General features: G+C 44.4%; 1 pseudogene; it reads left to right on the plus strand.

The window, feature by feature from the left end:
- The first annotated feature begins 14,149 nt into the window (after nt 1-14,149).
- Nucleotides 14,150-51,267, plus strand: LOC148039876 (putative glucan 1,3-alpha-glucosidase; annotated as a pseudogene).
- Nucleotides 51,268-72,089: the final 20,822 nt, after the last annotated feature.

Here is a 72,089-nt window from a genome sequence, read left to right on the forward strand (position 1 = left end):
TATTTTAGCGAAATGCATGATTTAGCATGTGAAGGTCATTTTACTATACAACTTATTGCCATAAGGCCTTGCATGCTAGATATTGGTGGCCTATGGTTTTCTAGGATGCTTTTTTATATGTGAGGCATTGTGATGTCCACCAAAGACATGACACTAGGAAGAATCGTAAGTAGTCCTTAAACCCCATTCCCACGGCATTACCCTTTAGGAAATGGGGTATTAATTTCATTGTACCTATTCATGCTTCATTAACTTTTCATAAATGACATATCATTGTGGCAAAATATATATATTTATGAAATGGTTTGAAGCTTGTGCAAGTCACAAGGATATGCTAAGGAAATTACAAGCTTTATCTTACGAAAAATGGTATATTAGTTTGGTCCATTGAAGGAGCTAGCTCCCACATTAAAGCCTTTGAAGAGAAGAGAAATTTGAACTCTCTTCCATTTTCTTCCTCTCAAATATATGTATAAAAGAGGAGAAACTAAAATTGCCTTTCAAGAATTTAGTTTAGAGCCATTCTATCCATTTTGAGTGGATATAGAGCATGCTACAAAAGTCATGGACAACTATGGCAGTGTGACATCACTTTCATATTTTGGCCATAACTTTTGCATACAGTATCGGATTGAGGTGTTCTGTAGCTCAAAATGAAGAGCATGATGAGAACTATAGATCTTGCCAATCACAAAGTTGATTTTATGTAGTATTTGGTTCTTTTTTTAAAAAAATACACATAACATAATATTTATGGTTTGGATTCGTAGTTAATGTCTATGAATTGAATGCCTACATCCTATTTGGGTATGCTACATAGTTATGCTAATGTTGGAATTGTTGTATATGCCTAGATATGCTACCGGGGCACTCACATGCTATGAGCTCTATGCATTTAGTTTTCTTTTGCTACTTTGGATGCTCTAGATTTTCTCCAATGCAAGTACTTGGTATTTTTATGCAAAGCTTAGTTCATTAGAGTCAGTGGGAGACTCTCTTATGCTTTATTGGTTTATGCATGTATTGTCATTGCAAAGATTTGTGACTATGGACTAATTAGCCTTTGATTTGGGCACCTTGTGTTGCTTATTGTCACCAGGTAATCAATGGTGCATACATGCTTGGTATGCATCTATGTACTTGACATCTTGGATGTTTTAATAGTCTTTGGTACTCAATGGCTTATCCTCTAACTCTGCACTACTAGTTGCATTGTACATTTCGGTTGCCACCAAGATTTTATTGCCAATGGGAGCTTAATCTTTATCATATTTACTCATAATTACATGTCGATTTTACAACTTTATGGACAACCATGTTGAAAATCAGTTTTGAGTAGTTCTTTTGAGAGTAGAGAGTTTTATTCAACAATCTAGTGCTTCTTGCTCGTAAACAACAATGTATTGGCTTAGTCTTCCTCTTGTTTCATTCTTTTTGGCTTAGTCTTGGGATTGATTTGTTGTTCTTATAGTAGTCTACACTCTCTGTTTGACTGAGATGATAGTAGGTGCTTCAAATGCTTCCAATAACATTTCTATCTTCAACATAAAGAAGTTGGATATCAATAACTTCAAGTATTACAAGACTCAGATTTGGTAGGTATTGGTGTAGATGGAACAAGTCAAGCCACTAAAATTAGAGGGCATACCCAGGCCATAACACAAGAACTTTATGATATAGAGGAATAGGAAGAGCTTCATGAGCTATGTAAGTCTACCATCATTTTGTCATTGTCAAAGCATGTATACTTCAATATCATTGAGACTGAGGGTGGTGCTTATACATTATGAAAAAATATTTGTGATCTCTATGGTAAATAGAGTCTTACAAGTCAACCATATTGTGTTGAGAAACTCATGGACCTTCGTATGAAGGAAGGGATGTCTATATCTTCTCATTTAGATGAATTTCATTCCATTTTCAATCAAGTTACTTCATAGGGTCTTAAGTTTGAGGAGAATGTCAAGTCTCTTTTTCTACTTGTTACATTGCCTGAGTCTTGGGATACATTCCACCACTACTATGACTACAAACCCTCTAGGAGGTGGCTTTCAGCTCAAGGATATAAAGGGCACCTTTCTTACAAATAAATTATATAGAATGTTGATGTAGCCTATACTTCTCATGCACTTATAATAAGAGGTAGATAAGGTAGTAATGGGAACAATAATCGTAGTAGAGACTCATATCCCAACAGGGTCAAATCTAAGTCTCATGGGCAATCACACAATAAATCTTGTGGTCCTAAGTTCTCTCTCATTGGTCACTATTGTGGGTAGTAGGGTCATATAAGGCCACATTGCCATAAGATGTGCAATGATAGGCATGAAAAAGGCAAAGGGAAAGTGTAGGATGATGCCAGATCTTTTGATGATTGCAGCATTGTTCCTAGTCTAGTGTTAAGATAGAAGAAATAAATGCATTTGAGTATAACTTAATGGATTACATACTTGCTACTTCATCGCTTTATGCTACTCACTTGAGTGATACTTCGTCTTTTTACTCTCAATGTTGGCTTCTTGATTCAGGGCTTTATTTCATGTTACTTTGTATTATCATTTGTTTTATACTTACCATATTGTTACAAATCTAGTTAGATTGGGAGATGACATTGCATGGATATTATTATCATAGGTGATGTGAGATTGTAGTTTGATATTGGTGCTCCATTTCTACTTCATGATGCACATCATGTCCCACCATTAACTAAAAGCCTTATCTCTATTAGATAGGTGGATGATGATAGGTGCCCTGTCTCTTTTATTGATTTCGCATTGAAGATTACTCGTTGTAGTCTTGTTTTTGCTCAAGGTGCCAAGGTTGGTGACCTCTATCCTTTGCTTGTATCTAGATTTATTGAACATGTCTTAGCTATGAATTGATCTTCCTTGTGTATCTCTTAAGCATCTGTCTTGGTTATATATTGCTTAAATAAATGAAAGTACTCACTTGTTTGTAGTATGTACCACCTCTTGACTGCTTATGTTTTGACTCTTGAGATCATTGTTTATATGGTAGGCAAACATGTAACTCTCATAAAAAGTTTGACTCTATTTGTGTGGGTGAGTCTTTGGCTCTTATTTATTCATATGTTTGTGGTCCCATGCCATGTGAGTCATTAGGTGGTGCTAAGTACTTTGTGACATTCATCGATGATTGATTGCATAAAGTTTAGGCCTATCCTATTAAGCACAAATTAGAGGTCTTAGCTATATTTCAATGCTTTCTTTCTATTGTTAAGAACCAATCTATGATTTGATATTGGGGATAAGTATGTATCTAAGGCATTTGGGGAGTTTTGTGATAAGAAGGATATTAACCATCAACTAGCTACCTTGTACACAAAATGTGTTACAGAGTGCATGACTATTCAAGAAAGAGTTTGCAATATGCTTAGTCAAGTAGGGTTACCATAGTACTTTTGGGTTGATGTAATTACTACTACTGTTCATTTGATTAATAGATCCCCATGCATTGCTCTTGGTGGTAGACTTATAGAGGAGGTATAGTTTGGTAAACCTGCGTTATATGTGCACTTGTGTATCTTTGGATATAAGGCTTTTTGCCATATTCTCAAATACAAACACAATAGAGGTCATTCACAAACACGATGTCATATTCCATGAGGAAAAGATATATATGAGACACGAGTAGGTAGTTGAGATATGCATGGTCATCTTTTACGAGGAGACTCTTATTATAGTACAACTAGTCCTCATCATTAGACAGCTTGATGTAGTTGGTTGATAATGTGATGGCCTAGGATTCACCTGTTGTATAGGATTATGATGCTAGATAGAGAGGACATTCCATATGAGCTCCACAACTACTCATGAGATGCTCCACTAGAGCCTTATACTTCCTAATTATTTTGAGCCCCCTATACATTATGTCATGGTGATGGACTTTGGTGAGCCGCTTACTTATGAGGAGGCTATGTGCAAAGGTGATAGTCAGTCTTAAGAGAGGGCTAGCTTGATATTCTCTCATATAGTCAAGATGACTACCCTACACTTAGTATTGGCCTTGGCTACATAGATGGATGTGAAAATGGTTTTTCTTAATGGGGACTTACATGAGGACATTTATATGTAGTAGTCTAAGGGCTCGGAGAAAAAAGGGCAGGGAATACCTAGTGTGCAAGTTGAGAAAGAGTCTTTATGGATTTACGTAGGTACCTAGGGAATGGTACCATAAGTATAATGTCTTTATGCATTCATAGGGATACTGCCGTAGTGATATGGATCTATGACTTTACATGAAGAAGGCCCATGATGGTAGCCTTATAGTTTTGGTACTATATGTTGATGATATGCTAACTGTTGGGAGTGCTCATGATGAGCTAGATGCCATGATGAGCTAGATGCTTTGAAGACTTAGTTCAAGAAGATAGGGGTAAGCCTATTGGTTGGCTGCCCATTATCTTCTCATGTGAAAGTTAGTCAAGTAGATTGTTGCTAGTCAAGTGAGAAGGTCGACATGGCCAAGATCCCATTTGCATGTGTGGTGGGTAGCTTGATGTATGCCATTGTAGTCACTAGACTTGACATAGCATTTGTAGTGGGAGTTGTGGCTCACTATGTAACAACACTTAGCACAAAACATTGGGACGCCATGAAGGGTGTCCTGGGATACCTTAAGGGCATTGCAGGTATGTGCATTTGTTATAGTGGCTAGGATATTAGAGTTGTGGGCTATGTAGACTCTGACTATGCATGACATGCAGATAGTAGAACATCCACCTCTATTTATGTCTTCACTCTTTTTTCAGGGGTGTTATTTCTTGGATATTCGGGGTGTAGAAATTCACGACCCTGTCTACTATTGAGGTTGAGTACATATTGTAGGCATTGAGGCTTGCATGGAGGCCCTATGATTAGGCTATTTGGTTGCAAACCTTGGTATGACTATGACTCCTACATTGTATTTGGACTCTATGAGTACTATTCAGTTGAGGTGAATCAATCAAAACACTTAGGAAGTGAAACCTCCCAATCCCAAGTACTAGAACAACCAGCAAAGATGAAAAGCAAGAGGTTCTAGGATCCATAGCTAGCTACACTTAGAGCGCAACAACAGTAGTAGGAACCATAGCCAGAGATACCAATGTCAGCCACCTCTAATGATGGAAGGAGAAATAAACTCATTTATTTTAACTGCCCACTAAATGGGAAAAGTCTGCATTTAAGGAAGAGAAGGCCATAGAGAAAAAGCTAATGAGGAATTAAGAAAGGAAGAGGAGGTATAAAATTGAAATTAGTGGGAGGCAAAAAAGCAGCTCATGAAACAAAAAGAAGAGGATCTAGCCCTAGCCATAAGACCTTTAATTGAGAAACCTTCTAGAACCAATAAATTAGCACTCATAAACCTCAATCTTGAGATGGTAGAGGAAATAGGCATGAGTGCAATAAGAGCTTTAGCCCAGTCACCACTAGTAACTAGCAAGGGGGGCAAAGCCCCATTAGAAGTCCCTCTCCCACCAATTATAGTCACCACCCCCTCTATTCTAGGGTTCACAACAAAAAGTAGTGCTAGAAGCAAGTTGGGAGGATACGATCTATGAATTGGCATCACAAGTTGTTGCCTTCTTGTAGCCAAGGTCAAGAGATTCCACATTCGCATGTACAAAGAGAGGCAATTACAGATGTAGAATCCAAGAAAAAGGCACTTAAGATGCCTAGGATTGAAATGATTAGTGACCTCCATGATTTTAGTCAAGCTAAGCTTTGCACAAGGATGTGAAGAGTTGAGGAAGGAGTTAGAACATTAGAAAGACTAGTTGGAGAAAGAAAGGAAGGTTTCCTTAGCTGCCCTAGAAAAAGGGAAAGATATCCATGCAACATATCAACACCAAAAAACTAGGGAAACTTCCAGTTTAAAGAAGGATTTGGTAGCACTAAATGTGGGCAATGACAAAGGAGACAAGTATGAAGAGCTAGATGAACAATATGAATTTGAGAGAGAAAAGCAAGTGTAGCTTAGAAGTCAATACACACAAGTCATTAAGGATAAAGCCAAGCTAAAAGGAGAGCTAAATCCATTAAAACAATTGCAAGGGCCATTAACAACGGAGGTAGAAGAGGCAAGATCGATAAAGGAGGAGGCCAAACAAATTAATAGAGAGCTTTTGGAACTAGAGAATGAAATAGAAGAGGCTTCTCATAACTACACCCAACTTTAGAAGCGATTAGAGAATGAAATGTAGTATAGGAAAAGACTATGTCAAACCTAGGAGTAGTAAATGATGCTAGAAATCCTCACAATGGTAGAATAGAGGGGGCTAGAGCTAAAAAAGGATAAGATGGGCCCATGGAAGGATAGAAATGCCAACACCATGTGCAACTTAGCCATCTGCCTAGCCTAATCTAAATGTGAGTAGAATTTGGCAAATGAAAGGGCCAATGCAATAGAAGAGGTGATATGAATGCAATAGTGGATTTTTTCTCGGACATTGTATGAAGTGTTAGAGCTATGTGAAGAGGATTCTACTAAAATCCTTAGAAGGAAGTTGAAATCCCTAGAAAGGTGCTTAAACACAGCTTGAGGTAGAAGTTCCCTAGAAAAAATAGAGAATGACAAGGAAAGATCATGTGTTGAAGGTGAGAGAAGTTGGAATAGAAGACCTAAAACTAATTGGGGTTGTCCCACTCTAGCCACAAAAGAATCACCACTATCATCTCTAGCACTTAAAATATATTAGGATCTAGAGAAATGTGAAGAGCCAATGCCATAAGAATTAGAAATCACTACAAGGGAGCTCAAGAGGAACCCATGCCCTCTCACAAGGGATGAAAAAAGCTATGCAAAGAAGAAGAGAGAAGATGGAAAGAAGCAAGAGAAAATTCACTCAAAATTCAAAAGGAGGGGAATACATTTCAATCAATTGGGATAGGGAGACCACCACATGGGAACATTGGGAAACCCAAGAAGTACCCATGTAGTTTACGTTCAATTTCCCACGAGGGCTTAGGAAGGTCCTACCACTCAACACGATGCAAAAGATAACTTAGGTGTCTTCACAACTCACAAAGAGATGGCTTGAGCATAGAACTCAAGATCCTGGATTGTGGCAGGAGGAATTAGTGGACTATTGGCAATAGAAGGTGTTTGAAGTACCAAGGACATTGTGGGGCTATGAATCTAAACCAAAGTGGAGAAATAACATATTGGATGATAATATGGGTGTATGGGGTTGCATTCTATAATGCTCTACCTTTTGAAAGGGGGGATCTTAATTACATCTCTTGTCCTAGAAGTCATGGGGTTGATTTATGACCCCAAAAAACATGGAAAGTATGACTTCCCTTTGATCTACAATGTTAATGCTTATAGGCTAGGAGACAGCCTTGAGTTTTATGAAAATGACTTAATGCCCTCTTTCAAGTGGTTTGTGGATGACTTTTCAACTTGTCATGACCTTGTTTTTATCACAGCATACAATTATTTGTAGTTACTCCTCCAACTACTCAATCAAAAGAAGATAGGAGAAGAAGAAGGCTCACATCCACTCTTCTTCGACATAAATGCATACATTGATAGATATGCCATGGTGAGATTACTCCTTTAGGAAACATTACTACTCACATATTATTTTGAGCTACTAGAAGATACAAGTATTATTAGGTTTACAAGCTATAGCCACCCTTTTCTCTTGACTAAACCCCTTGATGTAAGAGCACAACTAAAAACTTACATGATGAGCAGGTCATGCCTTGATAGATCATTGAGTCTACTTCCTTAGCCAACACAAGGGAAAGAAAAGGAGCCACAATAAGATACCCATTTTTAAGAAAAGAAAAGAAAAAGAAAAGAAAATGAATAAAAGAGAGCAAAAGCTCCATCATAGAATAGGTATATCCACCACCACATCACCTTGTGGCCCTCAAGTTGGGCATGTCTTGTGGCATTTGCAAATGAGCTCCATGCCCCCCCTAGCCCTTCCCCACTTCATAGACTTAGGTATATCAAGGGAAGAACATCCTAAGGGCATTGCAATTCTATTACCTTGAGCTTTGCACTACACCTCCCCTTATACCAACCATGTCCTCAAGTTGAAGGGAGAAGCCCAAGATGAAGCATGAGCAAGTGGAAGCAAGAGAGGCAGAGCTATGGCAGATGGAGTAAGAGACCAAGAGAGAGAGAGACTCAAGATGTGGGAACTCTAATAGTCACAATATGTGACTAGCCTTGCCTTTATTCAAATGTCATTGAAAGAATAAAGAACGAAGTGATGGGCACCCGTCGCCTGCAGTGTGTAGGTGTGGGTATTGTCAGTGTAGTAATAGGTGCATGTCGCTTGCAGTGTGTAGGTGTGGGTACTGTCAATGTAGTAATACACAGGTGGCTAGGCACAAGCGCCTTTATCCCCAACAATCTCCCACTTAAATGCGAATGTGCCTCGAGTGAAGAGGGAATAAGCAAAAAAAAAAGTGACAAAGTACAATGTGTACATAGAGTATAACATGATGAGGAATAGAGACATCCAATGCCCATCAACTTCCTAAGGAAGGAAAAACACTCTGCTGAGAGACTTTTTGTGAGTAGATCTGTAGGATTTTAATCAATTGAGATCTTGACAAGATCAACAGACTTGTCATCAATGACCTCTTTGATAAAGTGGTACCCTATCTCAATGTGCTTCATCTTCACATGGAAGATTGGATTCTTGGCTAATTGGATAGCACTCATAGAATTCAAATGCAGTGTAGGAACCACGTCAATCATACCAAGGTCTGCCACTAGACAGCCTAACCAGAGAGCCTCCTTGCAAGCCTCAGTGTGGCTACAACATATTCAGCCTCTATAGTAGAGAGTGCCTTGCATTTTTGCACCCTAGACATCCAAGAAATAGCACCCCTAGCAAAGGTAAACACATAGCCAGAGGTGGATGTTCTACTATTTGCATGTCTTGCACAATTAGAGTTAGTGTATCCCATGACTCATGTATCATGGCTACCATAACATATGCACATATCTATTGTGCCCTTCAGGTACCTCATGATACCCTTGACAATATCCCAATGTTGCTTGCCAGGTGTAGCCATATAGCGTGCCACAACTCCCATTAGAAAAAGCTATGTCAAGATGAGTGGCTATCATGGCATACATCAAATTGTCCACTACGGATGCATAAGGGATCTTAGCCATCTTGGCCTTCTACTCATCAAACTGTGGACAATCGGCCTGTCTCACCTTCACATGAGAAGGCAAAGGATAGCCAATAGGCTTAACATCTTGCATGTGAAACTGCTCAAGGACCTATTGGATATACTCCTTTTGTGACAATTAAAGAAGCCGTTGAGAGAAGTCACATAAAATGCGCATCCCAAGAATATGTGAGGTTTGTCCCATGTATTTCATCTCAAAGCTTCTCTTTAGTTAGCTTTTTAGAGCATCCAGCTCATTAGCTCTCCGAGCAAATCAACATGTCATCCACATAGAGTGCTGTGGAGGTGATCAATCGCCAAGACCCATGGATCGCTTATTGTTTCAAGCGTTCCAAGCCGAGTAGTAATGGCTACCTCTCACATAGCCGATGCGCTATCCATCCCTACGAGTATAGTGAGCTTACCTCTATGCTCAATTGAGTTGCCTCCTCTCCCGAGCACATCAGTACCTTCACGATCCAAGTGCAAGCTTCAAGCAAGTTCGATCCTTAAGCTCCATGCTCCAAGCTCCATTGCCATGAGCAAGAGAAGAGAAGAGAAGAGAAGATGGAGAGCTTCTCCTCCACGGTCCCTCGCCCTCACACACTCACTCTCACACACTCTCACACTCCCTCTCTCAAGCACAAGCTCAAGCAAGCTAGAAGAAGAAAAAGAGGAAGAAGAAGAAGAAGAAGAAGAAGAAGAGAGATACTTTTGGCCACACACAAGAATGAGCTCTCATTCATCTTTTGAACTTTATATACAAAGTCCTAAATCCCATTTGGGTGGTCATCCCCTTTTTACATGACCGGCCATAGCCTAGGCCATTTTTTCCATTGTCCTCCTATCTTCTTAGCTTCCTTTCTACTGTTTATCTACCTATACAATTTGCACGAGTGAGAGCCTGGAACTCTTAAAATAAATCGTGGTGCGCCTTGCGTTCTTTTACAAAAGCATTGACTTGCATTTTTTCTTGTGTGCCTTTCTTCTCGATTTAGGACTTTTTTGCACTTCTTGTGTTTCCATATTTCTCCTAGCTTGCTTTCGTCTCTCATTTCACTTTTGCCTTGACCTTATCATCTGCTTTAGATTTTCTCGATTTTCCACCTTGTTCGTCTGAGGGTTAACATTACCCCCTCCTAGATGAGTGCTAGTCCCATGGCACTTGCTGGTGGTGAGGGGGACGGTGGTGCTAGGATGCTAGGGGTTTCTTGAGGTTGTGAATATATCATGGTACGGATGTGTTGGAGGGATTTCTAGATCTGTTAGAGGGTTTCATAGAATTGAAAGGCCCTTGGGCTACGTAGGGGCCTTGGTATCGGAGGGACCTTTGGAACTAAGAGGCCTTGGCATTGGATATGATCCATGGTGTTGGAGGGATGTTGAGGGGTGGGTCCATATTTGAAATTCAAAATGGTGTTAGATGGATCCGTGGTTTAACTCTTCGTGACTGAGTTCACCTGCACTGTTCCAAACGAGCTTCTTTATTCACTTTCTGATTGTGGCTGTTGCATTCTCCCCTTGGTTGGTTGTGCTTTATCTTATGGCACATGGCGTAGGATGGGGAGGGCATTGCATGGATGATGGGATCTTTGAAGCTGGTAGTGGGACCTTTGGTTGTACTTGGAAAGAAAATAAAGGTGCATTACGTGTGGGTGTATCCCACTATTTGTGCGCATACTAGTAGGATGGAGCTTAGGGTGACATGTCTAACCACATGCAAATGTTACCTCCCTGGTGTGTCCTACACTTGATGTGCCCTAAGCAGGAAGTGGGGGATCAAAATGAGGCTAGGGGGTTAGGAACAGAGCCTACCGATCAGGGCCATCGGACGTGCCTAACTTGAGGATCCCTAGGTACAGTGGCTATGGTGGATGTGCAACTTGCGGTGGTGATGTGTAATAGCTTTTTTTTTTTTGCCACAGGGGTGCTCTTAGACTATACCCTAATCTTACTCGGATGAGTCACGAGGTGATCTTAGGGATTTAGTTAAGAAGGCACGGCTCTACAGGTATTCCTTGATGTTAGCCCTTGCATTGAGAGGTGTGGTTGACAAAAAAGGGTGACTGCACCTCGTAAAGTGGCTATCATTCATGTCTTCAAGGATCCTCATGCAAAATGAGGGAAGTAGGGTTGCCCTCATCATGAGCCTAGCCATAGCACAACTATCTATTCCTAGGTTAATGTCAAAAAAGAGTGGGAGGAGGTGGGCTTCCTTAGCTACTGGCTTTTGTTTAAGCAAAAACCTAATGATCCTAAGGTAATTACAAGTGGTTATGAAGGCTGGGTCTAGGCAGGAAGAGAAATCCTCGAGGAAGTGGTTAATAGAAGTGTGCAAGTCCCCTACTCTAAAGGTCATGCATTCCCCGGGATTTTCTGCATTGACATTGTAGATCTTCAGAAAGTCATACCTGCAATGCACCCCCTATCGTAATCCACTCCGTGTTTGTGAGGGTAGGGCATGTAGGCGGGATCATTCCGTTCTCCCTGTAGTGTGCCATAGAAAGCTATCCATGCATCAAAATTGGTGTCCCAAATCCTCCTCTGCCACTTTGGCTGCTCCTCATAGCCTTGGACGGTTTTGGGAACTTGATAAACCTTGTCCTACTAGTAGCCAGTGGCCTCTTGCCTCCATTGGGTAATGATGATGCTCCGCTCCTCGACCTATCAATTCTTTAGGTATTGCCCGAACAAATGATTCCTTCCACTATTTCCAGGGGTTAGACTCGGTTTAAGGCCCATGGGAAGAGGAAGGAGAACTTGAAGGGTCACGATTGGAGCTCTTGTTGTTGCCAGATAGTCAGCTCATGCGGCCAACTAATGGGGTAGTGATCCTCGTGTGGTGGCATGGGCTCATTAGGAAGCTGTTGTGGCTATGCTTACACCCTCTACTGGGCTTGCTCCACAAGTTCCCATCTTCTTCTTCTTGTAGTAATAACGTGCTTGAAAACCTGGGTACCCTCAGGCTCTTCTAGGAGTACATTAGGTAAGGGTGGACTGCTGGCCTCCCAGATTTGTGATTCTTCTTCGAATGCATGCTCGAGGTCAGTAGGCCCTTCTTGGGCATCTTGTTCCATAGGGAGTTGGGGGTGGGTGGGGCTGCTCTTGTTCCTCGAATCCAAGTTTCCTGAGCTCATCAATGGAGAGGCTGACTTGTCGCAAGTAGCTACGTTGCTGCTCCTTGGCTATGCCCACGTCAGTTGGAAGTGTGCGCTCTTGCAGGCCATATCTTAAAGCTCTGGTTGTTGTCTGTTCCAGCTTCCTCCTCATTCTCTCCACCAAGTTCTCGCCTTCAGCTTGCGTGACATGAAGCACAATGCTCAAAAAGGCTTGCCTTTGCGTGTTGGAGCACGCTTCAGTGGCCTTAGCTCTGGACTCTGCAGCACCCTCTCACATTCTGATACTGCTAGGTGCTTTGTCAATCCCTGCACTCTTTCGAGGTTGCATTCCTCCCACTATTGTGCCTTTTCTTCCATGTCTTCCTTACCCCTCTCCATCTCTTGAGACAACATCATTACCACCTGTTACTGCTCGCTCCAGATTTCCATCATCTAGGTCTTCTCCTTATCGTGACAGTTCAACTGCTCCTCAGCCATCCTCCTACCTTGCTCAACCACAACGTATTGTTGGCAGGCTTCTCCGTTCTGTTCTAATAGATCTTCAGTAGTTTGCGCACAACTTTCAAGCTCTGCCCGGTGCAGCTTCCTTTCGGGCATGGCCATGGCCATTAGTGCCTCCACCTCCTATTGGGTGTTCTTCAGGTCATCTTGTAGGCTTCCAGTGGCTTTATCGATGGCCTCGTCCCTCATTTCTAACATGGCTTCTATTTCTCTCTTCAACCTTCCTTGCTCTTCCATTGCCGTCCACAGCTGGAATACTAGGGCATCCTCCTGTTCTTGGCGTTGTTCTTTTGGTGCATGGTCTCCTTCTTGCAGGCTTCCTTGTAGTTTTGCATGCATAGCTTCCACCCGTGCCATTTGCTGTTGGAGCTCATTATATTGTTGGATGAGCCACTTGTGGCCCCGCTGCTCCGCCACCAAGTCTTGGGCTTCATCCTCTAGTCTTTGCCTTATGAGGCGATTTTTATTTTCTTGAGTATTCTTTTCTTGGACACTGAGTTGCTCTTTCAAGCTCCAAATTTCTTTCTGATGCTCACAGGCTTGCCATGTCATCTCTAGTCATAGGGCTGTTGCAACCTCCCTTTCGGCCTCCAGCTCCACAATAATGGCATTCTTCTCTTCCTTGGGTCTCTCTAGTTGGGCTAGGAGTTCAGCCACATAGGCTTCATAGTTTGCTGTCGGGGGCAGTGTTGTGGTGGATGCTTCCAACTTTTGCCACTTTGGGTGTCCTACTTGGACTTGCCGTCCGCTGTAGAAAACCTTTTGAGTCCTGTCCCTGGTGCCATCTCTCATACTTTTGTGACCAAGAACTGCATCATGGACATGAGCTGAGTGGTGTCCATGGCAGACGTTGGCTCCTATGTGGTGGAGGTGGTGGTGATGATTTGAGGTGTGAGAGCTGAAGGGAGGGGATGCAATGAGTCCTTGCCCTTTCTCGCGATGATTGGGGCTACTTTAGCATAGCCCCTTGGTTTGCCTTCATGCCATGGGCTCAAGGTGGCCATTCCTCTCGAACCGTAGGCCTCCTCTACAGACATGTGCATGGCCTCCACCATGTCTTCATCTTCCTTTATTTTTAGCTCTGCTACCTCTCTCTCGGCTCTTCTCTTTCTCTCATCTTCAGCCCTCTTGGACTCTTTTTGGGCCTTCCTCAATTCGGCCCATTCCTCCCTTTTCATCGTTTCTTTTGTCTCCTTCAGCTTTGATGGGATTCCCTTCGTCTATGCCTTCGGCTTTCCTTGGACGGGAATTGCGTCCTCCTGCTCTTTCTTATCACTTATAGTCATTTTGCTTGACTGCACTTGTTCATGGAGAGGTAGTCGATCAGGGGTTTCCCCTACTCCCTCTCCACCTTCCTTTGTGTCCTTCAAGGCCTCCTAGATTATGGCTGTTAGGATCCCACCGAACCTGATGATGGATGCTTTGGAGGAGGACTTCTTTCGAACAGATCTTGTTGTGGAGGTCAGGGATTCTCCTCTTACTACCATTCTACCAGTGGTTAAAGCTTTTGCTGAGCTTTTAATAGTTTTGCGCACGAAGGCATTTCAATCTATTTCATCTAGGGATCCTGCTGTGATGCTCTCCAACAACGGTACCCCGATTCTGTTCATAAGGGCATTGTACCTTTGACTAGAGAAGAGAGTATGGACCATCTTTGCCTACAGCTTAATTTCAGGATTTGGAATATCCACTAAACTTACCCCATCCATTGTGCATACTGCTAGCAGCCTTGTTCATCCCTAGGATGCCGTACATGTCCCTTTTTAGGCGTTGCTCGGTCCTGCTAGTTAAGCCTAGGGCCTTCTCCACCACCTCAGGGCTCAATTCCACCTCTACTTGGTGGGCTTCTTTCCCTTTCCCGATTCTCACCATATCACAATTCCTTTTGGCATTGAAGCTCCCCAGAAACTCTGTGCCTTTTTCGTAGTTGACTTTTGTAGGTTGCACTGGTCCATGAGTCATTTTATGGGTGGCTCTTCCATAACGACGTCCTCTAGGTTCATGCGTGCTTGAATGTGAACTGGATGTAGCCCCTCGTTTCTACCATCAAGCCATACTTAGCTTGCTCTTCCTCCATGAATGGAAGCTTGCTGCCTTTATCTTGCCCTGCCATTTTAGGTTCCTATCATATATCATGGTTCACCATTAGTATTCCTAAGACATTTTCTTACTAGAAAATAAACAGGAATTGATCATGCTTTTATGGAAAGAATAACATACTTTAAGCAACAAAAGGAATTTTCCCTTGAGCAGTTCTATTCATTTCCAAGATCTTATGACACTTTTCCTTGATTTCACCTTTCTTCACCTTTACCCCCTCCCCCCTTGGGAATGAGAAGAATCCTTCCTAGGATTGGACATGGGAGAGGCAAGACATTTGAGCACCATAGGGTGCTATTTACTTGGGCATCAGCCAATTATAGAAATCAGGGTTGTATTCCAATTGGCATGATGATCGAGATTACGAGGGCTAATGCATACTTGGGTAATGTGAATCAGGACATTGGTTAGAAAGTCACTTGAGTTGATGCGGCTAGCCGCATGTAGCTCTTCTTCCGTAAGGATACGATTGATGTAAGGATGGGCCAAGACCTAGTCATCTAGGTGTTTGGAGTGAGTGGTGGCCAAGACCCTAAACAAGGTTGGTGCTACGTAAGTCAGGTCATACTCAGTTGTCTTGATGGCACGTTGTTGCTCAACATTAGTCATTATTTGGCAGCACCGCTTCTTCCATTGGAGACGTAGGTTACCCTATTTTTGTAGGAATGAGGAGTTACAGTCAGCGAGGCGAGTAAGTTTCTCAATCTCAATGGTTGACGTAGGCCTTTGGGGGTTACGGTAGGATGTTATTAATCGTCTAATGAATGCGTGCTCTTTTAAGATTTCACCATTATCGATCAACTCCTTTGAGACTTTGGGGGATGTTACGGTTATAAACTCATATTCTTCCCAAGTGCAGGATAAGGAATGAACCTCAGAGGCAAGGGGTTCATCAAGCAAGCCGAGGTAAAGTCTTTCATAGCTCCTAGCGAACATGGTAAAGGTGTTATCCAAGAGTTTGATGCAAGTCACAAAGTCATCTTCCGTATTCTCAGCAAGGTCCTTGGTGACCGATAGAAATAAACGTCCCTTGTAGGAAGGCCTAATACCTATTGGTGGTTGGGGTTGAATTGAGCTAGATAGTGATGGTTCGAGGGGTGGCAGACTAGGCAGTGTTGGATCTAAGGATAACTACATAGTCCAATCCGTGTGTCCAGTGCTGCTTTGGGGTACTGAGGGTGTCTCCAGTGGCATGGACGGTGCATTGCTTCCCTCTTGTGCAGCCATTGGGGTGCCAAGTTCTCTGGACTTAGATGATTTTGGGATATCAACTGTTGTTTCAGTCAATATATTGGTTGGGGTTTTTCGATCGCAACCGTCATGGGTTCTGTGGGCTTTGCAACTCTCAGGTTTCCTGGGTATTCCTTGCCTGAGTAAGAGTGGGGCTTTCTGGAGATGGGGTGGCAGTCGATGATTGTGGTTGGGATATGCTTCTAGGATCTCTCAACTTGGGCACCCATATCCAAGTGTGCTCACCCTGTTTTTGCTTATATCCTACCTAAATGCAACAAAAAATTATAAGACAATATTCCTACTTCTTTAGCCTACTCATATACACATCAGAAACCCAAAATACTTACTATATCGACGATCAAAATGCCTCAATCTCCTATCTACCTCAAGCATCGGTTCGGGGAAAACCCTACTTCTATGCTCGATTCGAAGTGCGCAAGTGCTCAAGGTTTGAAACTGTTGGTCCCGACAATGGAACCAAAATGTGGAGCCGATCAACTGCCAAGACCCACAGACCGCTTATTATTTCAAGCGCATCAAGTTGAGCACTAATGGCTACCTCTCACATAGCCGATGCACTATCCATCCTTATGAGTGTAGTGAGCTTACCTCCATGCTTGGTCGAGTTACCTTCTCTCCTAAGCACTCCGGTAGCTCCATGATCCAAGTGCAAGCTTTAAGCAAGCTTGATCCTCAAGCTCCACACTCCAAGCTCCATTGCCGTGAGCAAGAGAAGAGAAGAGAAGAAGAGAGGAGAAGATGGAGAGCTTCTCCTCCATGGTCCCTACCCATAGTCATTGTATTGAAGAAGAATGGAAAAATTAGAGCGTGTGTTAATTACAAGAAGGTAAATGCTGCTATGCAGAGAGATAACTATCCATTGCTATACAACGAGCATATGCTCGAGAGAGTGGCTGGCAATGAGGTATACAATTTTCTACACAACTTATTTGGATACAATCAGGTGCAAGTGCATCCTAATGATAGACATAAGACCACATTTGCCATTGAGTGGGGCGTCTTTGTCTACATAGTCATGCCTTTCGGGTTGACTAACACGCCATCTACCTTTCATGACTTATGTGCACTATATTCAAAGATATGCTTAGGAAGGAGTTAGAGATCTTTGTGGTGGAGGACTTGTGTGTTCACTATACTTGGAGGGAACCCTTAGACAAACTCTGAGCGGTCTTTGAACGGTGTTGACTATATTATCTCTCGTTGAACCCTTTGAAGTGCCAGTTTTGGATAAAGCATGGATGCATCCTAAGGCATGTAGTGTTGAAGAATGGCATTGCCATAGACTTCTCAAAGGTCAGGGTCATTGTCAATCTGGGCGGTTTGTGTTGAACTATGCATTGATTTCTAGACCTCTATATAAGTTGTTGATCATATTTGAATGGACCGAGGAATGCCAACGTACATATGAGGAACTGAAAAAGGCTCTGACCACCCATTGCACCAATTCTACAAGCCCTAGATTGGACACTCACATTTCATATGCACATTGACACTTCAAAATTCATCGTAGGAGTTGTGTTGTGCTAGCTTGGTGAACACAACCTAGATTACCCAGTGAGCTTTGCTAGTAGACAACTCACTGAGACCAAAATGAATTACTCAACAAGAGAGAGAGAGGATTTGGCCATGGGTTTTGGTGTAAAGAAAATTTAGCATTATCTTTTGGCTACACCTTTTACCTTCTTTGTTGACCATCAAGCCTTGATATATCTTGTTAATAAACCTTGTGCTATAGGATGCATCGCTCAATGGCTCCTACTTTTAGAATTTGACTTCTCTATGGTGGTACGTGAAGGGAAGCACCACTACATGACTGACCATATGTCTCACATCCCCATAGAAGAAGCTACTAGACAAGGCATTGTAGACGAACTGTCAGACGCGTATCTATTCAGCTTATCAAGTGAAAGAGATTTGTTTAAAGCCAACATGACGCCGTATTGGGCAGATAGCATAGTCTAAGTGCTTGAGCATGCACTACCTGAACGACCAATAGAAAAGGCCCAACTTAGGCAACTCATCCTGAAGATCCAACATAGCAAGCCAACTCTATAGGTTGGGGCAAAGACGACGGGTTGCTATGCAGATACATGTGTGAGCATGAAATGCATGACGTACTCACAGAGGCATACGGTGAAATCACAGGAGGACAGTTCAGTGGAGACATGACTATCCACAAGGTGCTACAGTCCCAGCTATGGTGGTCCACTCTTTTTCGAGATGTAGCATGATTCGTAAAGCATTGTGATGAGTGCCAATGGACTAAGGTCCCTATTTTTAAAGGATCACATGGCGCTAACCCCAATCATTGCGTGACAACCCTTTGAGAAATGGGGGATTGACTTCATCGAACCCGTTAATCCCACGACACAGTATTCATAAGCTAAGTGCATCATTGTCACCACTGATTATCTAACAAAATGGGCAAAAGCATGAGCTACGAGAAAAAATGATGATAGGACTACTACCAAGTTCTTATGGGAGCAAGTGATCTCATGATTCGGCTTTGTCCCATCGAACTTGTTAGTGACCAAGGTACACACTTCATCAATGAAATGATAGCTCATCTCCTATCCACCTTCCTAATCATCCATTGGAAAATCTTGGCCTTATTACCCTCAAGAAAATGGCTAAGTTGAATCCACAAATAAAATCTTGGTGAATATCATGACCAAGGTAGTCTTTGCTTCGCGCAGTGATTGGGATAACAAGTTGATGGTAGCCTTGTGGGCCTACCGCACGGCTTATAAAACAGTTGTGGATTAGACTCCCTTTAGGTTAACCTATGGAATTGAAGCAATTCTACCCTTAGAGTTCTTCATTCCTAGCCTGAGGATAGCCCTTCAAGAGGGATGTGATGGGAAGGAGGCATGGACGGAACACTTGGTTGAGCTCGGAATGCTTATCGAAAAGTTGGCTTCTAGCCACCATGCACTAATATGCGAGTGTGGGAGCTTTCACTCAACCGCCGAGACCCTCGGACCGCTTATTGTTTCAAGCGTTCCAAGCCGAGCACTAATGGCTACCTCTCACATAACCGACGCACCATCCATATCTACGGGTGTATTGAGCTTACCTCTGTGCCGTTCGAGTTACCTCCTCTCCCACACACTCTGGTGGCTCCATGATCCAAGTGCAAGCTTCAAGCAAGCTCCATTCTCAAGCTCCACGCTCCACGCTCCATTGCCGCGAGCAAGAGAAGAGAAGAGAAGAGAAGAGAAGAGAAGAGAAGAAGAGAGGAGAAGATGGAGAGCTTCTCCTCCTCGGTCCCTCACCCTCACACACTCACTCCCTCACACTCTCACACACTCTCTCTCAAGCACAAGCACAAGAAGAAGAAGAAGAAGAAGAAGAAGAAGAAGAAGAAGAAGAAGAAGAGGAGAGCTACTTTTCGCCACACACAAGAATGAGCTTCTCATTCACTTTTCAACTTTATATACAAAACCCTAAATCCCTTTTGGGCGGTCATCCCCTTTTCCCCTTTTTACATGGCCGGCCATAGCCTAGTAGGCCCTTTTTCCATTGTCCTTCTATCTTCCTAGCTTCCTTTCCACCGCCCATCTATATTTACAAATTGCACGGGTGAGAGCCCGGTGCTCTTTTACAAGATTTTAGGGTGCGCCTTTTTATTTTAAAATGTGCCTTTCCCCTTTTGTATTTGCCTTGGACTTTTAAGGTTGCCCTTGTGCTTTTGGCCTTTTCTCCTATTCTTTCTTCAGTTAGGCTACCTTTTTTCCACCTTTGCCCTGTGTCTTTCTTATTTCCTTTTGCTTTCTTCGTGTTGGGTCATGTTGGGGTTAACATTACCCCCCTCCTAGAAAAGTGCCAGTCCCATGGCACTCACCGTCGTAGGTAGCAGGCTGTAGCATGCACCGAAGACATGGGTGACGAGGATGCTTGTGGTTTCCGTGAAGGAGTGTTGGTGGTGGTGTGGCAAAAGGTCCTCGGGGCCTATTGGTGGCCAAGGTGGCTGGTGGAAGGTTGTTGAAGTTGGCGGTATGGCTATTCTGTGTTGGGGATTGCATTGATGGTCAGCACAAATGTTGGTTTGTTGGGGAGTCTGCACATGACGATTCTTTGCGGGCTTGTCGGATGGTGAAGGATAAGCATTCAGAGTTGGGTGTTGATGAGGAGCGAATGACACTTTTGATGGAGTCTTTAACACCTGCAATTGAAAACCTCTCCTGTGGTCTCTTCCTAAGGGTAGTGTTAGTCTTCTCTATTGTGCACAAGACATAGTGCTATTAGTTTGGGAGACAGGTCCGAACTCTAAGCAAGCTAAGAGTATTGTCCTGCACTTGAGGACCCAAACTGTGTATATACTTTGGTGCAGATATTATGTGAGTGATCGTGCATACTTAGATATTACATAGTTAGAAGACTGTCGACCTGGTTCCTTGTATAGCAATGGGTTAGTGTAGCAAGGGGCTAAGTTGATGGAAAAATTTCTCGATGAAGACGGGAAAAGTACACTTGAAGATTGCTTAAGACATCATTATGGTCTTGTCACGGGGCCATGTAGCATAATTGAGCTCCTTGATGTCTAGCTCTTGGTAGTTAGTGACTACCTATAGTGCTTGAAAGGTATGGTGTACTTTTCCATTGTCTTTCATGCCTTGCTTACCACTGTGGATTGTAATGGCATTGAGATGAGTGCAAAAGAATTGTGCAAGTGGTTCAGGGTGACAGGTCTAACCATAGGCGAGGACCCTTAATGTGCCCTGAACAATTGTGGGGGATGTACAAAGGGTTAGGGGATTAGGGATGGAGCCAGCCGACCAAGGTCACTAGACGTACCTAATTTGAGGACCCCTAGGTGCGGTGATATGATCGTGTCTCTTTTTTTTTGTTATTTTCTTTTCTTTTATTTTCTGTTTTATTTTCTTTTTTCTCCCTTTTTTTCTTTCTTTCTTTCTTTCTTTTTCTCTCTTTTTTTTTTTGGTGGGAAAAATGAATACAATCAATGCCATACATTGAGGCTGTTAGCCTTTCATTTGGATTGAGAAATATTGGGATTCAAAGGCTATGAAGAATTGCTATTACAGAGATGATTGTGTCACCAGCCTTGATGCTAGAGGAACTATTGTTGAGGTGAGGAGAAACACTTGAGATTTTGCAAACCTCTTTGTAACATGTGAGATATCGAATGATTGAGGTAGCACTTGGAGTGAGCTGTGCATGGTTAAGGGCGGAGCATCTTGCGAATTGAATCCTTGATGATGAAGAGACGTTTGCCCTTATTGAGAGCGTGGCTCCTGCCCGAACATAGAGTTTGGCCAAGAAGAAGGAGGTAATCGATGATCATGCTTTGGCCATGCTTAGTCACAATATGTGCTTTTGCAGAGGTGTCCTTGGGTTCTCTTCTAGTGGCGTTTCCGTCATGGCTTTTGTTTGTTGGTATTCTCGTCACCTCCTCCATAATGGTTCTTTGTGGGGTTGGTGGTCTTGTGGTGACTTGGATGTGAAACGCTTCTAGATATTGACCTGTGTCATTTTGCATCAACTTGCCGCTTCATGAGAGTCCATGCATGGTATATGCCACAACTATAGTAAACTAGTGCAATGCAAGGAGACATCACTTATCTGAATTTTATGGTGTTGACTTAGATATTTATCACCTGCACTTGATTAGCTTTTTCTTTTGCTAAAGATGTGAAATATATTAAACACAGATATGAAAAGTTCGTACACTTCGGGAACATGTCAACACTTAACCATTTAAAGACAAAAAGTCATGGCCCGATAGCATTTGATAAGCCCTTTATACAACATGGAGCTACTCTATTTGTACGAGGCGGGGCAAGTCTAGGTGGCCGGGTGATTGGGGCTTTGCTGGTGTGGGGCTCCCGTGGGGTTGGGCAGGGAACATGTCGGCCGGGACATGAATGGTGTAGTCTCGGGCCGCTATCGTTTCCAGAATGTCTTTAAACAATTCATTGAATTCTTCCCTTTCCCGAGGTGCCCTTTCTGCCCTTAAGCATCTGGGGCCCGAGCGTGAGCTGGGGGTTCGTGCCACTAGTGCTGCCACCTGTTGCGCGTTTTGAATCTCAACTTTCTTGATTTGAGGATTCTTCGGCCGTCACCCTGGACAGTGTCGCTTAGGGCCTCGCTTCTTGGCATACCTCTTGATGGTGGGCACATAGCGCTCTGGTGGAGGGGCGCGTGCCACATGCTCCCGTCTTTTGCGAAGAGCGTCTTTGCATGCCAGATCTCCATGATTCTCCATGCGTTCTGTCAAAAAAGGAAACCTGGAAGACGCAATCCAAGGGTTAGACCTGGGTATAGGATACAACTGTTTGCATGGAAGGGATTTTAGTGTGGTTTATCAAGCGCATATGACAAGAAGGGGAGGGGTGAGGCATGCAGTATTTGTTGTAGAGGGATGGCCCCCATGATGATGTTCGTTTTGCCTCCAGCCATTAGCCAATACTGGCTTATGCTAAGTTGTGTGGACTGGTTGTCATGGAGTGGGGTAGGGCACATCCTCGGAAGGATAGACCAAAAAGGGAAGAAGGTGTATAGAAAGGGCCTGCACCCTGTCTACACCATTAGTGTTGTTGGTCAAGGCTTCCTATGGTGGTAACGTGGGTTGCATGCCCTTCACTTGGAGGTGGGGATGGTCACACGACTTTTAAGTGTGATGAGAGGAGGACCTGAGGAGCTTAGCCTGTCAAACCCAACTCTTCTCCCTGCGCTTGACTATCATTGCTTGTGTGTGTTGATAGTATCTATACAGGGTGACACAAAAATCATTGTTTATATATATACATACATATATATATATATATATATATATATATATATATATATATATATATATATATACATATATATATATACATATATACATATATACATATATATATATACATATATATATATATATATATATACATATATATATATATATATATATACATATATACATATATATATATATACATATATAGATATATATATATATATATATATATATATATATATATATATATATATATATATATATATATATATATATATACATATACGAATCCATGTCACCTCACGAGGATAGAAACCAATTGTAGAACTCAGGATTGTACTGGAGCGTGGCACATGCATCTAGTATTCGTGGCAGCTTACTCAATACCGATAGATATTTTGCCACATCGAGTAGCATGGAACCTTGTCCAAGTCTACTGGCAATATGTAACTCCTCCTCAGTGAGAACCTTATCAAACAGAGCGTTCTCTTGGCTAGTTCTAGCTAAGTCCGTACCCCGAATGGCGGTCAACACTCGAAGGGAAGTTGGTGCCACATAGGTTGGGTCCCTTTGGGATCGCCATTTGGCCAATCGCTCTCAGAGACTGTCATGATCTGAGCCCCTAGTTCGGTCACGATCTGAGCCCCTAGTTCGGTCATGATCTGAGCTCCTTTGGGATCGCCATTTGGCCAATCGCTCCTCAGAGACTGTCATGATCTGAGCCCCTAGTTCAGCCATTGCAACGCAGTTCTCACACCAACGCTGTTCAAATTGACTTCGTCCTGCTGACAGTCGCTTTAGTTGCTCTATGTCTATGAGATTCGGTCTGTAGAGCACTTCGTTGAACGTGACGGTTAAGTGCAGTTCGTCAGCCTCCTCGTCAGAGATGAGTCGCATGCTCTTGTCATAATGTCCGTCAAGATATTCTTGCTCTTCCCATGATAGAGGAAAGGACAAGTAATCTCTGAGCTGCTCCTTGGGGATTGTGCCCATGTCCGCAAGGACGTAGACACGTGCGACCACTTTGAGCTTAGCATCCAACTCAGTTAAGCATTCTGTGACACTTCTATGTTCAACGAGGGCTTGCTCGGTTGCTATCTCATGCAAAGTTCTAAGAGTTTCCTTCGGCTTTAGCATGACTGGGGGCTCAGGCCTAGATGAGCAAGACTGGTCAATGCTAGGATTTCTTATGCTCTTGGGGTTCTCACGTTTCTCCTGAGGTTTTGTTGCAATTTTGTCATGGTTCTTCTTGGATGTGACTGGTATAGATTTGTCACCCTATTGTGATAACGTTGTATCCACTCTTGATTGATCAATGTGAGTTCTATTGTCAGTGGATAGAGTGTTGCAAGCAACCGTTGATGGCAACTGTTGCTCGGGTTTTTTAGAGCACACGGATGTGTCTGAGGGTTCACCGCTATTAGGAGAGGCATTAATGTGTTCATTGGTGGATGGACTCGATGCTTTATTCATCAGCTCTCCAGTGCCCTTCGTCTCAATGTTCTTGGGGTCCACAACCACCTGCAACTGTTGTTGTTTTCGCTGCTTTCTCCTCTTTTTCTTGGTCAACGTAGGTGCATCTAACATCTCAGGACCCTGGGCTATATTGACCATTGATGTGCTCGGTCAGGCCTTAGCATTTCCCTTCTCTAGTGTGTCCTTATGGGACATAGCCGTGGTTTGCTGAATAGTCTTGCCCGGTTGTGAGGGCACAACTGCCGCTCTTTTCGGAGAGTCTAGATTTTCAACCAACTCCCTCGCGTTTAAATCCTCCATCATAGGCTTTAGGCACTTTGAAAGTGCTGGAGCTGTCGAGGGATTTGGTTGCGACACCTCCTCCACAGGTAAACTACTAAGGACACGTTCCACAAGGGGCATTGTCACAGCCAAGGGCTGTGACTGCTGTGATCCCTGATTGGAAGTAGTAGCAGCTAGATTAGTGGGCTGGCTACCCTTGGTGGATTGCGGTGTCAAGTCCCTAGGGTGAATGGAAGTGGTCGTGTTTTTTGTTGCCCTTTGAGCACTCATCTGTGTAGATCGAGCATGAGTTGATCTAGTCACACTAGGTTGCTCATGCATTTCCTTGGGTCGAGAGCTACAGATGGAGCCATGTCCCACCTCTTGGACATTTTGAAGCTTAGATGGAGATAGAGATTGGAATTGAGCAGTTCTCCTTGACAATTGCTGTTGTGCTTCCTGTGTCCGTTTGGAAAAAGAGGATGTAGGAGATCTAGGACTCTTAGGTGGACTTGGCACTCGCTGAATGATTTGCTCGAGGCTATTAGACGATTGTGCCATTTGCTTTGTTGAGCGATCAGCCTTGCCTTGAGCAATGTTGTGTCTATGATGCTTGTTCTCCCCTTGGGAAATCAAAGGCTCCTTGGGCACTAACAATTTTTGTGCCTGCTCAATGGCTACGTATGACATCTGTCTATTTAGCATGCTAGACTGGGGCTTTTTCCTTCGAACAATCATGTCTGGTTTCTTGCCTTGAGACCTAGAGTTTCTCTTAGATTTCCTCCTATGCCATGCTTTTGATGCACTCTGGCCTTCAGCTGATAGAGGCGGTTTAGCAGGGGATTTTGGTACCCAAATCCATTGGTTGCCTGCATAATACCCTTGACCATGAAGCAACGCTTTGGATATCCATCGCGGCGTTGTGCTAGCTCTCCATCGATGCCTTCGCCTATAAGGCTTGGGCTTCTTTTGTGGTCTTCTACGATATTTGTGAGTCCAAACCCTGTCCTTGGCCTTGTCTCTTGACCTTCTTGTTTCCGGCATGGCCTCACTCACTGGTTCTCGTTGTTCGACCTGTGCTTGTATCAACTCTTCCAACAAGTCCTTGCCCTCGTTTGTAGGCTTGACTGTTATGTCATCACCTTCCTTGCCTTTCCCTTGAGGTTCGATGAGGTCACCCTTGCTAAAGGTGGTGACTATCCTCACACCCGGTAGTGTCAGGTGTATCCTCTGTGCTACATAGTCAGCCTCACATTTGGTCGCCCTTTTGAAGGGTCTTCCCAGGAGGGTTTCTTTCCTGCAGCTAGCACTTTTTGAAGGAACATGAAATAGGATAGGAAAGCTTTCCGTTTCAATTGTCGCAAGGATTTTGCACTTCCCTATGAGTGCTTGTGGGTGTCCCCCATAAGGGCTAAGAGTTGCACTAGTCGGCGTGAGCTCTGGTTGGCCTATTAGGGTCCATGATTCATAGGTCAAGATGTTAAAATCTGCTCCTTCATCAATTAGAGCATCGATAGTATGCTCTCTTTTCGTGGTGAGTTTGACCCTAAGATAAGCAGGTGGTACTATGTCTTCATCTTCCGGGTCTTGGCTTGTAAATTTAAGCCTTTTGACTGATGCCCTTGAGTTCTCAACTGCACGACCAGATGTGGATTTCCCACTGATGTCTTGGATCGTCAGTGCAATGCTATTCAAGGTACATCCCTCGTCAAGAGTGTCATGTCTAGTCATCTTGGCATTTGTAGCTTGCTGATGTCGCACTCTATTTCGACTAGACGCAGTTTGAACACAATGTACATGTGTTCTTATGGTGTGGCCTTTTTGCCCTGCATGGCTAGATTGGCCAATTGAGGTTCTAGGGTCTCTATTTGTCTCTATTCTGGTATGGGCTTTTGGTTGCTCTTTTGCAAGTGAGAATCCATGCTCGTGTAGAGCCATTGCTACACTAGGGTCCAATTTGGAGGTCCTGTCACAGCACGCGTTTTCTCTCCAACCTACTCGGGGGAGGTGCGGAGGGGGCAGAGCCCCCTCTGTGGGGGTTCGGGGGGGGGGGGGGGGGCAGTCCCCCCCGACCCGCAGGGCCGTTACGGTAAAATACATACACAATTTGGAGGACCGTTTATAGCCAAATTTTGAACTACGTGCTCTAAATTTTAGCCCAGTGATGGATCTGTGATGTGCCTTTAGCTCTACGTAGCCTTTGGGATCAATCTCGGGGTTTAGATGTGTCAGAATTTGTGTTCAAGGTACCTGTCCGATTTTGACAATTTTTGGTCCGATTCTAAGATGTCCAATTTTCAGGAGTCCGATTATCAGAATCGGACGTCCGATTTTTGGGTTGGTTCGATCGGCCCAGTGGTCCGATTTTGGTCACGTCCGATTCTGGGAGTCGGATCGAAAAAGTGGTCTGATTTTCAGATTGGTCCGATTCTGGGAATCGGATCGGACAGGATGGTCCGATTCTGAGTGGTCCGATTATGGATTGGTCCGAGTCCAAGTCGGACAGGTTGGTCCGAGCGTCCGATTCTCAAAATCGGACGGGTTGGTCCGAGTGGTCCGAGTCGGACGGGTTGGTCTGATTTTGAGTGGTCCGATTCTGGGAATCGGATCGGACAGGGTGTTCCGATTCTAGTAGTCGGATGGGTTGGTCCAATCGGACGGTTGTCCGGGAGTCCGATTCTGGGAATCGGACACTGAATCGGGTGTCCGAGTCCGCCGGCCCGAACGCACTTTCGAGCACAAATTTGTCCAAAATCTTAAGGTATTGCTTATTGTAAGCTACAATATTCCATAGGAATGATGCTGGAGTGATGGGGAAGAGATCTATATACCTGGGATAGCCAATAAACTCCAAAATGCAAATCAGCAAAGAATCAAACCCTCATGCCCTGTTATGACAGCAGAAACCCTGATGCTTGTTTTTCTTCATTTTCTTTGTTTTTTCCTATCCTAATGCACCCAATTCATAAAGTAAATACCTACACTACTTCATTCCACAACATAAATCTCAAGAAAGCAACAAACCTACTTGCCAAGGAGATCGAATATCATCTTCAACCCCCTCGCTTCCTACCTATCTACCTCAAGCACCGGTTCGGGGGAAACCCCTTACTTTGATGCTCGATTCGAAGCGCACAAGCACTCAAGGCTTGAATCGGTTGGTCCCGGCAACGGAACCAAAATGCGGGAGCTTTCACTCAACTGCCGAGACTCTCGGACCGCTTATTGTTTCAAGTGTTCCAAGCCGAGCACTAATGGCTACCTCTCACATAACCGACGCACCATCCATATCTACGGGTGTAGTGAGCTTACCTCCGTGCCGTTCGAGTTACCTCCTCTCCCACACACTCCGGTGGCTCCACGATCCAAGTGCAAGCTTCAAGCAGCTCCATCCTCAAGCTCCACGCTCCAAGCTCCATTGCCGCGAGGAAGACAAGAGAAGAGAAGAGAAGAAAAGAAAAGAGGAGAAGATTGAGAGCTTCTCCTCCTCAGTCCCTCACCCTCACACACTCACTCCCTCACACTCTCACACTCTCTCTCTTAAGCACAAGCTCAAGCAAGCAAGAACAAGAAGAAGAAGAAGAAGAAGAAGAAGAAGAAGAAGAAGAAGAGAGCTACTTTTGGCCACACACAAGAATGAGCTTCTCATTCACTTTTCACCTTTATATACAAAACTCTAAATCCCTTTTGGGCGGTCATCCCCTTTTCCCCTTTTTACATGGCCAGCCATAGCCTAGGCCCTTTTTCCATTGTCCTTCTATCTTCCTAGCTTCCTTTCCATCGGCCATCTATATTTACAAATTGCACGGGGGTGAGAGCCCGGCCGGGCTGTTAGTCGAACTAGCAACGTAGAACTCAAAACCCTAGAATGTGAGGGTATAGGCTTCTTCAATGGCAGTCGCATAAAGAAGTATTGCCCTCCCACACACCCACTGCATGAGCCTCCAATGCTAGTGTCCCCTATCAAATGTACGAGTAGCCACTATCATGGAGATGGATGATGAGTATGAGGAAGCTGTAGAACTAGCTTACCTAAGCATAACGGTCACTGCCAAGTACACATGCACCATCAATGCGTTGATTGATGAGGGAGCTGACTTTAATGTCTTAACTCATGATCATTGGACCCAAATTGACAAACCGCAGTTAGAGCCCACTAACGCTAAACTCAGCCAGTATGAAGGTCGATCATACACACTCTTGGAAAAGTGCAAGGCTATAATTTCTATTGAGTCTGAAAGCATGTTGATGATCTTCTATGTGTTGCCCAACAGTAAAGATGTAGGCACGGAATCGCTGTTAGGATGAACCTTTAAGAAGCAAGCTCATTGCAATATCGACTACGAGTTGCAGTGTTTCCACCTAGCCATGGGCAATGTTCGCATAGTTACAACTTTTAGCAAGGGCTGCATGACTCCTTTCAAGTCCATAAAGCCACCGATAGAGAAACCTGTCGCCAAGCCTAAGGGGGGAGGTAGTGCTTCGTTACAACCCACCAAGCCGCAAGACCACCAAATCACTGAAGTCAAAGCTAAGGCCCATGAGTCAAGGCTTCAATGGATGCCTAAACTATAAGGACCGCCACCTAGGAGCAGACACCCACAACCCCACAAGGCTAGAGCCCCACCTCTTGCCCTAAGAGGCCAAGACACAAGCATAGATATCGACGTACAATCAAGCCGTGATGGGTCCCCAAGACCCTATTGCAAGCACAAGGCTATTACGAGGGTAATGCCTGGATATGGATTCCTAAGGCCAAAATAGCCAAAGGCACTAATTGAACGCCGGCCTCAAGCTTTGACTACTTAAGCCCATATGACACATCCAAGGCTAAGGCCGCAAAAGCCTCTGGATTCAAAGCCTTCAGAATCACAAACACATAAACTAGTGAAAACTGAGCGAGTCTATCAACCCAAACCATAGCCTACTACTCACACTCATACCATGACTAGTCCTACAGCTCATGGAACATCACCGGAGTGTCACAGTGCACTGTCAACAGAGGCCACAACCTAGACTATTGTACAAAACGCCCAACCACAAGCTCGAAAACAACCAAAGCAACCACCATCAGCTGCTGAACTCTCTAGTTCTGTCAAAACCCAACTCCCCATTGACCTTAGACCCTCTTATGATGAGCAACGATCGATTTTGACTGTGGCCTTGGACTTAATGGAGAACAAAGAGGATGACTTGGTTGCCTGTCTTAGATGCTTAGATGCCACCTTCATGTTGCTTGCTAAAATCTATGATTGCTTAGACTTGGGACTCTTGGACAAGCCTATAGTGATAGAAGTATGGACACTCCCTTATTATTGGTTGGGAAGAATAATAATTTGTGTTTATTGTTGAGACTTCAAGGTTGTGTGTGTGACCGACAGAGGCTTAGCTATGTCCAGTTGTATCTCCCACATTAAATAAGTTAGTGGATTAAGGTTATGTGTGAATGGTCTTACAAACCTTAGAGTGTTGTATTCACTTTTAGATATATGGATTATGGAATAAGAGAAATAGTGAGCGTGAGCATACAGCTCCTCATAGTTGCTCCAACCCTTCTCTCTATCTCTATCTCTTCTAACATTGTATCAGAGTCATCTTGAATGGTCTCTCTAGAGTAGAAGGCTATGAAGAAGACCTAAAGAACTTGAAGACCAGAGTATCTGAGAAGAGAAGTAGTCTGTCATTGTTTCTTGAGGATATGCATCGAGACATTGAGGTTGCCATTGCTCAAGCAGTGTTTGTAGCTTGTTTGGGAGCTTGCTAAGGCTTCCTTGAGTACTTGTAAGGGAGAATTTGTCATCATTAACTGCACGAGCAACATCAGCAACCTCTGGACCAGCCAGCATGATTGCGCATGTTGTCCAAATTGCTCCCTATGACAGCAAATCAGTAAAGTAGTCACTACTCAAGTGAACTACAACTTGCATACCCTTTGAAAGGTGCTTGAAGACTGTTGTATGCAAATATTCTAGAGAGGGCTCAGTTATGAGCTAAGACATGAATGTATAGATATGAAATTCAATCTTGAACTGCTAGTAGCAGAGAATACACAGCATGTATGCTGCCTTGACATGAACTTGGAGCTCTATGTCATGGTTAGAAAGCATTATTGAAGCATAGGTATATGCAAGAAGGACATATGCATTGACTCTTAAGTCTTGGAGCTGAAGTTTGTTGACAAAAATACTCAGATTTGGAAGTATCTAATAGGCTGAAATCTATCCTGGAATTTCCAGCACTAATATAGGGCATCATTTGATCCATACATGCCTTGGAATGATGGTTATGACTAGTTAGAATGCTGGGTGAATGTTTGGGCAAAACCCGTGTACACTTAGGCATGATTAAAAGGATTAAAAATTCAGTTTCGCAATGCATTTACAGATCTAAAAATTATAGGTTGAAAATTATCATAAAATTGTGGAGAGCAAACATGGTCTTTTCTTGAAGCACTACATGACATTGATTGACCCCTATTAAATGTATGGCTTGGGATATGTCTGGGAATGTTTGAAGCATTAGGGAAAGCATTGAAGGCTACTAAAAACTGAATTTTGGAGCTGAAAACAAATTCATTTAAAGTGTCTTGGCTGGTTACAAGCAGGGAATGCAGTCCATGACATTGCTTCTTGAAGATAGAGTGTCTATGGTTGTATATATGGTCATGTATTGACCCTGACATACTGAAGCAAATGTATGAACTGATTTGAAGACATTTTGGAGCTAGATAAACTTTGCTTTGCTGAATATTTAATGACTACAATTTGTGAACATGAGTTTTGACACTTGTACTTGCTAATTATGCATTGATTTGTGCCCCTATGATCATATTTGGATTGTTATATGTAGTAGTAGATGTCTATGAAGTTTTGGAGCATGTATGACATGTATACATCTCAGTTTTAGCTATGAATCAATTGCTAGTACATTGACATTTTATAGATTTCAGACTGCATGTATGTACTCTGACAGTAAGGTTGCATGAGACAGTTTTAAAGCACCTACATGGTCTATGTGTTGGCTGATGTACCTATGGGTTATACCACATGTCGTGGATGGTTTTGAGATGATAAGGGGCTGAAATAATCTGGTTTCAATAGTGAATTTGTTGCAGAAAAGTATCATAAACAGTCAAAGATTGCAGTTAATCAGTTAGACTTGTTGGCTTGCAGGTGGTCAGGTATTGTTTGCAACATGGAAAATGCAGACAGAACCAACAATATAACCCAGATAGTGGGGGAAAAGCTTGATAGCAATAATTATGCCATATGGAAGTTTCACATGGAGAACTTATTGATAGGTAAAGGATATTGGGACTTGGTGACAGGTGTTGAAGTTGAACCTGAAATTCCAGAGAGGAATCTTATAGTTGATCAGAGACGAGTGCACCAAGCTTGGTTGGAAAGAGCTTGCAGGGTGCTACACTAGTTATCTTTGTGTATCTCGAATACTATGGTAATGCAGATCATGAACTTCAAGTCACCACAACAGGTGCATGGAACATATTGATCAAGTACTATGGCACAACTACCAGTGCCAGGAAGATACAATTGAAGCAGAAATTCAACAACATGGAGAGAAAAGGTAGATCTATATAGGATTATGTCATAGAGATTAAGACTATTGCGGATTAGCTAGCATCCATTGGCACAAAAGTTGAGGATGAAGACATGGTTGCAGTGACATTAAATGGTTTGGGATATGAATATAAGTCACTTGATACTTCCATCTCTGTGCGGGTTGAAATGTCAGATTTCAATGAGCTGGTTGCATTGCTTATTCATGAAGAGGTTAAACTTGGATTGGCTACAGGTTCTAGCAACTCAAAGAACAAGGATGCTATATTTTATTCGCATCAATGCAGCCGTGGTAGAGGTTATGGTTTTGGCAGAGGAGGCCATCAAAATGTATCCTATGGTCATAATAACCAGTAGGGTTCAAATGCACGAGGAGGTGGAAATTTTAGAGGCAGGGGGAGATCTAGCCCTGGAGGCAGAGGCTCTTGGTAGCAGCATCGTCCATTTGACAATCCTAATAAAAATAAGGATTGTCACTACCATGGAAAGTATGGTCATATTTCCAAGGACTACTAGAAGAAGCAGGGCAATCAAAGAGGCAAACAACATGGACATTATGCAACGTGCAGTCAGGCAGAACATGCATCAGGGGATAGATTGTTTGCCATGACATATGTGAAAGACAGGGCTGTTGAGAAGTCTCATGAGGATACAATTTGGTACATTGATTTGGGGGCATCCAATCATATGACACCTCATGGTGACTGGTTTATAGACATGGTGCCTGAGAGAATTGGCTATGTATGCACAGGGGATGACACGCAACATAACATAGAACATAAAGGCAAAGTACCTTTGGTAATCCATGACGATAGGAAGAAGAATTTACATGATGTATTGCATGTCCCATCAATTACTAAAAATCTATTGTCTGTGGGTCAGATGATTGAGCATAATTTGCAGGTCCGATTTAATAAGCATAGATGTTTCATTGAGGAGTTTGGTAATGGTTGCAAATTGATTGCTCGCGGTCATAGGAATGGCAGGATGTTTACTCTTGATGCCACTTTGTTGCAGCTGAAATCAACAATGTTTGCTCGTGGCTCTGGCACAGTTAGAGACTTGGAAATATGGCATAAGAGAGTGGGACATGTTAATCTTCAATGGTTGTAAATGATTTAGAAGAAACAGCTTGTGATAGGTTTACCCAAGTTTCAATATATAGATATTGGTCATGTCTATGATGCTTGTCAGTTTGGTAAACAATCAAGGTTGCCATTTGTCAGGCATGTAAGAAATAGTACGCGACCGTTGTAGTTAGTTCACTCTGTGTGGGGCCTAGCCCATAATGCGTCTATGAGAGGCTCCAAGTACTATGTGACATTCATTGATGACTTTAGTCTCTATACGTGGGTTTATATCTTGAAAACAAAGGACAAAGTGTTTGTTGTTTTTCAACAATTTAAGAAGCAGGTTGAAAAGGAATTTGATTGTTACATCTCTTACTTGAGATCTGACAGTGGTGGGGAGTATGTGTCAAATGAGTTTGATAGTTTTTTGGCTGAAAATGGCATACACAGGCAGCTTACATACAGCTACACTCCACAATAGAATAGGACAGCTGAACGAAAGAACAGGGTATTGTTGGAAGCTACTCGGGCAATGATGAATGAGAAGAGTATGCCACTCTATTATTGGGCTGAGGCCATTATGAGAGCCATGTATATCTTGAACATGACTCCCACTACAGGTATTCATGAGATGACACCATTTGAAAAGTTGTATGGCTACAAGCCTGATGTCAGTCACATGAAAGTATTTGGCTGTCTTGCTTATGTGCACATACCTGATGAGAAAAGGAAAAAGCTAGATTCAAAAGCACACAAGTGTGTCTTTATTGGTTATTTGCACGAAAAGAAGGCAGAAATAATATGATCCCTCTACTCAGGAGACACTAGCTAGTAGAGACGTTATCTTTGATGAGATGGCCTCTTGCTATGCATCACCGACTATAGTGCCATTGGATATGCCTTCTACACATGTTTCTATCGTTGATTCGCAAAAACAGACTATTGTAGTGATAGGACCTAGTGGTACGACGGTTTCTCCATGGATAGGGAGATTACGAAGCTTTGGCTCATCATCCACTGATACCACTGTATCAGTGAGGGGGAGATATGATGTGGTGGACAACAAAGGAAAAGAAAAAGTCATTGATGATACATCTGGTGTGATGACACTTGGCAGGATGACTTCAAGTTATGACTCAACTGACAATCTAGATAGTGAGCTTGGTATTCTGACAGTGTATACGCCTGGTACTAGGCATAACAGGTATATTCGGCCTCATGAGAGAGGGGAATCGAGTAGTGCACCACATCTTTAGATGATCGCAAAGAGTCAAGTACCCTATGGATAGGTTGACTTACAGTGGTTACTCTGCAAAGCATTTTGCTTATGTGATAAAGGTGACAGAGGTCAAAGAGCCTGCTACATTTGCTGAAGCAATGATGGATAAAAATTGGTACACAGCTATGGATGAGGAGATAGATGCCTTGGCTAAAAATAGTTCTTGGGATCTTGTGCCATTTCCAGAAGGAAAGAAGACCATTGGCTACAAATGGGTCTACAAGATTAAATGCAAGTCGAATGGCAGTGTAGAGAGGTATAAAGCCAGGCTGGTTACTAAAGGATATGCTTAGTAGTATGGGTTAGACTATGAGGAAACATTCAGCCCTGTTGCCAAGATGGTAACCATATGAACAATGATCACGTTGGCTACTGCTAACGGTTGGAAATTGTAGCAGATGGATGTGAAAAATGCTTTCCTCAATGGTGACTTGGAAGAGGATGTTTATATGGATCAGCTTGAAGGGTATATACACCCTAATTTTTAGCATTATGTATGCAAATTAAAAAAAGCATTCTATGGGCTGAAGCAAAGCTCCAAGAGCATGGCATACACGGATCAGTAATTACTTGCAGAGTTTGGGATTTAAAGTTGGCAGGGCTCATCATAGTCTGTTTATGAAAAGAACAGTTGGTAATACTGCTCATCTATTGATGACTTGATAATCACAGGTGATGATGACTTGGGGATATATCATGTTATGCAAATGATGAAATCTAAAATTGACATGAAAGACTTAGGTGAATTGAAGTATTTCTTGGGTATTGAGGTGATCAAAGCTGAAAATGGTTTATGACTGATGTAGAAACACTATGACATGGAAATGCCGAAGAAATATGGCATGGTTGAATGAAACCATTGAATACACCTCTTGATCAGAATGTCAAGTTGGACATTAGCACTAGAGCTGAAATTGTGGATGTGACTATGTACATGCAAATGGTTGGAAGCTTGATCTACTTAACCATCACAAGGCCTGATTTGAGTTATGTAGTTGGGCTCATAAGTCAGTTCATGCAGAAGCCCAGGAAGCCCCACCTGGATGCCATTAGGCGGATTATGAGATATGTTAAGTCCACTGTAGATTATGGGATATTCTATGTGAAAGATAAGCCCTTGACATTAGTTGGATACACAGAAGTGGATTGGGCGGGATGCTCATATGATTGCAAATCTATGAGTAGTTATGCTTTTGGCTTTGGAAGCGGAATGATCAGCTGGAGCAGCAAGAAGCAACCTACGGTTGCATTGTCTAGTACTGAGGCAAAGTATAGGGGTGTTGCATTGGCAGCATGTGAGATTGCATGGCTGCTCAAGCTTATGGCTGATTTAGACATACAGGTGGATGCTCCAGTGACCTTGTTATGCACAATCTTAGTAGTGTACTACTGGCAACAAATCCAGTATATCATGCCAGAACTAAACACATTGAGGTACACTACCATTTTATTAGAGAGATGGTTCTTGTAGGGAAAGTAGACCTTATGCATGTGAAGATGGATAAGCAGGTTGTAGAGATCTTTACCAAGTCCTTGGGTAAAGATAAGTTCAGTGTTTTTCCATAGCTACTTGGTGTGCACAGGCTATCTTGAGCTTGAGGGGGAGTGTTGAGACTTCAAGCTCGTGTGTGTGACCGACAGAGTCTTAGCTATGTCCAGTTGTATCAGCAAGTGTGGGACATTAAATAAGTCGGTGGATTAAGGCTATGTGTGAATGGTCTTACAAAACTTAGAGTGTTGTATTCACTTTTAGATATATGGATTATGGAATAAGAGAAATAGTGAGTGTGAGCATACGGCTCCTCATAGTTGCTCTAACCCTTCTCTCTGTCTCTCTCTCTTCTAACATTTATCAAGGCTTCTGATGCAGCTGAGGAGCTTATTGCCACCGATGTTTCCCACGAACAAGCACAGAAAAAACACCTCATCACCTCTTATGACAAGCGCATAGCTTATGCCAATGATCAAGAGATAGAAGACTTGAAACAGCTTACTGCCAGCGACTCCCCTTTCTTGAGGAAATGATACGCTCTTCACCTTCGATGGGAGCTCAAAGGATGTCAGGATCATGATAAATGCCGAGCAATGACATGCAATCAAAACATCAGAGTACGACCCAACTTATGTCACTCTAACCTCTTATAGGGTATCGACGACCATTCTTGACCATCGACCCATGGAAGAACACATTTAGGGACACCCCTACTTAAATCTCATCCTCATCGGGAGGAACTGTACATTGCTAGCCATGTAGACCTTGGTGACCCCTTGCTCGATGCTCTTACTTACACCACCTAGGTAGGCACCTAACCTTTTGACATGGACCGATACGCTCATATGGAATATAATGCAAAGTTCTATGCTTGGCTCATGCGAAAGTAAAACACTATGCCCATGCACTGAACACCCTCTACCCTCTAACTTTCAATCCTAGTAGGAAGGATTCTTCTCAATTCCGAGGAGGTGAGGGTAAGGGGATAAGGTGAATCAAAATCAAATCAAACACATAAGGAAACAAGAAAAGGAAAAACATACCTTAAAAGCCTCAATCCACACCTAAGAATAGAAAAGGAAGGAAAATATTAACTCGTGATTGAGGAAAATGTCATAAAATTTTGAAATAAAACTTGAAGGGAAAGTCTATTTCTGTACTAAAAACGTTTCAATTCAGTAAGCATGAAGTCTTTTCTTTCGGCAAGTAAGCACTAAGGGTGAACCTTGGTTCATGACAGGAGCTAAAGATGTCACAACAAGACCAAGCCTGAGCGGAAAGGGCAAAGTATGGCCTTTCCCTTGAAAATGCAGCTCAAATTCAGGAGCATTCACAACATCGAAGAGGTGGTGGCCAATTGTTGAGATGACAAGCTCAACACATGCGGACATTGATGATGGACCGCCTGGTTAGATGGGTCCACACGTCTACACTTAGCACGTCGGTGGTCATTACGACTCTCACATGGCCACTGACTCATCACTTATTATATTCAGGTTGTTACACCTATTTACAGCTGGCATAGTTATAGCGCCAGTCGACTAGTGTAGTCGGTTATGCATTGTTTGACTTAGTAGGTCACTTTCCTTTTATGTTGTATCTTATCTATACTTTGTGTACATTATAAAGAGAGTGGAAGAAGAAGAAGAAATCAGCAAGAAAACGTTTTGGCCTCCATCTCTCTTCTTGTCTCTTGAGTGAGCTTCTCCTTGTGCATTCTGTGTGTGTTCTGCGCAGCATCTTGAGCAACCCCCTCCACCACGCGATTCTTGACATGGTATCAGAGCCACGCCATTGAGAGAGGCTAATTTTGAAGGTTGAAGTGAAGGAGAAGAAGCAAGGTTCAAGCAAGCAAGCTACGGGTAAGAATCTCTCCCATTCTTCCACTCCTTCTCTTGGATAGTGCCTGTGGAGGCACCGAAAGCAGGGCAGAGCAAAAATCTCAGATTGCAGCGAGATTTGGTGTGCGCGAAGAGCGCTGTATATTCTGCAGATAAGCCCTTTAGGGCTTTAAAAAGGGCTTATCCGCAGAGATTTTGGGCATTTGAGGCCGTTTCAGGGCCCGTTTTAGAGCCGCAAGGTTGCGAACAGCAGTTTCGGGGTACACTGTGACTTCGACTGTATTGACCGAACGTGGGTGCGCAGGTTACAGATTTCAGATCTGTAAGTTCAAAAGTGTTTACCAGTGAGTAAACACAAGGTTTATCTGCAAAAAAGTTGCAGATTGCATGTATTGTTGAGCAGACAGTTAAAAAGGCTGTCTGGTGTATTGCTGTGCACTACAGGTCAAGGGTTGCAGAAGATTTACTTGCTATTGGTATTAATTTTGTGATAATGGAAGAGAACAGTGGAAGCCCTATCATTGAGAAGCTCGACAAGAACAACTACCCTTCATGGAAGTTCCGTGTCACGAACTTCCTTATTGGAAAAGGCCTCTACGAGTTTGTTTCAGGTGAAGAAAAGGAACCGGAGATGAGTGATCCTCCAACTGCAGAAGAGACAAAGGCACGGAAGGAATGGAATGCAAAGGATAAAAAGGTCATGTATTGGTTGTCTGCAGTAATTGACAATAATATGCTGGGACACATTAGAAATGCAGAGAATTCATATGCAGCTTGGACCATACTTGAAAGTATGTTTTCTGTAAATACAAAGGCACGAAAGATTCAACTCAAGCAAGAGTTGAATACGTTGAAGAAAGGGAAGATGTCTATCAATGAGTATGCACTGAAGGTAAGAAGCATTGCAGATGCATTGGCAGCGATTGATGCAATGCCCGATGATGATTTTGGTGTCGTCTACCTTGGGTGGACTTAACAATGAAAAGGCTTGGAAGTCTTTTGTAACTTCTGTATATGTCAGAAAGCCATTTCCAGATTTCGATGAGTTGGTCTCCCTTATGATCACTGAAGAGATCAACATGCAGAGTGAGACACCTGAAAGAAGTGGTGAACATGTCCAAGCTTTCTACTCCAGTTCAGGAAGGGGACGTGGCAGGTTCTCTTCAAGAGGCCGTGGTACAGGACGTGGTAGTGACAACCAGCAAAACAGATTGAATCATCAATTTGGCGATATGCAGGTTTCAGGAGGTCGTGGTAACTTTAGAGGCAGGGGGAGCTTTAAAGGAAGAGGTGGATGGCAGAACAGAGGTTCTAACAACTCTGGTATTGTGTGCCACTACTGTGGCAAAACAGGTCATATTGCAGCCCAATGTTATGCTAAGAGAGATGATATCCGCAGTGGTAAGTTGCAGCAAGGAAACTATGCATCGTCTTCACGACAGAATGAAGATAAAAATGAACGTTTGTTCGTTATACAGCATATGCTGAATGCTGTTACAGGAAAGGGAACACATGAAGATGTTTGGTATGTTGATTCAGGTGCATCCAATCATATGACCAGCCATGCAGAATGGTTTGGGGAGATGCAGGATTTGCAGAATGTAGGTTATGTGCAGACGGGTGATGACTCATGCCACCCAATTTCACACATTGGAAAAGTTTCCTTGTCCTTGCATGATGGTAAGACAAAGAGTCTTTCAGATGTATTGCATGTGCCATCTATTACAAAGAACTTGGTGTCAGTCGGTCAAATGGTAGAGCAAGGGCTGCAAGTCAGATTTAATGCAAAGGGCTGCTTTGTAGAAGACTTCAATAACAAGTGCAGGTTGGTAGCAAAGGGAAGTAGAGTTGGACGTATGTTCATTCTAGATGCTGGAATTTCTACTATGAATGCTGCTATGTATGCCAAAGGAAAAGGTATTGTTGCAGACATTGAAATTTGGCACAAACGCATTGGACATGCAAATGTACAAAGGCTGAAATTAATGCAGTCCAAAGGGTTGGTTACAGGTTTGCCTACTTTTAAAGTTGTAGAATTTCAGAAGGTATGTGAAGCATGTCAGTTTGGTAAGCAGGCAAGACAACCCTTTTCACATGACAGAGATGTAAGCAGAAATATCCTTGATGTTGTGCATACAGACATTTGGGGGCCGACACAAAATGTATCTCTTGGAGGCAGTTCATACTTTGTCACATTCATTGATGATTGTTCTAGAAAGCTGTGGGTATATTTTATGAAGGAAAAGAGTGAAGCTTTTGAGCACTTTAGAACTTTCAAGGCTGCAGTTGAAAGAGAAACATGCTTGAAAGTAAAGTGCCTGAGGTCAGATGGAGGGGGAGAGTACCTCTCAAATGAGTTCAGTGATTTTCTGAGGTCTCACGGGATAAAGAGACAGTTCACATGCAGGTATACCCCACAGCAAAATGGGGTTGCAGAAAGGAAAAACAGGCATATTGCAGAAGTTGCACGCGCCTTGATGGCTGAAAAGAATATGCCTAAGCATTTTTGGTCTGAGGCTGTTCATACTGCTGTTTATATTATGAACAGAACTCCCACAGCTGCAGTTCATGGTATGACCCCCGAAGAATGTTTTACAGGTAAGAAGCCTGATGTTTCACACTTGAAAGTATTTGGCTGCATTGCGTATGTTCATGTGCCAGATGAGTTGTGGAAGAAACTGAATCCAAAGGCTGAAAAGTGTATCTTTATTGGATACTCTTTAGAGCAAAAAGGGTATCGCTGTTACAACCCTATCACATGTAAGTTCAGAGTGAGCAGGGATGTCATCTTTGATGAAATGAGCAGTTGGTATGCATCTAGTGGTGATGCATTGGATGTTGATGATGTTCATGACACTCATGTGCAGGCTGAAAGGCAAGAATCACGGACTCTTAGTGGACCAGAGACATCATCTGGTAGTCCTTGGTCTGGGAGACTAAGGAGTACCTCTACATCTTCGAGTGCATCTAGTAGCACTACAGGTAAAGACAAAGGAAAGAATAAAGTGTCAGAAGGCATTGATGCAGTTCTTGATGGAGACTCCAGTGGCTCAGAGAGCTTGGATGATGAGCTTGGCATTTCTTCAGTGAGGACTCCAGGTGTGCAGAGAGCACGTGTTAATGCAAAGACTCCATTGAGTGTTCCAGTGGTACGCAGGTCTAACATGGTGAGATACCCTGTTAAAAGATTTGGTTTTGAGGGTTATGCAGCTCACCATTATGCTTATATGGTGAAACTAGTTGAGGATGTTGAGCCCACATGTTTTGAGGAGGCTGTTGGTCATGCTCATTGGGATGCAGCAATGGATGAGGAGATGGCTGCATTAGAGGCCAATAAGACTTGGGATCTAGTATCATTGCCAAAGGGAAAGAAAGCTATTGGATGTAAGTGGGTTTATAAGATTAAGCACAATGCAGATGGTTCTATTAGCAGGTACAAAGCTAGGCTGGTTGCAAAAGGCTATGCCCAAACATATGGCATAGATTATGATGAAACCTTCAGTCCAGTTGCTAGGATGGCAACTGTCAGATGTGTGATTGCTTTGGCAGCAGCCAAAGGTTGGAGGTTGCAGCAAATGGATGTAAAGAATGCCTTCTTGCATGGTGATTTGCAGGAAGAAGTGTATATGGATCAGCCAGTAGGTTATGAAGATTTAGAGCATCCCACGTATGTGTGCAGGTTGAAGAAGGCACTCTATGGGCTCAAGCAAGCACCAAGAGCATGGTCTGACAAGATCAGAGAGTATCTTGTCAATATTGGCTTTTATGTTTCTGATGCTGATCACTCACTTTATGTGAGAAAGGGAGATGCAGGTTTGGTCATCATAGTCATCTATGTGGATGACTTGATTATTACAGGTGATAGTGATAGTGGGATTGCTGAAGTCAAGGGCTATTTGAAGATGAAGTTTGAGATGAAGGATTTAGGTGAGCTAAGGTACTTCCTTGGCATTGAGGTGATCAGATGTGATGATGGTATATGGCTGTTCCAAAGACAGTATGGCTTGGATATGTTGTCCAAGTATGGTATGACTGCATGCAAACCACTTTCAGTCCCGTTGGAGCAGAATGTAAAGCTGAGTGCTGATGTTGGGGATGAGATAGAAGACCCTACTATGTTCAGGAGGATAGTGGGGAGTTTGATCTACATGACCATTACAAGGCCAGACTTGAGCTATGCTGTTGGTCTTGTGAGTCAGTTTATGCAAGTACCTAGAAAGCCACATTTGGATGCAGTCAGATGCATATTGAGATATGTGAAGTCCACATTACATTATGGACTTTTCTATGAGGCAGGTACAGATGTACAGGTGTTTGGATACACAGATGCAGATTGGGCTGGTAGTATGTCTGATAGAAGATCTACCAGCGGATACATGTTCTCTCTTGGTAGTGCAGCAGTTGCATGGAGCAGCAAAAAGCAATCTACAGTTGCTTTGTCGAGTACAGAGGCTGAGTATAGAGGTGCTGGTGTTGCAGCATGTGAGGTAGTATGGCTGCAAAAGCTATTGGCTGATTTGGATGTCCAGGTGGAAGGTCCAGTTGTCATTTATTGTGATAACATGAGCAGTATACAGTTGGCTAGGAACCCTGTGTTCCATGCCAGGACAAAACATATTGAGGTACACTACCACTTTGTGAGAGAGAAGGTACTAGCAGGTGAGATTGACTTGGTGTATGTCAGCACACAGGATCAGATAGCTGACATCTTCACGAAGGCCTTGGGTACAGAGAAGCTTCAAAAGTTTCGAAGCTTACTTGGAGTTGCAGAGATGCAGTTGAGCTTGAGGGGGAGTGTTGAGATGACAAGCTCAACACATGCGGACATTGATGATGGACCGCCTAGTTAGATGGGTCCACACGTCTACACTTAGCACGTCGGTGGTCATTATGACTCTCACATGGCCACTGACTCATCACTTATTATATTCAGGTTGTTACACCTATTTACAGCTGGCATAGTTATAGCGCCAGTCGACTAGTGTAGTCGGTTATGCATTGTTTGACTTAGTAGGCCACTTTCCTTTTATGTTGTATCTTATCTATACTTTGTGTACATTGTAAAGAGAGTGGAAGAAGAAGAAGAAATCAGCAAGAAAACGTTTTGGCCTCCATCTCTCTTCTTGTCTCTTGAGTGAGCTTCTCCTTGTGCATTCTGTGTGTGTTCGGCGCAGCATCTTGAGCAACCCCCTCCACCAGGCGATTCTTGACACCAATGAGGAGGCTGCCAAGAGGGTTGTAGAGCAGTACAACCTCGCCAAGTACATTGAAAAGTTTGACCCGATCACACTGAGTGTGTGGAATTCTTAAGGACATATGACCCTGTGACAAGGAGTGTGGGACAGTAACTGTGGGGAGTAGAGAAGGAACCAAGCAAGTGCAGATCCCGCTCAGTAAGGCCTTGGTAGAGAAGGCGCTTAGGATTGGAACCAAAGGTGGAAAAGAGACAGAAGAGAAATGTCTATGCCATGCTGAAGATGAAAAAGGAGGACGTCTTGACAAACGATGGCATAAGCATCCAAGACATCCCTGACTCAAAGGTCAGATTGTAGGCTAAGGTGATCCACTCCCTCTTCTCCAGCCAAAGGTGCAACTCGCTTATGCACAGGATCAACATGCCCATGCTAGAGAGCATGGTGCCTGACTCATTGGATGAGGTGGATTGGAATGGCTACGTGTGGAAAACCATTGACCACCAATCCACTAAAGCACTAGTGGAGAGACAGGTGGGTGGAGAGTCCATAGCATCAAAAGGAGCCGAGAGAAAGAAGCCTTCAGCCAAAGCCTCATTCATTGGGTATGGAGGAAACTTTACTGCTCTTATCCAGGAAGCGATAAAGGAGGCACATGATGAAGAGAAGGGAGTGGATGGAACACCTAACATGTCACCTCCTCATCATGACATAGAACAATCGAGTGAGAGGATAGTTAGTGAAGAGGAGGAAGAGTAAGAAGCTCAGTCCAACAAAAGGAAATCAAAGAAGTCTAAGAAGAAGGCAACACATGAAAAGCAGGAGGAAGAAAGGAAGAAAAATGAGAAAGCGGATTTGCAGAAAGCCAAGAAAGAGTCGAAGCAAGAGGCAAAGGAAAGGAAGAAGAAAGAGAAAGAAGAGTTTGAGAGGCTGGAGGCAGAGTCGAAAAGAGATGAAAAAGAGAGGAAGAGAAAGGCCGCTGAAAAGGAGGAGGAGTTGAGGAAGAAGGAAGAGGAAGACATCGAGCTGGCCAAACGTTGGTCAATGGAACAACAAGCTGAGAGCAAGACGAGATGGACACCTTGAGCCCGAGGAGAGATGAGGGCCTAGGTTCAAGCACACATGTGCCTCAAGGCACACCAATCGCAATGCAAGAGGGCAAGGGTAAAGCCCCCCATCCACCCCATTCCACCCCTCATGGTACCTAGCCCCACAATAGCAATGCCTACCCAGGGCACCCAGGCCATGGTCAATGCCAATAATCTTATGGCCTAGTTGCAGTATTTTGTTAACAAGGAACTAGCCCAAGCAAAGAGCATGGAAACCCTAACAGTAGGGCAAAAGAGATTGGTAGTAGTAGATGCCGAGTCAAGGCAGGACCCTAAGTGACAAAAGGTGGGACACTCCCCCACTTTAGTCACCTTTATTTGTGCCTTAAAAGCATGTGCCAATGTAGAAGCACTTGACAAGGGCAAAAAAATTTGTGATTAGATCATTAGATTAGGGTGACTGGGGTGAAATGTTGTGCTTGGCAATTCTTTGGTGGACATGTATGCCAAATGTGGTGCACTTGTAGAAGTGCACGAGCTCTTGGACAAGCTTCCTATGCACTATGTAGTGTCTTGGAGTGCATGAGTTGTAGGGTATGCACAACACGGGCAAGGAAGGAGGCATTGAAATGTTTTAGTAAGATGCGATATGAGGGGCACTACCCCACTACAGTTTCCTTTACTTGTGCCTTGAAAGCATGTGGAGATGTAAAAACAATTGTAAAGAGTGAATAAATTCATGATGAGATAAATAGACTAGGGTGGTTGGAGAGAGAGAGTGTGCCTTGCGATTCTGTGGTGAATATATGTATGCCAAGTGTAGTGCTTTGCAAAAGCAGCGTGAGTAGCTTCCTATCAAGGATATTTATTAGAGTTCACTTACCATAGGTAATGCACAACATGGCAATGTAGGGAAGCACTACAATTTTTTGACAAGGCATGACAGGAGGATCACATTCCTAATGTAGTCACCCTCTTGAGCGCCTTGAAAGCATGTGTGTTGACATAAGAGCCATTGACAAGGACGAAGAAATTCATGGAGAGATTGTTAGGCTAGGGGTGTTGGAGGGAAATGTTGTGCTTAGAAATGCTCTAGTGGATATGTATGCTAAGTGTGGCAGATTTACAAAAGCATGGGAAGTGTTTGATGAATGTCATGTGTGCGATGTAGTGCAAGATATAGTCTATGTGATCCATGAGGTTGTTGACTAGGTTGTTAAATGTAAAAGTTTTGTAAAACAAAAACTATCATGTAGTGTGAGGACTACATGAGGAATTCATGAAAAGTGGAAAAGAAGAAGAGTGAAAAGGTGTAGGATTGGAGTAAAGGTCATACTTCGAGGGGCTTGCTAAACTTCTTTCAAGTCTAGCAAGTGACTTGTAAGCGCCTCCTTGTAAGTTTGTGATACCTTCTTAACCTTATTTAATGATTCTTTAAATGATGTTTCAGGCAAGAAAGCATGTACCATGGGTTGTGTTTGTTGATCTGGAGAGGCCATTATGATCGATGAAGTGCACACATGAACATACTTCACATTGAGCAACTAATCAATGGCAAGGAGAATGCTGCCAATAACTTTGCTTGTGGTTGCTACACCAAGTAAGCTTCTTTGCATATCAGGTGTTTCATTCCTTTATTTTTTTTTGAAACATGTTTTCTATCATAATTGCCCACCTTCTCTTTCTCTCATAATTTTCGACTCTCTATAACGATAGTGATTTAATGGTTGAAATTTCCTAGAGGTTGCTAGATCATGATTAGGCCCCCTTGAATCTCTCTCCCCCTATTGGTTCCTCTCTCGCTCTCTCTCTCTCCGTGGTCCAGAGCTTCCCCAGGCATGCCCCCAGCTGATGACTTCCTGGAGTTGACAACTTCTTGGAGCTACCCCATCTTGCTGGTCTGCCCATCATATGGAAAGTCCTCCATAGGTGACCTCGCCTTTCGCCAAGCTACCCCACGACACTACTGAGCATACGTGAACTCCTCAACTCTCGCCAAGCTGCCCCCCCATGGCGCTGCTGCTGTTGAGCATACGTGAACTCCGCAGGTGACCTCGCCTCCCGCCATGTTGATGAACCTGGTGACGAAGTAGGACATCCTTCAGTGCTCAATGAAGAAGCCCTCGCATGCATTGGTACGTTGGCCATGCAATAATCACCCATCTTTTAATAGACGCATAAACCCTGTCATGAATTGAGCAGCTCGCTGTAATGCTCCACATTAGGCCTGACTCCTCTCTCTCTCTGTCGTAGGCCTGCCACCTCTCCCTTGGCACAGTTCCCTGCACCTCGGCAGCCTTCTCCTGTGGTGATGTGCTTCACGACTCTGCCCCTAGCCGTGGTTACACCCGCAGTGCCAACAACGGGCTCCACCATGCACGCTGCCTTGGCACCTTCCACCTTCAACATAAATCGCCAATAACGTTGTTCGCCGGAGCCTTCGTTCCCAAAGCTACCGCTGTGCACATCGGCTCCCTAATTTACGAGAGTCCCTGCATCGTCTGAAGGTGGTATCTTACTAGGGTCCTTCGTCTGGTAATTACTCCATATAGAGAACAACACCCTTTGTTCTATTGTTGAATTGACCTATGAGCATAATGTTAAGGATAAATGAGTCATTATTAACAATAACAAATACTATAGCATTGATTATTAACAAGAACTAGTGAGGATGATCGATGATCACTAGCTCACATGTATCATCCGAAGTAACCACTGCCAAATCCGTTGCTCATATAGTAGGTATTGATGGGATTTGCGCCTTGAGGGATGAATATTTGCTATAGAACCATGCTAAATTAGATGTTGATGAGTGGGCAGTGTATAGGAGATGGGTGACAGGTGCCCCTCGATACTGGCTCTTGTTGTATTTCAAGCCCACAAACAACGGCGGGCCCAAACATCACCACTACTTCAACATCCAGAAGATGGGTGCCATTTTTTGTGACCGCTCTCATCCCTACATAGTGGTATTGTACAGTGCTGATGATGTTAAAACCACAAACTTGTATGGTGTTGTAGAAAGATGACTTGGGCACCTGCACATCAGACGTAGCACCGACTCCATCCAGTTGCACATGCAAAGTATTGGCATTGTCTGGCACCTTTGCCTTGAGTGCCATTGTGATCTGCCTAGTTTGTTGTGGGTAGAAGAATATGTGCATGAAGCCTTGCGTACCCGTCTAAGTCCCAAGTCCAAATGGAGAAATATTGCCATAGCCAATGCCTTCTTTAGGGTATACATAGCCAATTGTAGAGTGTCACTACATTGGAGTTTGCCATTTAAATATTGTTGGATCAATTGCTTGTAGCTATATATACCAATATAAATTATCCCTTCAGGATCTCGTTACACTAAGATAGTTGAGTTATTGGCTGCTCCACCTTGGCGCGCATGGCCTTCGGTCACTGCACAAGGTACTGGCTTAGAGCCTTCACAAACGATTGCACTGCTCGCCTTGCTACTTCCACCTCCAATGCTCATTGCACCACCCGGCTGCCTTGCATGATGACAATCTGACTGGGTAGATTGCAAGCTTCTCCTTTCATCATGTTCAACACTGGATAGCCTCTCATTTAACCTTTCATGGAGATCCTTCCTAATGATCATTCCTATTTGTCCTTTAGGTTGTGGATTACATCTTCTAACTCCTTAGTGTTGATGTTTATGGATAGAATGATGAATCTAGAGGAAAATTTTCCATCCATATCCTCTTGCAAGTCATGATTAAGATCAAAATCAAGAGGAGAATCAATAGCTTCCCAATAACTTGGGTACAAGCTAGCCATCCAAAGAGTGCTTTGAGAGTCTTTTGCCCATTCTTCTTTGGGGGTGCCATTGATATATATACTAAAAAACAAAGTATAAAGTATCAAGATGCTTGAAATACTATAGTTACTTTTTAAAATATTGATAGAGCTTAAAGCTTCTACCTTGGTCTAAGAGTAAGAATGCCGTATAGTTGAAGTCCTTAAAGTTTATGAATCACCTCCCTAAAATGGAATTGTTCCCAAGTCCTCACCATCAATATCTAATCAAAAGTCATACAAGACAAAGAACATATTGAGTTTAGACACATTATGTTTGCAACCTACAAGCATGAAGATTCTAGACAATTTGTAGAGTGTAAAACACGTACTCAATCTATTTTTGTTATTGTGTACACAATCTACACCCATACCAATTTTACGAAGATTGCAATTGAACAAAATGGATTTCATCATCTAGTCGTTGAAAGTTTACCCATCACATGATATGCGGATAAAGTTGTGTCAAATATGAAGCCCTTTGGGAAATCCTTTTGGCTTAACATGAGCCGTAATAATGGTTGTAGAAAAGCCTTAAAAGCAAAGAAGAACAATGTTTAGTGAGCCCATTAGAATATTTACCAAATTGCAAGGCATGTATCACCACATGAACCACACTAAAACCCACCATGGGATTTCACTCAATATACTAGCTAGTAGCAAGTGATGATTCACAAATTTGAATGCCTAGAACCTAGATACTAGAGTTGTGACTTGCAGATTCACATGATGCATTGTGCATCTCAAAATTGTGCATCTCAAAAGGGATCAAGTTTCAATGGTAGGTTGCATCCCATGGACACTTATTAGTTGTCAACAACAACAAGACTAGGGCCTAGGTGCAAACCAAGAATCCATGTTTGTGACCAACAATTAGGCACAAATGAAGAGCTTTCACATACTCAGCCCCATTAAGACTATTGTGAAGCTAATATAGCCCATTGAGACTATGGTGAAGCTAAGATAGCTTGTTGTGTAGTAGCTGGCCTTCATGTCCATTGAGAATTGAGATCACGTGGACATTATGTAGCCCCAATGCCCATTGATAATGCCAGCCACAAGCCCTATGAGCTGCCACCCTAAGATAGAGATGCTAGCATCAAGTAGAGACCACATTCCACCATATTAAAGTAACATACATATTATTTTCTCTAAGGTTCTCATATAAGTATACTAGCAGTGTATGTAAGCCAATGTATTTAATAGTTTACAGATATGACAAGTTGTCTAAGAGAAATGGTCGTGAATCATGAGCAAACTTGCAATATTATTGTTGAGACACTCTCAGACTTCAATCTTTCGAGTCCATATAGTCTCTTGAACCCTTTTGCAATGATATGTTCTAAAAGAAATCTCAAAACAAATTTTGAAAAGAGGTGGGTAGCAGCCCGCGGGCACTTGGGACTTGGGAGTTGTGGACTCGAGAGTGGGCACTTGGTAGGTCCATACTACAAAGTTACCAATTGACCCATAGGGTAGGGCCCAAGACAATAGACTTTGAAGGCACCAAATTTTTGACAACCCATCTCTTGTTCCCTCTCGTACTGCTCATTATATGGGTAAGCCATGTCCACAGCTCACATAGAGAGGAACTGCAATTGAACCTCCTTTTGTAAGAAAGCTCAAGCCCATCAGGTGGTTAGTCCAATTATCAAGCATCAAATGTGGTCCTTGTAGATGGCCATGTGTAATCTACTCCCTATCAATGTCACTGATGACGAGCCCTCCAACCCCTTAATCATCAATCTTCTTGTCTACTTTGATGGCATTGTGCATCTCAAGATCAATGAGTATCTTGATCCTACCATCGTTGATGCTAGCAAGCATGCATGGTTGGAGGCTTGAAAACACTCTAGACAATTAAAGCTTCACAAATTGTTAGGAAAGGAGGGGATTTTTAAAAAAATATGGGGTCCAACATCAAGGTGCACGTCAAGCATCGTCTACATCTAGGATGGTGAGTCGCATCTACTGTCTTTCAACAACAAAGGCTATTCCATTTTGAGCAGCTGAGAGAGAAGAAAGAAGGGGAAGAATGGGAGGAACATTTTCATGCACACCACAGACTTGAGATCATGTGGTCTTCAGTCTATCAACTTTGATGTGTCCTTCCATGGAGCAGAACATGTATATGGCATTCCTAAACATGCCACTAGTCTTGCTTCAAAGCCAACATGCAACCTTGACATCGTCTTTGAGCCTTACTGTCTGTTTAACCTTGATGTGTTTGAGTGCATTGAGGAGCCTCCATTTGGACCATATGGACCCGTTCCATTCATGTTGTCTCAAGTGTAGGTAGAAGCATTGGCCTTTTCTGGTTGAACTCTCTAGAAATGTTGATAGATGTGTTAACTCAAGGCTAGATAAAGGGGATCTAGATGTTTCAGGTGAAATTGATACACACTAGATTAGTGAAAGTGGCATTGTGGATGTCTTCTTTCATAGGTCCAAAACCAAAATATGTATTGCACCAATACACTACAATAACAAGGTTACCTACAATGCCTCAATCTTTTACCATAGCATATCATCAGTCTAGGTGGAACTACAAAGATGAGGCTGATGTTTATTTTGTGGATGCCAGCTTTGATTAACACAATATTTCATATGATGTACTCTGGCTTGACATTGAGCACGCAGATGGTAAGTGCTACTTCACATTCGACAAATATTTGTGATGTAGGAGAAGCTTATGTCAAAGGTCCAACATATGGTAATGATTGGATCCCCACATAAAGAGAGACAACATGTTTCCATTACACAAAGATTCTACTTTCCAAGGGATACTATGTGAAGGATGTTCATGGTAGGGACTATGATGGTTGGTGTTGGTCAAGTTCATCATCCTATCTTAATATGCTAAGTCCAAATATACGGAGTTTCTGGGTTGGAAAGTATTCTTATGATGACTATGAAGGGTGACGGTGGGTCCACTCCTTCGTTGTGTATTTGGAATGACATGAATGGGTCATTTGCTTTCAATGTCCCTAAGGTATCAGCTCTTATGAACTACAAACTATGAAAAAGTAAATGAAAATAGCTTTTTTTGTGTTTTTTTTCCCTCTTCAGTTTCAAAACTAGTATAGGAAAATAATTTGGGTTTACACTAGTTAAGCATCATAGTTTACTTGAGCTTGGCATTATTCTTTTCAGGCAACCATGCCTCCGGACTCTTTGCATATCGAGGTGGTATGGAACACCACAATGTTCATAATGCGTATGGTATTATTTTCACATGGCAACAACTGAAGGTCTTTTGAAACTAAAAAATGGAAAAGACAAACCCTTGTATTATATCATACTTTCTTTGCTGGGACCTAGAAGGTTGGGGCAATTTGTACATGCTAGTAGTGTACTCTAGGAACCTCGATGGCTTCTTGTGACCATAGTGGCCGGTCATAGCCGCTCTCCCGGATCTCACTCTAGCTCATCAAGTGGCCTGCCCTCCCAGATCTAGAGGCGCTATTCCCTGAGCTCCTTCCAAAAGACATAAGGGTCCAGCCGCCATATCTTCCCATGAAGGCCAATCACCCAAATCCTCCTCCATGAAAGGATAGCTATCCCCTCATCCCATTGCCCTTTGTCAAGGACCAGATGCCCCTCGTGTGCACGGTGAAGAAAGTTCCATGTGGAGCGCCACCCACTCTACTTGCCACCTATAGGAGGATACTTGCTGGGTGAGAACCTAGCGGCCCATACCTCCCTGAGCTCTATCGGCTCTCGTATCAGGGGAGCAAGTCACTCTTGAGGTATTGCTGTGTCTATCTCCCTTCTCCTCAACTCCACTTTTCTCTGGCAGCTTGATACTCATTGCAGCACCTCCTCATCCATCATCTTGTACATCTCTCGCCATGTCCTGATGGTACGAGTTGGGCCAGCCTCCCTACCAACCCACTAGATGTGGGGGCACTTGCCAATCTGTGCCCCTTCTCGATCTTTGACTTGGGGGTTCTAGATCATCGACTGACGGTCTATCTCCTTTTGGCAACATGGGGGGCTTTGGATTAGGGCCTTACGAAAACCCTGCCACACACGTAGCAGGCTACGTAAGAAGGGGGATTTGGGGGGGTGATTTGGGCTGTCATGAAGATCCATCATAGGGACAGCCTCCACTCACCACCAACCCTTGGTCTCCAATTCTAAAGATCCTCCTGCAATAGGACCTTCCAGGTCTGCCCTCCTGGTGTGAGGCGACGGACTATAAGCTTGCCCAAGAAGGCCATACTCTGATACTGTGGGTCTATGATCCCAATCCCTCCCTCTGATCGATCTCGGATGGTGGTCGCCCATGCCGCCTTGGCACGGGAATCCTTGGAACCGTCTGACCCGGACCAAAGGAAGTTCCGCACTAGGCGGAAAAGTTGAACTACACAAGATGAGAAGCACCAACACGAGGCGATGTACTAGGCCGTCACTAAGAGGATTTGGTTAACCACCAGGGCTCGAACTGTTAGGGAGAGGTGAGTAATAATCTAGTAGGTCAGATTCCTCTGAATAGAGTCGAGGACTGGAAGAAACTACTAGGTGGGAGTGATATCGAGTCCCATTTGGAACCCTAGGTAACGGACGGTTTGCCCTCTGCTCTCACCCATCTAAATCCCAAGTGAACACCCCACTTTGTGCTAGAGTCCGGGTCTGTAAGGAAACCAACTGACTTTCACCAGTTGATTTTCGCTCTCGTTATAGTACTAAACACCTGAAGAGCCTGTCTCACTCTCTCTAGCATAAACTCATCGTCCTCTATGTAGAGTGATGTATCATCGGCATACTCTGAGTTTAACAACTCCATCCTCTCCCATTGGAAGTCGGAGGCCGCGTAACCCGCTCACATGTGACTTGAGGAAGTGAGACATCACCTTTGCAAAGAGTAAGAACAAGTATGGGGCCAAGGGATAGCCCTGCCGGATCGATCTCTCCAGTTGAAACTCCTCTCCATGCCTACCACCTATGAGGACTCTGCTAGTAGCTAATCTGTAGAGTACAGAGACCTCGCAGATCCATGCCTGGGGGAAGCCCAACCTCACCATGGTGCCCTCTAGAAAATCCCATTCCACCCTTAAATAGGATTTCTTGAAGTCCAGGAGTAGTACAGCCAGTCCCTGTCCACTGTGCTGAGCCCACTCTGTAGAAGGTGAATACATTGTCTAGGATGCTTCTATCCTGGACAAAAGCCTGTTTGTGTGTCATGAATGATGTCTGGAAGCACATGACATAGTCATCTACACCAATCATGTTTGCCAGTGCCTTATAGGCCACTAACAATAAGGTGATCGATCTCCACTAGGAAAGCTCCAACCACTCTCCCCCTTTGGGGAGAAGACTAATGGGGCCTGCCGAAAGCCTCCCTGGCATCTGTCCTGAAGTGAAAATCTCCTGGAAGGCCATCAGTAAGGGGTCCTTCACCACCTCCTAGTAGGTAGTGAAGAAAGCCTTAGAAAGGCCATCCTCTCATGGGCATTTTTGCTCGTCTTGTGTATGGAAAGCCTCCTCTAGTTCCTTCTCTGTGAAGGGACTAGGAGGAAGCGTCCCATCTCCTATGTGACAAGGGATGGGACGTGATCCCAGACATGTTGTCTACATCGTTGTCCTCTAGCTAAGGCCGTCTCCTGCTGGAAAAGATGTCTGTAGTAGTATGTGGTAATCTCCATCACCTCGTTTGGGCTAGAATGAGTTCTCCCATACTAGTCTCGAAGGCTGCATATCTTATCTCATGAGGTGTGGAGTTGGTGCACCTTAAAAAACTCCATGTACATCATGTCCCCCTTCTGCGCCCAGAAGGCTGCTGAGGTGCAGAATGAGAAATCTGAGTGCCTGTCCTCTAGGTTAGCGATGGCTGCTCGCGCACGCACCTCTTGTGCATGGAGGGTTGGATCCCCTGGTGCCTCTTGATAATCTCTGCGTGGTTGCAAGGTCTCACTAGAGGGCTCTCTCCTCCTCCCAGCTCTGTTGCGTAGCCTGTAGGGTTGCCTCCTGGCAGATATTGCTCAACTCGGCTAGGACCTATGCAACCTCCTCTGTAATCTAGTCCCTCGTACCCCATTCCCTGGTCCAAATCTGCTCAATCTGTCTCTTCACCTCCTCCCTCCTATAGATTGAGTCAGGGATTCAACGAAATCATGTGTCTAGGGAAGATGCTGGGGGATCAAGTGTCAAGAGAACCAGGAAATGATCAGGACAACATGGTGCTCGGCCAACTGTTCAACCTGGCCTCCACAAGAGCATCCCCACTCTCCCACATAGAACCTATCCAATTGCTCTAGCAGGACTCCACCTAGCCGCTTGTATCCCCAAGAGAAGTCCAATGACCTCTCCCTCCTGTGGAAGGCAGGGTCTCTCCAAGCATCGCGCGCTCCTACTGCCAGTAGAAAGACCTCCCATGCCTCTTGCTCCTCCCTTGAGCCATGATCTAGTAGTTTTTGTCTATGCCTTGCTAGTCCTCTAAAGTCTCCAGGTTTTTGAAGTCTCCTCCAACAATCCAAGAGTCCACCTCTAGGAGTCTTGCCACAATATCCACCTGAAACTTGCTACGTTCCCTAACCTTAGTAGGGGCATAGACATTAAGGGCTCCAATGAACAAGTCCCCAATATTCAATTTGATCCATAGAACCCTCCCTGCCATTATCCTCCCGTGGTCTCGTACACAGGTGGTGAGACTCGAGCCAATAGAGGTGCATATGCCTCCACTCCTGTCGTGGGCATCGATGGAGTGCTCCCAGTAAGTGTGTGAACTGCTCGGGAGTACCTTCCCTATCTGGTGGGCTTGGGCGGGAGTGAGCTTGTGCTCTTGTAGAAGTAGGATGTCAATCCGTTTGGCAAGGGCAAGCTGCCCATATCTTTTGAGCTGTAACTTGGATCTTTGAGCTTTCTTCTGCAAAGTTATAGCCTTGATTTTGGTCTACAACTCTTGTGAAGAACTCAAAACTAAATTTCAAAGATTCCACGTCCTAAAATTTTATGCACAGCTTGCAACTGTCTTTTAATGCATGTAGTCTTAGCAAACATCGACTTCTTGTCCTTGTAAATTTCGCATACCAACTTGGATGAAAATCAAACTTGGTAGGCCTCTTCCTTAGGTATAGAATCCCATCCTAGAAGTTTCGGCCACCATAAATCCTTGCTGATATAGAACAATTTTTAGGATCTTTAATTTTGTTCCAACCTGACTACTGTAGTAACCTATAGCAATATCCCTCCTCCTCGATCAAATGGCCATTGGATAATCGACTAATAAGGCATGCATACATTCCATACATTTGCTTTTGGTCTAAAAGACCTATATATCATACTTAGAAACACATGGATTTTGCTAGGATTGAAAACTTGCTTCATTATTCTATATATGTCGCTGTTAACCCCAAGTCGAGATGGCGAAAAATGAAGGAAAAAGCGGAAAAAGCATGGAAGAAGAGTAAAGACACGCAGGTGACCTCTAGAAGCTAAGCCGAGACCAAAGGCGCAATTTTAAATGAAAGGAACCTCAAAAAACTTGGAAAACTCTTGTAAAAGAGGGCCAGGCTCCCTCCTGTGCCAATTGTAAAATATTAGATGGGCATAGGCTAGAGGCATAAGGCTAGAAGAGGGAAATGGAAAAAAGACATTGCCACAATGGCTGGCCATGTAAAAAAGGGGATGGTGCCCATGGGATTTTAGGGTTTGTATATAAAGTTCAAAAAGTGAATGGAAGATCATTCTTTGGTGTGTGGCTAACAAGAGCTCTCTTCTTCTTCTTCTCTTCTTCTCTTCTTCTCTTCTTCTTGCTTGTGTGTGCTCTTAAGAGAGGGAGTGTGAGAGTGTGAGGGAGTGAGTGTGTGGGAGTGAGGGATCAAGAGGGTGAAGCTCTTCACCCTCTCCTCTTCTCTTCTTCTCTTCTCTCGCGCGCGCGGCTATGGATGATGGAGCTTGGAGATGGAGGAGGCTTGAGGATGCTTGAGCTAGCATCAAGAATCGTGGAGCTACTGAGGTGTACGAGGAAGAAGGCTACTCACATTGGCATCAAGGTAAGCTCACTACACTTGTAGGATCAACGGCGCGTCGGCTAGGTGAGAGATAGCCATTAGAGTTCGCTTGAAACGCTTGAAGCAATAAGCGGTCTATGGGTCTTGGCGGTTGAGTGTGAGCTCCCATAACATTTTGGTTCCGTTGCCGGGACCAACGGATTTAAGCTTGAGCACTTGCGCGCCTCATATCGAGCATCGAAGTAGGGGATTCATCCCCGAAATGGAGCTTGAGATAGGTAGGAAGTTGGGTGTTTTTGATCTTCAAAACAAGTAAGTATTTTGGGATATTTTGGTTGTTTGATGAGTGGAAAACATGGAGAATCTATTTCAGTTTTTTGCCTTCGATTCTTGTTGCATTTAGCGTAGGTTAGAATTAGTAAAACGAACCTGGGTTTACTATTTCAAAACAGGGCAAAATAGGGCAAAAATCATGCAAAAATTGGTTAAACGCTCGCTAATGATGCCTAAGATCGGCAAGTAAGTGATTGGGGGCATCAACACCACACTTGGAAAGGGGTATAAGTGCCAGGAGGCCAAGAGAGAGCTCATTTGTGCCATTTCACAGAGAGAGAGAGAGAGAGAGAGAGAGAGAGAGAGAGAGAGAGAGAGAGAGAGAGAGAGAGAGAGAGAGAGAGAGAGAGAGAGCTCCAGCCCGCATCGATTCGATCGCATCACCGACACACTTATCGGCCCGTTCAGGTATATGAATCTCTCCCTCTACTCCCCTATATAGGATCTGGAAGTGCATGGCCATGGTGATTGCCTACATTTGGTGAATCGATCAAATTTGTGTTCGCCCTGTTTACGCGCGCCACACTCGACCCGTCCGAGCGGCCTTTCCTGGGCTGAGTCCTAGAATCAGCCCTCGTCCCCTGTCACTCGGCTACTCAGCCCAAACCCTAGTGCCCTCGGACCCCGACCGTCCGAGTCAACCCATTCGGCCGTTCGAGTTAAAACTTTCGGCCACATGGCACATTCGGCCTTGGCCCGTTCGAACGACCCGTCCGAGTCTCAAATTTGGCCCTCGGCCACTTTTCACATTTGGCCCTCGGCCGAAGTGCCATTCGAGCCGTTCGAGTCACCTTGTCCGAATTTGCCATTCGGCTCGTCCGAATCAAAATCGTCCGAGTCAAACGCTGAAATTCAGCCTCGGCCCTGTGCCTCGGCTCGTCCGAGTGACCTACTTGGACCCTGCAATTCGGACCAGTTGGTCCGAGTGCAACTTTTTATCAAATTTTTTAGAAATTTGACATGATCCGCCGGCAAATACGCAGCAGCGCAAACCGTCGAAACCTTCGGGCTTTTAGAACTTGATTCTGGCACACATAATAGGAAAAAGTCGTAGCGCATAGCCGCTTAGCAGCTAGAAGTGGGCAATTGCGAGACCCAAGGACTTAGACGCGAACCGCTGAGCTGTGAAACCTGATTGACCGAAAATAAACAAGGCGACATATGAAAAAAACCCTAAACCTTGACAAAACAGCCAGAAAATTGATCTACAAGCCTATCAGGCTTGAAACAAGTAAGAGTGCATAAGACGCCGAGGAATTGCTTGCTGCACTCACATTAAATTTCCGCACTTGAAGTACACTTAAGAAAGCTGAAAGCTTGACTGAGCACAAGTGCACGAGAAATGACACACGTACTGAGTGATCATAAATTGAGGTTTGTATTCAACAACTAAAGGAACTCACTCAGATAAACCACTCAAGGAACCCATTAATAGGAGAGGACCCAAGACATAGACAAACCATCAAAGCGCAGATTAGGACCAAGCAAGGGGCGACGACGATGTGGATTTAACGAGTCTACTAAACTTGATCGATAGCTTGGTGGAGGAAGACAACTCGACAATGGCAGAGGAAAGCTCAGATCACTAGTCTAATGAGGAACTCGATTTGAACGTCTTCCCAGATGCTATTTAGCAGCTAGTAAGTAGTTACGACACACACGTCTGGTATGAGCACCATGGTAGGATAGCAGACGCTATCATCGTAGATCTAGAAGAGGAGAGAAAGCTTGCCTGCAAAGCATTGCAAGGCATAGCCGAATACAATAGGGATCAGCAGGCTAGAAGCCAAAGGCAAAGTACGGAGTTACGCGAGGTGCAGCGAGTGTTGAACTTAGCAGGTAGGAACTGAACAGATCACGAGAGAGCCCTAGAGGGGAACTTGACATTGAACAAGCTCCTCATGAAGCGACTGCTAGATAACACGACTGCAGAACAAAGTGCCGCGACATTAGCAACATCGCTGCTCGCAGGACTAGGGGCGAACCAAGGCTCAAAGAGCCAGTTCAAAATATCGATTATTGCCAAGCAACTCGACAAGTATCGACCCCATGACGACCCATACAACTTTGTTGAGTAGTTTGAGCAAGTCTGCGAAGCCAATGGCCTCAACGATCTAACTCAACACTTGCAAGCGTTCGGGGCTTTGCCTAGGCAGCAAGGGTAGGACGTGGTATACGAGCCTAGATGCTGTAGAGCGAGCCAACTTCAATGGCCTCAAGGATCTCTTCACATCAAGAGATTTGCCGAGCCTGGATACTCCGATAACCTACTAGTACGCTTGATGAACGTCAAGCAGAAAGAGAAGGAGGACATCCGCGACTACGTAACCCATGTGAGGAGTCTCTTCAAGAGAATCCCTCTGGGCGAGCGACCGCGACTGAAAGAGCAGTTTCGACTGTATTCATCAGTAGAATTCAAGACGAGGAGTTATATAAGGCTTTGGCAGGCAATTCAAGCCTGCAGCGAGATGCGGTAGCTAGAGTGAAAGAGAGCAGCAAAATAGAGACAAGGCTGACCAAAGGTGCGTAGAGTGTGGAATCACCCATCTCATCATAGATTGCCCAAAGCGAAAGCCATCTTTTAGCTCAGCCAATGTACCATCTGTCCCATTGGGGCTATTTGGTGTCGAGAACCTCGATGGGGAGGCCACACCTATCCCATTGCGGGTCATGACCCGAGCCCAAATGAAGCATGCCGGCATCTCTCTGCCAGGACCTAGCAATCTTGACGCAGCCTCGATAGGGAAGAAAAGTCGCAGGCTGAAAAAGAAGAGATCGGAAGCTAAAGTCGCACTAAAAACCGAGAGTGCTACGACTCTGCCTGCTGGAAAGAAGGTTTCAGATGCAGAGGCAGAGACTTCAGCCCCTAAGACGGCCGAAAAGGGAAGCGCTAAGGTAGGGGAATACCCACATCCAAAGCGACAGTTAGAGGCCATAGAAAAGGTGAAGGAATGGGTGAAGGAGGCTCAAGAGCATCTCAAGGATGCTGAGCCCATCATGGAGGACGAGATCGATGATCTCTCCAATGTAAGCATGCCAATATCACCGCCTCAACCTAAGTCGGCAGAAGCAACCGCACCACAAGTAGTGCCGCTAAGACTAAGCCTTGATGCTACAGAGCCGCAGATCAGTCATGGCCATTGGCCAGGACAATCCAGGTTAGGGGAGAGACGAGTATCCAACGATCTCCTGATCACACTAGTGACTACCCCTGTAACACTTAGCCTGGGAGATCTGCTTAGGTAGCATCCTACCCTATGGCAAGATCTTAAGCAGTGGGTCGAAGGGTCACGAGAGCAAGTCACGATAGACCCTCAAGACCATGATGCAGAAACACAAATACCGAGTTTGACACTGCACTCTGTGTCTAAATCCTTGCACGTCAATGCCTTCTGGGAAGGTTCTGAGATGCACGCAGTCTTACCGGTCCTAGTCCTAGGCGACACAACAAGAAAGGGAATCATAGACATGGGAGCTGGGGTTAGTGTGCTTAGCCACGCAGTGCTTCAGACTTGGGGAAACTCGCATGTCGAAACTGCTAGGTTTAATGTCACACTAGCGAACGGTATGAGAGTAAAGCCATTCGGGGTACTTAAGAATTGGCCAGTGAAGATTGCAGGCGTCCAGTTCTCTGTTGACTTTATAGTCATGAAGGGAGTGGACTACGATATCCTATTAGGCCGACCCTGGATGCGCAACGCTAGAGTCATCGAAGATTGGGGTAATGGCTTGATACTCCTTGGCAACAGAACGGATGCCGTAAGGATAGAGATGGATACTTGGAAGACCTCACCGGTCGACCTAGACGCCATCTCTGCTGTGCTCAAGGGTAACACTCAGGTCAAGGAGTTCTATGGGCCCTTGACGAGGTATATCCCATGCCCAGAGGATGAGCGGGATTGGATGCATGTTCTTGCTACAATCGACCTGCCATTCTCAGACCATGAGACGTATGAGCAAACCATGAAAATGATTGGTAAGCCTAGCAACACACTCTCCGTACCAGTCTGCATGATGGCAGGAACCCTTTAGGGAAAGCCTAAGCCTGTCAACTTCCAAGTCCCAACTAACAAAAGGGAACTCCAGAAGATGCTGGAATACTTGACAGACAAGCTAGCTGGCAATTCAGCTGCAAAATTCAAACCACTACAGGATCTCTTAGGTGAATCCAAGTGGCAATGGACCAGAGTGCATGACTTAAACCTCATGTATAACTGGGCGCTGCTCCTTGACCAACGACAAGAGGTGTACCAAGCTCTAGGAGAGGACAAGAAGTCTGATGAAGGGGATTCTAATGACGAATACGAAGACGGTCAATCCTTCAGTGATGGAACTGAGGGAGAAGTAGATACTGTAGAATACGACACTGAAGGACAAGAAATAGAGCAAATATGAGCAGACTCCAAGCCACAGAAAAGAAATATCTTTCGGATAGAGCGAGGGGTCATGCGCAGGGAATGTGACCGCGCCTGGTTGGAACATGTAGGAGCCATAGACCTTGAACAAGCAGGCTTAGCCCAACCAAGGACGACATTGTTCCTTAGGATGGAATCACCATCTGAACTGCGTCCATTAGGGGAGACTACCTCTTCTAGCGAGGACGGGGAGTTTGACTCTTGAGTCGGAGGTTAGTTCGGACAGTGATCCAAAAATCCCTAGGCCGCCCACGACTAGACGCACGAAGGGGGACCTACCCCTCTACCTGAGGTGCATACGGTTAAGGCAGGAACATGTAAAACAACCCAGGGATACGCGAATGGAAGAACAACGAAAACCGCAGGACCTCCCTCAACGCTTCACGAAATTCAAAAAAGGGGATAGGGTAGTGGTTCTGTTAGGTGCCAAACGTCAAGGACAAACCAGCGAACCAATCGAGGGACCCAGCCAAGGTCAAGGAGGTGAATCTGGCCCAAGAAGGGGAAACACCTAGACCAGTCTACATTGCCGACGACTTGACTGAGGAAGAAGAAACTAGTCTTGTCGCTCTCTTGCAGGAGCACATAGACATATTCGCCTGGTCCTTGGAAGAGCTTAAGGGGGTAGACCCGAGTGTCGTGACTCACAACATACCCATGATGCCAGACGCAACGCTGGTCAAGCAGTGACCGTACCCTATGAATCTAAAACACGCTCATGCTGTCAAAGAGAAAATTGACAAGCTGATGAGAGCGGGATTCATTTACGAAATTGAGCACACAGACTCGGTATCACCCATAGTCATCGTGATGAAAAAGAATGGAAAAATTCGAGTGTGTGTCAATTACAAGAAGGTGAACGCTGCTACGAAGAGGGATAACTATCCATTGCCATACACTGAGCACATGCTTGAGAGGGTGGTAGGCAAGGAAGCCTATAGTTTTTTGGACGGCTTCTCAGGGTACAACCAGGTGCAAGTGCATCCTGCAGACCCACCTTCACCACTGAGTGGGGCGTCTTTGCTTACATAGTCATGCCCTTCGGGTTGACTAACGTCCCTGCCATTTTCCAATGCCTCATGTGCACCATCTTTAAGGACATACTTTGTAAGGAGACACTACATGGCTGACCATATGTTACGCATTCCCATGGAGGAAGCCGCTGGACAAGATATCATTGATGAGTTACCCGACGCCCATCTATTCCACCTGTTCAGCGAGAGAGATTTATTTAAGGCTGATCTAATGCCATATTGGGCAGATGACATAGTCCAAGTGCTTGAGCACGGACTACCTGAGCGACCAATAGAAAAAGGCCGACTTAGGCGCTTAATCCTTAAGGTCCAGCCCTATCAGTTGATTGTAGACCAACTCTATAGGCTGGGGCAAGATGGATTGCTGCGTAGATGCGTATGTGAGCATGAGATGCACTATATGCTCTTGGAGGCACACAGCGGCATTGCGGGAGGACACTTTAGCGGAGATATGACAGCACGGAAGGTGCTGCAGTCTCAATTGTGCCGGCCCACGCTTTTCCGCGATGCCATGCAATTCGTCAAGCATTGTGACGAGTGCCAATGGACAAAAGTCCCGATTCGCAAGGATCAGATGGAGTTGACCCCAATTATTGCTCGATGACCTTTCGAAAAATGGAGAATCGACTTCATAGGACCTATCAGTCTTGCATCGCAGTACTCACAAGCCAAGTACATCATTGTGGCCACGGATTACCTCACGAAATGGGCAGAGACAAGAGCCACACGTAAAAACGACGCTAGGACGACTGCCAAGTTCTTATGGGAGCAAGTGATCTCGCGATTCGGCTGCCCCATCGAACTGGTTAGTGACCAAGGCACGCACTTCATCAACGAAGTGATAGCGCATCTCCTGTCCACCTTTCTCATTATCCATTGCAAATCATTGCCATACTACCCTTAGGCGAACGGTCAGGCAGAATCCACGAATAAGATTCTTGTCAATGTCCTGACCAAAGTAGTCTCAGCCTCACGTAGTGACTGGGACAACAAGCTTATGGCAGCTTTGTGGGCTTACCATACAGCTTATAAAACGACTGTTGGTCAAACCCTGTTCAGGCTGACCTATGGAACAAAAGCAATCCTACCCTTAGAATTCTTTGTTCCTAGCCTGAGAATAGCCCTTCAAGAACGATGGGAAGGGAAGGAGGCATGGACGCAACGCTTGGTCAAGCTTGAACACCTCTCAGAGACCCGTCTTCTAGCCACCCATGCACTTATATGTGAGAAGGCCCATCGCAAGAGTTGGTTTGACAAGCATGTCGAGTAGCGCGACTTTGAACAGGGTGACTTAGTGCTTCTCTACTCCGTTAAGGGACATAAAAAGAAAATGAAATTTCGAGGCCTTGGACCCTTGAAAGTTCGTGCGATCAGCCGCACAGGAAATGTCGAACTCGAAACCTTAGACGATGAGGGAATAAGCTTCTTTAATGCAATCATGTCAAGAAGTACTACCCTCCCACCCATCCTTTGCACGAGCCCTCGATGTTAGAACTACCTGTCAAAGTACGAGTGGCCACAATCACTAAGATTGATGACGAGGATGAGGAAGCCGTAGAGCCCGCATACCTCCATATAACGGTCACACTGCAAAACAAATCTGCGCTTTCAACGCTCTGATCGATGAGGGAGCAGACTTCAATGTTCTAACTAACTCAGGATCATTGGACCAAACTTGGCAGCCCACCACTTTAGCCCACGAATGCTAAATTAAGTCCCTATGGGGCCCCTTCCTATGCACTCCTCGGCAAGTGCAAAGTAGCCATTTCTATCGAGTCTGAGACTATCGCAATGATTTTTTACGTGTTGCCAAATGCTAAAGCCGCAGGCATGGAGTCGCTGCTAGGGCGCACTTTGAAAAAGCAGACTCACTGCAATGTTGATTATGAGTCGCAACGCATCCACCTCGCAATAGGCAATGTTCGCATTGTCACAGCTTTCAGCAAGGGCTGCACGACTTCATCACCCTCCGTAAAGCCACCGATAGAATTCTCCATGACCAAATCTACGGAGGGGGGTAGTGCGCAGCTGCCACCTCCTAGAATTCAGGAATCACAGTCCACAGTAGCAAAACATCAAGCTCAACAGCCTAGATTTCAATGGAAGCCCAAATAGCCGCCGCAACCGCCACCTAGGAGTCGACACTCCTATCCTCGTAGGACCAAAAACTCTGACCCTAGGAGGCCAAGACGCAGTCATAGAAAGCACCGCATGATCAAGCAACGATGGGTCCCTAAAGCCCTCTTACGTGTGCAAGGCTACTACGAGGGAAATACCTGACTGTGGATCCCTAAGGCCTACACGACCAAAGGCACCATTCATACACCGCCCTCAAGCTTGATCAAACCGCGTCCCATAAACCCTTAAAACCACAAGCCACAGTGCTCTCCTGAACCACAACCATCCGCCTCATCCACGCCTAGGCCCACGAGAGTCCCACAAGCCTACCGACCCAAACCGCAGGCTCCGTCACAAGAGTCATCACCTGCCGAAGTCAACCCGCCTCCCCAACTCCAACCTGAATGTAGCAGCTCGTTCGTCGTGGTTGCTCCTAATCCACTCAACATCCAAGTGACTCAACCATAGACTCATGAACCCTCCCAATCGCCCATCTTCATTATCAAAAGCTCTTGTTCCGTCAAACCTCAATCACCTGTTGGCCTTACGCCCTCCTATGAACGAAAATCCTTTTTAGCGCTAGCCGCTGACCTCGCTGAGGACACCGGGGATGACGTGGTGGATTGTATTAAAAGATTAGATGACACTTTCATGTCACTCGTGCTAAGCTACGACTGCTTGGACTTAGGTCTATTAGAAGAACCCTTTGCAACTGAAGTGCAAAATATGCCTTGCTCTTGGGAAACCTTTGAATTCACGTTCGCAAAAGCTTCTCGCTCCGCTATGCTGAGTTGATTAACAACGAAATCTCCAAGGAGGAAGCCATCAAACAGCGCCTTATCATCTCATACGATCCAAGAACCACTTCTGCTATCACTGACCAAGAAATCGCGGAGTTATCACACCTCACTGATACTGGATCACCTTTCTTGAGGCAGTGGTACGCTCTGAGGTTGCAATGGGAAGTTGAAGGATGTCGCATAATGACCAACACTGAGCAACACCGCATCATCAAAACAGCAGAGTATGATCCCACTTACATCACGCCCACCTCGTATAGAGTGTTAACCACCCTTTGGGGCCAACCGATGGAAGAACACCTCAAAGGGCACCCCTACCTCAATCACTTGTTGATTGAGGAAGAGTTACACATTGCTAGCCGTGTCAACTCAAGTGACTTCCTCACAGATGTTCTCACATACATCACGCACGTGGGAATTCGACCCTTGGATTTGGACCGCACAGTTCAATTGGAATACAATCCAAATTTCTATACTTGGCTCCTTCACAAGTAACTCCTACACCAATATGTCGAAAACCCTTGACCCTTTGACCCTCAATCCTAGGAAGGATTCTTCTCAAGATGGAAGGGGAGGGGGTAAGGTGAAATGAATCAGATGAGAAATAAATCAAAGGGGATAAATCAAAGTAAAATCAGTGAAAAACATAAACATGTATTATGAAAAAACGGATGGGGTAGGAAAATGGGCATGAAAACTTTGAAGTAAAGGGCAAAAAGTCCAAGTCTAAAAAGGAAAATCTACATTGCTTCTTAATGAATTCATTCAAAAAGAAGAGTTTTTCTTTTCCAGCAATCAGTGAATTAATATGAGGAAAGCACTAATGAAAGTTATGATTTATGGTAGGAGCATAAAATGTCGCAGCAAGACCGCGCCCATCGACTCCCATTCACAGACGAGGAAAGAGAGCAATACCACATCCATCTGGAGAACCGTGCCTTCAGCCAGCTTAAATTTCAAACCATCCACAACATAGAAGTTGTGGTGGCCAAGGAGGAAGCAGCCAGGAGGGTGGTTGAATAATGCAACCTCATGAAGTATCTTGAAAAATTATCGCAGGAGCCGGACCACCTAAAGTGCGTGGAGTTCCTCAGAATGTACAACCCAGATCGATAATGTGGTACTGTGACGGTGGGCAGAGGAGAAGATGCAAAGCAGGTACATGTCAGCTTAGACCCAACCTTGGTGGAGAAGGCTTTAGGGTTGGTGCCAAAGATGGAGAGGAAACATAAAAGGGATGTTTATGCCATGCTTAAAATGAAGAAGGAAGATGTGCTCACAAATGATGGCATAAGCATCCAAGACATCCCCGACGCAGAAGCCAGGATGCAAGCCAAGCTGATACATGTGCTCTTCTCCAGCCAGCGCTACAATTCATTGATGCATCGAATTAGCGTACATGTGCTGGAGAATGTAGCAGCCCATACCCTAGACGAAGTAGACTGGAATGGGTACGTGCGAAAAACGATCGACTAGGCAGCCAAAGCATTGGCCCTAGGAAGTGTGCTAGCAGGAGGAGAATCTCCAGCCTCTAAAGCTACAGAAAGAAAGAAAGCCTCCTCCAAATCCTCCTTCATCGGGTATGGAGGTATCTTGACTGCGCTCATCCAGGAGGCAATGAAGGAAGCACAGGATGCGGAACAAGGAGAAGGAGAAACGCTAGAAAGGTCGCCTCCTCACCATGACAAGGATAGGTCCACTGATAGAACTGAGACAGTGGAAGAAGGGGAGGGACAGACAAGCAAAAAGACAACCAAGAAGCCCAAGAAGAAGACAACGCAGAGAAAGAAGAAGGATGACGAAGGCAGAAAGAAGGAAAGAGAAGACTTGGAAAGGGCAAAGAAAGAGTCCCTAAAAGAGGCCAAGGAGAGAGAGAGGACGAAGAGACAGGAGGAAGAGAAGGAAAAAGAAGAATTACAGAAAGCAAAGAAGGCATCGAAACAGGAAGCAGAGGAGAAGAAAAGAAAGGAAAAAGAAGAAAAAGAGAAAAAAAAGGAAAATCAGAGAAAAGCGGAGGAGGAAAGAAAAAGAAAGGTGGATGAGGAAGAGGAAGAACTAAGAAGGAAGGAGGAAGAGGACCTGACTAAAGCCACACGCCGGTTCATCGAGTAACAAAGCTGAGCGGATGAATTGGGGAACTGGAGCCCATAGAGAGAAGAAAGGCCAGGGTCTAGCACACAGGTGCCGGAGATCGTGCCACCTGCACAGTCACGGAGGGCAAGGGCAAGGCCCCAATTCATCCAATTCCTATCCTCCTGGTGCCTTCCACTGAACCCACCACCATCACCCCTAGCATCCCGACCAGTGCCGACGTGTCAAATTTCGTAGCGTGGATGCAATATTTCATCAACAAAGAGATGACTCAGGGACAGAGCACAAGAACCACGGCCATAGGACAAAAGAGGCCAGCTACTGATGCGGAATCCAGGCAAGAGCCTAAAAGATAGAAGGTAGAAGCCTCAACCTCACCCATCCACATAAAGATGACGCCATCGGCTAACTACGATGAGTACGTCACCGAGCTGCTCTCCCAATTGGAGAAAGCTAAGGAGGAACGCAAGATAGCCGTGGCTGAGTTGGCAACTGAGAAGGAATCAGTGGGGTTGCCTTCCAGCTGGATAAAACAAGGATGATAGCCATGTAGCAAAGGGAGATCGCAGATCTCAAATAAGAAATGAAGGCTAAGGATGATAGGGAGGAGCACTGGAGACAACAGCTTGAAAACGAAACACAGGAGCTAGTGAAAATGCAAAGGGAGCACAAGCTCCTGATAGTGCAATACCAGGAGCTCGCTATGAAATCTGCTCAGGTGGATGCGCTTGTGGCTGAGATGAATGCCAGAGACGAGGAGAGAAAACAAGACATAGAGGAGCAGCAATAAGAAATTGAGTGCCTGACAGAGCAACTAAACTCTAAAAAAGAAGAGCAAGAGAGACTGGTCAGGGAGTTGGAGGACCACGAGCAAAAATTCATGATACTAACCCTAAAGCAAGGCGAAAGCATAGAAGAAATGAACAAAAGAGCAGAGGAGTGGATTGTGCACAATGAAAAGAGGGTGAAGACACTGGCACGGGGCCTTGCTCTTGTAGAGAAGGAGAAAATCATTGCAGAGAGCAAAGCGGAAGCCGCCCAAGAGAAAGCCTTCCTCGACACCATCATGGACACCACCCGCTCAGCGCAAGGAGAGTCATTGGAGGTGACGCAAAGAAAGCTCAGTATCGCACGCAGAGCCTTACATGCTAGATTGTAGATGCCACCCCTACCTGCGGAGGTTAGGCTGAGCTTGGACGAGCAACGGAAATACCTATTGCTAGCCGGCCTAACCCCCCAGGAAATCGACGCCCTCGGATTCGAAGAGGAAGCACCATAGGGAGAACGGCAGGGGGAGGAAGCAGAACTTGAGGTCGACATGAACTGATTTAGGGAGGATGTAGTCCCACAACCCCCCTCGCCGCAGTCTCAAGAGCCACCACAAGAGGACCCATCTGCGGAAAGACAAGCCGCATCTAAGGAAAGACACAGAAAGCTAGTAGAGGAAGCCAGGAAATAGCTGAGAGCCAAACCAGCCGTGCTGCCATCCACACCCCTCCCGCCTTGCCCTAATGATATCCTCGCGGGATTCATCGCAGAAATGGTGCTGTGGGAGATACAAGAACAAGGAAAGGATCCATTCACCTTTAGTTTCCTCCTACCCAACAGTCTGCGGAGGGTTTTGCCGATCGATGGCTGGTTGGGGCAAAGATGGCTACAAGAGCGAGAAAAAATCCCGACTTCCTGGGGCACAGAAGTGGCTGATTACTGGCAGAACAAAGTTTTTGAAGTTCCACACACTATACAGGGCTACAAAAGGCAACCCTTGTGGAGGAGGCGAGTATGCGACATCAGTATGCTCGCCTGGATGGCATTTTGTAACACCTTGCCATTCGAGTGGAACAACCCCACTTACATGGTAGGGGTGTATTTTGATGCCACCCTCCATGGGCGGTATGACTTCCCTATTATTTATAACTCTAATGTAGTATCCTTCGAGCATGCCCTTCTCTTTACCTCTGAAAGCCTAGATGATTCTATGACACGCTTTCTTGCGGATTTCTCCTCATGCCCTGACCCCGCCTTTGTAACAACCTGTAATTATCTTAGGTTACTTAAGCTACTCCTTAAGTAGGACCCAACTCCACAAGAGCATGGCCTACCTCCCCTCTTCTTTGACCCTAACGCTATTGACAACTGTGCCATGGCTCATCTTATGATGAGGGCTAGTCTCCTCCCCTCTTTTTGCCTAGCCCTCCTAGAAGATATGAATGACAGCCAATTCACTAGGTACAATCACCCTTTCCTCTCCACAACTTCTCTTCATGTCCGCATGAATCTGAAAGATTACATGCAAAGTCGCCAGTTTTTGAGCAAATCCATTCGACCCCCTTCCCCTCCTCATTCAGATGAAGACAATTAGGCCTGGTTGTCATTTCACAATTGTAAAAAAAAAAAGCAAAGAAAAGAATAACATGAAAGGAAAGGCACACAAGCACTCACTTGCAGAAGCACTTAAACACCACATAGAGCACTATCACTGCACCTAGTGGTTCTCAAGTTAGGTGTGCCCGGTGGCTTCGGTTGGCCGGCTCCGCTCCTAACCTCCTAGCCCTTTTTGCTTCCCCACTTCATGCTTAGGGCACATCAAGGGCATGACATACCTAGGGAGCTAACACTCACCTATGGTTAGACCTGTCACCCTAAGCCACTTGCACCACACCTCCCTTAACACAAATGGGGTCCTCAAGTGTGGGACATCACCCAGGCTTGCCTACGGTTAGACCCACCTCCCCATTCCACTAGCACGAGCACACTGCACTACAAACAGTAAGGTAGACACTCCCCTTAGGAAGAGCACCGCACCTTCTCCTTCAGGCATCACACAAGCGGCAAACCACCAACTTCGGAGGCCCCCGTCAACCACTCACTATCCATCCGGCTTCCCCGACAACCATCAGCTTCCACATGCACTTGAATCTCCATGTGGCCCTTCCCTTTACACCATCATTGCCCAAGTGCCTACCACTCTACAACAACACAGAAGTGCCATGGGACTGGCACCCGTCTCGGAGGGGGGTAATGTTAACCCCAAGTCGAGATGGCAGAAAATGGTGGAAAACCCCAAGTCGAGATGGCAGAAAATGGTAAAAAAATGAAGGAAAAAGTGGAAAAAGCATGGAAGAAGAGCAAAGACACGCAGGCGACCTCTAGAAGTTAAGCTGAGACCAAAGGCGCAATTTCAAATGAGAGGCGCCTTAAAAAACTTGGAAAACTCTTGTAAAAGAGCACTAGGCTCCCTCCTATGCCAATTGTAAAATATTAGATAGGCATAGGCTAGAGGCATAAGGCTAGAATAGGGAAATGGAAAAAAGACCTTGCCACAATGGCCGGTCATGTAAAAAAGGGGATGGGTGCCCATGGGATTTTAGGGTTTGTATATAAAGTTCAAAAAGTGAATGGAAGATCATTCTTTGGTGTGTAGCTAACAAGAGCTCTCTTCTTCTTTTTGTCTTCTTCTCTTCTTCTTGCTTGTGTGTGCTCTTGAGAGAGGGAGTGTGAGAGTGTGAGGGAGTGAGGGATCAAGAGGGTGAAGCTCTTCACCCTCTCCTCTTCTCTTCTTCTCTTCTCCTCTCTTCTCTTCTCTCGCGCATGCGGATATGGAGGATGGAGCTTGGAGATGGAGGAGGCTTGAGGATGCTTGAGCTAGCATCAATAATCGTGGAGCTACTGAGGTGTACGAGGAAGAAGGCTACTCACATCGGCATCAAGGTAAGCTCACTACACTCGTAGGATTGACGGTGCGTCGGCTAGGTGAGAGATAGCCATTAGAGCTCGCTTGAAATGCTTGAAGCAATAAGTAGTTCGTGGGTCTTGGCGGTTGAGCGTGAGCTCTCACTACAATCGCCCTCTTGAAGACAATCACTTGAATATTCTATCATTCCTTTTTCAGGTTGGTGAAACTCTTGAAATCCATAGATAAGTATATATACATGTCCTTGTTTTAGCATCCATGTCTAAAATATAGGTCGAGTATCGTCACCCCCTCTACTAGCTTTGCGATCCATAGCATATCTCTCTATGATTAATTTGGGAAAAACGCCTATGATAGTATCTTTGTCTTGTACAAGCAACATTGTCACAATGTCTTCTTTGCACTTCTCTCTAACTTACGCATCTTGCATATGAATACCCTCAATCAAAATGTCCAATTCTTTTGTATCATCCTGAGTCTATACCATCTACATGCACTTTATCCGTTTTATCTACATTCTCAAGTATTTTAGTATTAATACTCTTAGTCAAGGTATCATTAGTATGCTCTTTCAATGTTGATATAGCTTTTGATCTTTCTAAAAATTGGATCAATAGTGAGCATATTCTCCTCAAAGCATTGTCTCTTTGCAAGAAGCAAGAACTCCCCATTCTTGATCTTCAATTTTTCTAATGTCTTCGCTAAAAAATAATTTTTTGGATTCCTCAAATTTGGCTGCTTGGCAACTCTCTTCATTTTCTCATCATTGTTAGGAGGTAACGACCTTGCAACAACTGGTTTCACTTTCTTGTCAATTGTTTTGTACTTGGTTTGAACCTTGGCTTCACTCTTTTTCTCTTCTAAACCCAAATTTTGCTGCAAATGGGGAGCACCCAGATCTGTCAGTTGAAATAAGTCATGCATGTTCTCTTTGGACAGTGTATAAATAGCCCCAAACATTGTATGCTGAAATGAATCACTTTTGGTTGAAATAACTTAGCCCCCCTGTAACTCTGTTGGTTGATAATTTGTCCCTCTTCTATGTTTGCTAAAATACATAAGCAAACAACTCTTTTTGTTGAGAAAACTCAGTACCCAACCCTCTTTGTTGCATAAAATCAACAATCTCATGGTACATATCTAGGGAATGTACTTGCACAAAATTGGAACCATTTGCACCTCTATTTTCAACATATCTTCAATCTCTGTAATAGTATTCGCATAAGACATCCCATCAATGCACTCCTCATCCTACAATAAACTTGCTCTTCTCAACTCTTTTTCCTTTCTTCATGCATATTGCTTTTGGCAGCTCTAGACATCTTTGCAACTTTGTGAAAACAAACAGAATTCTCAACTAAAAGATCAATAAATCTTGAAAAAAAAGCATCATTGCTAGGAGGTGAGAGCTTTTCTCTCCTTGTACTATCATCGTCTTGTAGGACAGTGGAACCTAGTGAAAATTTGGTTCTTTTGCAGGTAAAAGAGAATCCCACAATGTATCTTTGTTTCATGGGTGATTTACACAGACTGTAATAAACTGCTAAGCTCTTTTCCCATCTTTCCTTCAAATCCACATACATGTAGATCCATCATCTATAACCTTTGCTTCCATCTATGCTTCATGATAAAGGGTTGACCCAAAATGACATCATAAGAACATGAGTCCTACATTAAGAAACAACAATCACCCTGAACCCTATGGACACCCTCATATTCGGACATGTTGCATATAGCTCTCTT

Source organism: Lygodium microphyllum, chromosome 2 (assembly GCF_053477565.2).
Source record: "Lygodium microphyllum isolate KBCC chromosome 2, Lygodium_microphyllum_v1.1.10, whole genome shotgun sequence".
Taxonomy (NCBI): Eukaryota; Viridiplantae; Streptophyta; class Polypodiopsida; order Schizaeales; family Lygodiaceae; genus Lygodium; species Lygodium microphyllum.